This window comes from Podarcis bocagei (genome assembly GCF_964188305.1).
Source record: "Podarcis bocagei genome assembly, chromosome: 12".
NCBI lineage: Eukaryota > Metazoa > Chordata > Lepidosauria > Squamata > Lacertidae > Podarcis > Podarcis bocagei.
The window spans coordinates 15300138-15372226 of record NC_138137.1 but is presented as its reverse complement, the minus strand read 5'-3'; the positions used below and the strand labels follow the sequence as shown (position 1 = coordinate 15372226).

Below are 72089 nucleotides of genomic sequence, written 5' to 3'. Positions count from 1 at the left end.
GTGCACCTGCTCCTTCAGGGGCACAGTTACCCCATTCAGGACCAGGGAATCCTCCACACCTGCCCGCCTCCTGTCCCCCCAAAACAGTACTTCTGTCTTGTCAGGATTTTTAGGCGCCATCCATCCTCCAACCGCCTCCAGACATTCACACAGGACCTTCACCGCCTTCACTGGTTCTGATTTAAAAGAGAGGTAGAGCTGGGTATCATCCGCATACTGATGAACACCCAGCCCAAACCCCCTGATGATCTCTCCCAGCGGCTGCATGTAGATGTTGAAAAGCATGGGGGAGAGGACAGAAGTCGATCCCCGCTTGTTTAAACCTGGGACCGTCCCTGGAAAATAGGGACACTTGGAGGCTGTGCATTATCTGCTACTGCAATATGAGTGCATTGTAGATTCCAGTGCCGAAGGCTGTTTTAAAAGTTCTAAAATTAAATGAAGTAATTTAGAGGAACAATAAATACAGAATTTGTTATATAATAAATATAACTAGTTGCTTATTGAAAAATACAAAGCATTATTGTTAAATGTTATTCTACCCCCTTATCAGAATCCAAAGGAAGGGTCCTTGTTTCAAGAGTTTTGAACGTATGTTTAGCCAATTTGTTCATGTCCCTGCCGTTGACAAGCTCTTCTGGAACCGTATCATTAAGAGCTGTAGAATGCTGTCCATGTGGCTCTTTGAGCATAGCAGCTTGTGGAATATTACATTTTTGTGTAAAAAACAGCAATGCAATTATTGGGCAATAGCAGTCTGACAAGTAAAATAATAGATCAAAACTGCAAGAAGGGCTCTTAATACATTCAGCATTAAGTGTTGTGCCCTGAAAACTGACAAGGCCACACTCCCAACTTTTCCTACTCCATCTGTTGTTGTTTGATTACATTTATAGCCCATCTTTTTCTCCAAAGAGATCAAGGTGGTGTTCACAATTGTCGCACTCTCCATTTTATATTCACAATAATCCTTTGAGGTAGGTTCATCTGAGAGACAGTGACTGGACCAAAGAGGTCCATTCTTAACCTGAAACTGTTCTTAACCTGAAGCACCACTTTAGCTAATGGGGCCTCCTGCTGCTGTCGCGCCGCTGGAGCACGATTTCTGTTCTCATCCTGAAGCAAAGTACTTAACCTGAAGCACTATTTCTGTTTTAGCGGAGTCTGTAACCTGAAGCGTATGTAACCTGAAGCATATGTAACCCGAGGTACCACTGTAATGTTATTATTTATACCCCGCCCAACATATAAAAACATCATATAACATCAAATATTAAAAACTGCCTTCAGGTGTCTTCTAAAAGTTGTATAGTGACACCTGATGGGAGGGCGTTCCACAGGGTGGGCGCCACTACCAAGAAGACCCTTTGCCTGGTTCCCTGTAACTTTGCTTCTCGCAGCGAGGGAACCGCCAGAAGGCCCTCAGAGGTGGACCTCAGTGTCTGGGCTGATTGATGGACGTGGAGACGCTCTTCAGGTATACTGGGCTGAAGCCGTTCAAGGCTTTAAAGGTCGGCGCCAACACTTTGTGCTCGGAAACGTACTGGGAGTCAGTGTAGATCCTTGAGGACCGGTGTTATATGGTCCTGGCGGCCGCTCCCAGTCACCAGTCTAACTGGCGCACTCTGGATTAGTTCCCCTTCTATAAAAAGTGCAGTGACCTCAGACAGACCTTTTCGGGCAGGAAATAAAAGGAGGGGGGGGACTATGACGATTAATTCAGCACAGGGCACAGCAATTTGCCTTCCTGAGAATCTCAGCTTTGGTTGTGTAAAATGCCTAACCTTCACCATGCTGAGTAAGGTTTCAGAAATGTGTATGGAGTTCTCCGACTCCCGAGCCGTCTGAAGGCAATCCTGTACAGTGAAGGGTTTTGTTTAAAACATCTAGTGTTTTATTATGTTTCTATACATGTTGGATGCCACCCAGAGTGGCTGGGGCAACCCAGTCCGTTGTGTGGGGTATAAAGAATAAAATTATCATTATGGAATGGGGCGTCCCTCTATGTATGTGTGTGTGTGAGAGTGTTTAATGCACTTGGAGGGAAGAGCTGGCTGGAACTCTAAACAGAAGCAGCAGAACGCACTGCAACATTTGGTTGCAGGTCCCATTTGTGACATACCACAGATGAAGTCCCTACTTTGAAGCATTTACCATATAGAAATCCTCCTCCTCCTTTTGGGCTGACAAGGGTAAAAGCACGAGACAAAAGGAGTTGGAAGGAAAGAGGAAACTTTGCACAATCTGGAAGAGAGTGAAAGAAGGAAAGAGTGGTAAAGGAATTAAAGAAAACAAAAAACATGAGAATAGGTGTGGGGGGGGGGAGAAGAAGAAAAGCCAAATCAAGAGGGAAAAGAGAGAGAAATTGGGCGGCCTGGCAGTTTTATACCTGCTGCTGGGATTGACAAAGCTGCCTCTGGTTGGTTGACAAGGCATTCTTTGATTGACAAGGCATCTGACCCTCCCCTTCACCTCATAGCTCACCGATTAACCTATTAACTAACGCCTAGCCAAACCAATCAACCCACTTGAAGGATTACTGTTAATCTCTTTTCCTTAGGGTGTCCCTATTTTCAATGGAGAAATATTGGGGGGTGTGGAGTTCTCCGACTCCCGAGCCGTCTGAAGGCAATCCTGTACAGTGAAGGGTTTTGTTTAAAACGTCTAGTGTTTTATTATGTTTTTATACATGTTGGATGCCGCCCAGAATGGCTGAGGCAACCCAGTCCGTTGTGTGGGGTATAAAGAATAAAATTATCATTATGGGACTTCCGGAGGCGGCGCCATTGGCAATGGCAGTCTCCTTCTAGTTCGGAAGGAGAAGCTCCGCGGAAAACCGGGTCTTGCCGCTACGGCGAAGCGGAGACCCTATTGAAATCACAGGCGGACGAAGCCTGTGACCATGGGACCCGGCGGGCACCGAAAGCGCCCCCCCAACTTGCAAGGGAACCCCGCGAGGGGCTCCGGAGCGGAACGGGGGATGGCGCGGTGCTGTGAGTCAATCGCTACTTCCGTGGAGTGAAGCCGCGCAGCTGTTGCCGGAGAGCGCTGACCTTTTTTCTTCTGACAATTCGGCTGATAAACAACAACCCGTGAGTAGGTCAAGTTTTAAGACTGAAAACTAAAAGGACAATAAGGCATAATTTGGTACTGAAGCGGGAAGGTGTAAAGAGGAAGTCCACCTTCCGGTTTGTATAAAGATCAAAGCAAAGACTGTTTAAGCTAAATACTGAGAGAAGAGTGCTAAAAAGACTTAAATTCCAAACGTCAAACCAGAGGAATTCCCTCCCTGAGTTGAAGGAGAGGGAGGAAAGAAGAGAAAGTATTTTCTGCTTATATTAAAAATCTGAAAGGAGAAGGAAAGAGACTTAAGACCACCACTCAATTCCTGGGAACGGACTGTCAAGATTAAATTGAACTGCTGTATTGAGAATTTGCACTTTTTAAGGACAATGTAACTTGTTGCTAGATAACCCTGCAAGTGAGATACTTTGAAACAGTTGAAACTGCTATTTATTTTGCTGAAAGGGGGCTTTTGAAAAGCTGACAAGACATTTTGTTGCATTATTACTGACTGTTACTGTGTCCCCCTAGAGGCCTACTGAAATTGCTACAATTGGTTGGGGAATTTTCCATTTACAACCAGCCTGTGAAAGACTTACAGAAAAACAAGTCTGACTGTGGGAGTGACCTTGACTTAGAGATAAAGTGCCATGGATGAGAAGGCAACAAAAGTGGTTGAAAAGACAACAAGATCAGGCAAGGTTAGACTCCAACAGACTAGTGCAATACTGCAGCAACGCAGAGCATCAGCATCTGGCCCCCCTGTACCACAAGGGGAAGATTCAACACAAGCTGGGGCAAAGGGGATGATATCAGAAGAAGGATTTACTTCAGTTCTTAGTAAGATCTACAAGACTTTGGATAAATTAAGTAAACAAGTCACTGAAGCAACAAATAAAACTGACCAAAACACTACAAGTATTAATAATTTGAGCCAGAAGGTGAACTCGAACACAGAATCAATTGAAAAGTTACTGCAGGAATCAGCATCAAATCAAAAGATAGCCCAAGAAGCAAAAGAAAAAGCAGTGGCAGTAGAAGAAAAGATAATTCCGATAAACAAACAGCTTGGGGACCATCGGTGGCAGCTTGGGGCTCACCGGGCACTTTTGTCTATGATTGAATTGAAGGAGAAGCAGACCAATCTAAGGGTCAGGGCCGTACCTGAGCTTGAGAAAGAGAATTTAAGTGACTTTTTAGAATCATAGAATCATAGAATCATAGAGTTGGAAGAGACCACAAGGGCCATCGAGTCCAACCCCCTGCCAAGCAGGAAACACCATCAGAGCACTCCTGACATATGGTTGTCAAGCCTCTGCTTAAAGACCTCCAAAGAAGGAGACTCCACCACACTCCTTGGCAGCAAATTCCACTGTCGAACAGCTCTTACTGTCAGGAAGTTCTTCCTAATGTTTAGGTGGAATCTTCTTTCTTGTAGTTTGGATCCATTGCTCCGTGTCCACTTCTCTGGAGCAGCAGAAAACAACCTTTCTCCCTCCTCTATGTGACATCCTTTTATATATTTGAACATGGCTATCATATCACCCCTTAACCTCCTCTTCTCCAGGCTAACACAGGACACAGGAATTTGCAGGATTCTGGAAATTGGATGATAAGCAAGATTTTAAGATACTAAAGACTTTCAGACTTGGAAGAGAAGGGAGAAAGAACAGGGTGAGAGACTGTTTGATCACCCTTCGATCAAAAGAGGAGAGACATAAAATATTGAACCTGCATTACCAGAATACCTTGATAATTCAGGACTCAAGAGTGGAGATATTTAAGGATATCCCCAAACAACTTTTGGACCTCAGGTCTAACTATACAGATCTGGTGTCATTGCTGAAAGGAAACAGAACCATTTTTAGGTGGGAATTCCCTCAAGGCCTATCTTTTACCTTCAAAGGCAAAAAGTTTAAAATAAGATCAGTGGAGGAGAAAGAAAAATTTCTGAGAGATCACGAAGAAGACCTGCAAAAAGGAGTGGAAGGAGAGCCAGGAGCCTCGCGACTAGCAGCATTAGACAAAGTATTACCACCCTTGGGACTGGACAAACTACAGAAAGTGATACCACCGTTAGAACAAGAGGAGTTATTGGGAGCAGTTGGAGGGAAATAATTTAAATACATCATGTCTTCAACTATTAAGTTGGAATATTCATGGACTGAATTCCCCAGAGAAAAGGAAAAAAGTCTTTCATTTGTTGAAAAAGGAACATTTGGACCTAATTTGCTTACAGGAAACACATGTGATAAGGCTACACAGGAAAATACTGATTAACAAGAGACTGGGTCAAGAATTTATTTCATCAGATAAAGTTAAAAAGCGAGGAGTAGTTATTTATGCAAAAGAGAGCCTTTCACCGAAATTTGTTTTTAAAGATGACCAAGGCAGATTTATTGCAATTGAAATTCAAACACAAGGAGAAAAATTTTTAATAATTGGAGTATATGCACCGAATGAGGGGAAATCTGAATTTTATAAAAAGCTGCACGAGACTTTGTTGGACTATATGGACTATAACATTATTTTGATGGGAGACATGAATGGAGTGGTATCCACAAATATGGACAAGTCGCAGAGACAGGTAGTTACGAAAGATGGTAGACTACCAAAAACCTTTTTTGAAATGACTGACAATATGGATTTGACTGATATTTGGAGAATTAGGAATCCCTTGGCAAGAGAGGGAACCTTCTTTTCTGAAGCCCAAAAGACACGGACAAGAATTGACCAAATCTGGATCACTACAGGACTGGCACCGAAGACTAGAAAAGTTGAGATCTGCCCTAAAACGTGCTCCAACCATAATGCCGTGAAAATGGAGATGAAATTAACACCAACTGGCTCCTTCAGATGGAAGATGAATGACACCTTGTTTAGAGATCAAGAGGTGACTAAGAAGGCCCAAAAAACTTTGAGAGATTATTTTGAGATAAATTTGAAAACCAATGTGGATAAAAGAGTAATCTGGGATGCAAGTAAAGCAGTTATGAGGGGGTTTCTGATCCAACAGAATTCATTAAAGAAGAGAGCCCAAAATGAGAAAAAAGAAAAAAAATTGGAGAAAATAAAAGAGGGCGAGAAGAAATTGAGAGTGAAACCTAATTCACAAGAGATCCTGAGAGAAATAAAGTTAATCTCTTTTCCTTAGGGTGTCCCTATTTTCAATCAGAAATGTGCTGTTTGATAAAGGGAACATTGAGGGCTATTTCCAGTATCCAGGGACAAAACGGTTGTGCCTTTTGTATTCACTTCCTTCAACACCCCCCCTCCAAAAACGGAGAACGAAAGAGTAAAAGCAAGAAAGGAATGTGAGCAAAACATGTACCCTCCCTTCCCTGCTCCCATGCCCAAGGGATCAAGGTGGGTTTACAATGCAAGCTTATCTTATTTGTTTTTACAGCAATCCGGTGAGGTGGGTTGTGTTAATAATTTGCCCCAGGCCGTCTGGTGAGCTTTCTAGTTGTCAGCACTGACATAGCCAAAACTTTCAGGCAAGCTATGAGACCAAATATCACTCTTAAGACCCTAGCTGTCAACTTTTCCGTTTTTTAAAGGGAAATTCCCTTATTCCGAATAGGATTCCTCGCAAGAAAAGTTGACAGCTATGCTTAAGACACTGCTTGAGAGACAAAAAATAAGGGAAGTGAGATATTTGACTGCACTGCTTTTTGCTATTTACAGTGGTACCTCAAGTTAAGTACTTAATTCGTTCCGGAGGTCTGTTCTTAACCTGAAACTGTTTTTAACCTGAGGTACCACTTTAGCTAATGGGGCCTCCCGCTGCCGCTGGAGCATGTTTCTGTTCTCATCCTGAAGCAAAGTTCTTAACCCGAGGTAATATTTCTGGGTTAGCGGAGTTTGTAACCTGAAGCGCCTGTAACCCGAGGTACCACTGTACTTATGTATTATACAATATTACACTTCTTAGTCACTTTTTTCAAAAAATGAAACTCAAATCAGCACCCAAGCAACAGAGAAACTGAACCAGTGGATGAGCTTTATGGTTAAACAGAATTCTCTGCAAAGCAGCATCTCAGGATAGTTCATTCACAATCTGAGCATATTGACTTGTTATAGCAGAACCTTTATGGCTCTTTGCAGACCCCTGATCTGCCCCACAGGGGCAGAAGTATTGCCAGTGAGAGTCAAAGAATCATAGAATCGTCGAGTTGAAACGGACCACGAGGGTTGTATAATCCAACCCTCTCCAGTGCAGGAATCTTTTGCCATGGGAAGCTACAAAATGGGGCAAGGAGGGGCAAAACCTGCCTGATATCCGCTGGAACCAGCGCCAGCCCCAGTGCTGTTACTTGACAGGATCAGGCCTGATCACTGCCCCAGCTCAATACTGGTGCAGCACAGACTGGGGTTTGCTTGCCTTCCATCCTGGCCAGAGCTGTGTATCCGGCAGTGGCTATGCCAGTTCATTGTGCCCCACCAGGGTTAGGATTGCTCTGCAAGTCATGATCCTAAGGCTAATCACACTTGTCTGAATATTAATTCCTTTTAAATCAATGTAACAATGTAAGAGCCAGTGTGGTGTAGTGGTTAAGAGTGGTGGACCTGTAATTTGGGGAACTGGGTTCGCTTCCCCGCTCCTCCACATGCAGCTGCTGGGTGACCTTGGGCCAGTCACACTTCTCTGAAGTCTCTCAGCCCCACTCACCTCACAGAGTGTTTGTTGTGGGGGAGGAAGGGAAAGGAGAATGTTAGCCGCTTTGAGACTCCTTAAAGGGAGTGAAAGGCGGGATATCAAATCCAAACTCTTCTTCTTCAAACTCTTCTTTCCCATAACATCTTTATGCAGACACCAGTCATTTTAGGGACTATGGAGGTTCACAGAATGGGGCTTTCCTGCATCCCCTTTCCTATTAAAGTCCCTCCCTCCCAATCTCTTCCTAGAGGTTGGGGGTCCTTGGGAATAATGTGAGAGGGCTGCAGATGAATTGGGGGGGCAGCAGAAATCTAATCCCCCCCTTAAGGTATATGAAAAGGGGATCCATTTAGGATTTATATTATTTTTATTTCCAATTGTGAAAGTCTGTAATGTGTGTTTGAAGAAATTTTCATTAATACATGTATATTATTCCCTCCAACGTCGGTTGTGATGTCCTAGGAGAGAAAAGTGTTTAGAATGTGTTATGTACCAAGTTGAATGGGATCCAAATGCAGCAGTCTGATTGGTCCTAGAACAATGCAGTGGTATGATTGGTCCACAGGAGCCACCCAATCCAGCTCCAGGTGGAAGTGAATCCGCGACCTGATTGGCCTACAGGAGAATCCCGGAATTAGCCAATCACGTGGGGCCCATTGTGTAAATAATGTATATAAAGCAGACATTCTGGGGAAACTTTCATTCCCCCTCACCACTATGAGCTGAGTAAAGAGCATGAAATCCACTCTCGACTCCGAGTATATTTCAATTTCCAATTGTGAAAGTCTGTAATGTGTGTTTGAGGAGACTCAATACATGCATATTATTCTCTCCAACGTGGGTTGTGATGTCCTAGGAGAGAAAAGTGTTTAGAATGGATTAGGTATGTGGGTAACTAGTATAGTAAACAGAGGGTAAACAGAGGTGCTTGTTGGAAGAGAGAGAGAGAGAGAGAGAGAGAGAGAGAGAGAGAGAGAGAGAGAGAGAGAGAGAGAGAGATTTCTGCAGCAGATCACCTAGACCAGTCTAGTGTTCTAGCAAATACAAAAAAATGTTTTTTTCCCCTTGAGAAAGGGGAGCAATAAATTACTCCACACTGACACCTAGTGATAATAGTTTTGGCGACTTAGACATTCGGATTTGAGAAAGAATAGCTGGTAAATTACCTTCCCAGGCACCACTGGCAAGAAAGGCAATAGCTGGGTTAATTCAGTACAGTAGTGTTCTCATTTACTCATTGACATAGAGGGAAGGTGGGGAAAGCAGAGCCACTGAGTTATTGTCCCTATATCCCTTCTTTTTAAAATTGGATTTTTATTATATATAGTACTGTACTTGCATATACAAGATTTAATATTACAATATTTGTGACCGTATGCAGAATTACAAAATAAATCATAGTACATTGACTTACTGTGTAACATCTACTGAAATTTGTCCTCTGGTTCTCTAACAATTAATTAAGAGGTAACCAGTTTTCTACATTTGCCTCCTCTCTGTCCCTCCTTTCTGTCTCACATAGCTTTTCAATTTAGACATAATAGCATAATCCAATAGTTTGTTTCCCATTATTTTATGGTAGGAACCTTGTTTATGAGCCGATTCTTTGAATATGTTTTTCTGGCCACAATAACCATATATTCTACACATTTTTGTACCAGCAACTTTCGTATTTTGTGCAAATAAATAAGAGCATTAAAAGGGAAAAAAAATTTAGATTGCTGCTGAAGAACCTCTAAGTACTGTTTCCTCCTCCCCTCCAAACCTGTGGTGTGGAAGCAAAAAAAGGAAGCGAATGCTACAGCAGCATCTTTCTGTTTAACTGTATGCTGTGCTGTTCATAAATACAACTGGAATTCAGTGAGCTTGAGCTCAAGTTCAACCTTACGAGAAAGAGAAAGTCAACCTGCCATTTTAGTCCCAGTTTCATATAACATAGGTTAAGCTCACTAAGACAGAGTCACTCACAGGTAAAGTGCATAAAAATGTAGCTTGGGGAGGATAATACACTGGGCTAGATCCAGACCCTCCCAGTTCCTCTATTTTCCAGGGACAGTCCCGGATTTACAGAAGCCGTCCCGGTTTCTGATTTGATCCCAGAATGTCCCACTTTTCCTTAGGATGTCCCTTTTTTCATTAGAGAAATGGAGTTATACGACCACCAAGCCATCTGAAGGTGGTCCTTTATGTTGTCGTTTAGTCGTGTCCGACTCTTCATGACCCCATGGACCAGAGCACGCCAGGCACTCCTGTCTTCCACTGCCTCCCGCAGTTTGGTCAAACTCATGTTAGTAGCTTCGAGAACACTGTCCAACCATCTCGTCCTCTGTCGCCCCCTTCTCCTTGTGCCCTCCATCTTTCCCAACATCAGGGTCTTTTCCAGGGAGTCTTCTCTTCTCATGAGGTGGCCAAAGTATTGGAGTCTCAGCTTCATGATCTGCCTTCCAGTGAGCACTCAGGGCTGATTTCCTTAAGAATGGAGAGGTTTGATCTTCTTGCAGTCCATGGGACTCTCAAGAGTCTCCTCCAGCACCATAATTCAAAAGCATCAATTCTTCGGCGATCAGCCTTCTTTATGGTCCAGCTCTCACTTCCATACATCACTACTGGGAAAACCATGGCTTTAACTATACGGACCTTTGTTGGCAAGGTGATGTCTCTGCTTTTTAAGATGCTGTCTAGGTTCCTTCATGGATCACTGCCTTGCCGTGGCGAAGGGGCTTGAATAACTCGGAGAAGCTATGAGCTATGCCGTGCAGGGCCACCCAAGATGGACAGGTCATAGTGGAGAGTTTTGACCAAACATGATCCACCTGGAGCAGGAACCGGCAAGCCACTCCAGTATCCCTGCCAAGAAAACTCCATGGACAAAGACAAAAGGCAGAAGCACCTGCTTCCATTTTAAACTAACTCCAGTTTCTTCTTCATTTTCTGCACAGGGAACAGTGGTTTGTGTAGATGTTACAGCATGGTTTGTTCAAACAAGCTAGGATTTTAAACCGTGGCTTGTTCTTGGCTTGTTTAAACAAGGTAAAGGTAAAGGGTAAAGGGACCCCTGATCATTAGGTCCAGTCATGGCCGACTCTGGGCTTGCAGCACTCATCTCTCTTTACTGGCTGAAGGAGCCGGCGTACAGCTTCCGGGTCATGTGGCCAGCATGACTAAGCCGCTTCTGGCGAACCAGAGCAGCGCACGGAAACACTGTTTACCTTCCCGGCAGAGTGGTACCTATTTATCTACTTGCACTTTGACATGCTTTCGAACTGCTAGGTTGGCAGGAGCAGGGACCGAGCAACAGGAACTCACCCCGTCGCAGGGAATTCGAACCGCCGACCTTCTGATCGGCAAGTTCTAGGCTTTGTGGTTTAACCCACAGCGCCACCCACGTCCCTTGTTTGAACAAACCATAGTTTAAATTAGCCACCATTTGTCCTGCTGCGGACAATGCTGGGCAAAGCAATCTCCTTGGAGCTGCACCAGAAGAAAAGAGAGGAGAGGAAGCACATAAACCTAAGGCTCCTCTGGACTAGCTTTCAGACAGGCTGTGAGTCCAAGTGGAAAATTAGTCTCCTCACACAGTAGTGTGAACGGGTTCAGTTCCATTAATTCCAGTGCTGATTCTGTTATGTACTGAAGTTTTCACCCTGGGACAGCAGGGGGATTCTGTAGATAGTTTTCACTCAGGTCCACATATGCAAATAAGGGATTGAAAGTGACGTTCAGTGATTGGATAGTTACAGAAGGTGGTTACTGTTGCAATGTAGTGGAGCTCTATATAAGCAGGCTGGCTGAACCCTTCAGTTCAGTTTTGTTCTGGCCTGAGAATAACCAAGGGCTGTTTGAGGAATCGCTGTGTCGTCTGATATGTTCACCCACAACTTAACAGATTCCATCTAAGAGTACGCAATTGACTGTAGCCCCAGAGGTTAAAATGGTGGGTGTCTGTTTCTAAAAGTAGAGTATCCCCCTTGCCCTTTTTCAAACTCTGTGAAATAACGCGTTTGCAGAACAGAAGCCCTGGTGCTATGTATAGGCTTTGCTTCACAAGCTGAGATCGTCCAGGATTTTAGAATGACACTACTTGACAGGCTCCAAGAGAGCAGTTTGGAAGCCTCTGAATGAAAGCCAAGTCACATTTACTTTGTTTGCAGCCCTGCAAATGCCTCGTGCAGATGACTGAAATCCATGTGCAATTCATGCATGAAAGGAGAACTGGGATTGCGGTGGGCTCAGACCTCCATACATTGATTAGTTCTTCTACATAGGCTAAAGCCTCCATGAGTACGAATTGCAAATATATGAAAGGCTCTTTCCCTGTGATTTTCTCCTCCATGCAGATGCACAAACACATATATGGAAGCTGGAGAGAGGGCCAGCAGGCGCAATCCCTGAAATATATTTGGAGTCCTGTCGTTGAGTCCCGTCTGATTGGCTGATTCCGCTTCCCTCCTGATTGGTCTTTTCCTGCAGGCCAATCAGTTGTTGCATTCTACGATCCTGCCAGCCTAATAGGCTGATTAACTTCCTCCTGGAGCCTGATTGGTCTTTTCCTGCAAGCCAATCAGTTGTTGCATTCTAGGATATAGCTGTCAACTTTCAGATTTGAAAAGAAGGGATCAGCAGCCTCACCTGTCCCGGGAACTATCTGCAGGATATCTAACAATCCAGGATAGCAGCGGGAAGCAGCGGGAAATGGCGCTGGAATAAGGGAATTTCCCGCCAAAAAAGGAAAGGTTGACAGCTATGTTCTAGGATCCTATTTGCCTATTGTTCTAGGATCCAAGCTTAGTACATAACAATCCCCTTTCTCCATATGCACTTGTTTTACACAGATTCAAATTGTCTGTACAGTATAAGGATAGCTTGTAATTCCTCTTTGTATTATTATTTTTTTAAAGTCCTAGAAGCAGCAAGTCTGTAAACGAATGTAGCCTGGCGCTGTAACGTGATTACTGCTTTCCTGGATTTGCAAATGGAGCCAGAACTATTATGGATCAGCAGGAGTACCAGCTTGGGCGCAGGTGGCCCTGTGGGTAAAACCTCAGTGCCTAGGACTTGCTGATCGTAAGGTCGGCGGTTCGAATCCCCGCGGTGGGGTGAGCTCCCGTCTTTCGGTCCCAGCTCCTGCCCACCTAGCACTTCGAAAGCACCCTTAAGTGCAAGTAGATAAATAGGTACCGCTTTCTAGCGGGAAGGTAAACAGCATTTCCGTGTGCTGTGCTGGTGCTGGCTTGCCAGAGCAACCTTGTCACGCTGGCCACATATCCCGGAAGTGTCTTCGGACGGCGCCGGCTCCCGGCCTCTTGAGCGAGATGAGCACGCAACCCTAGAGTCAGTCACGACTGGCCCGTACGGGCAGGGGTACCTTTACCTTTACCTTTAGGAGTACCAGCTTGGCCCCACAACCATGTATGCCAGGGCTGTGGGTGCCATGCAGCGTGCATGGCCCTGGCACCAAAATTTGTGGGTGCACGGCCCATTCATGGGGAGTTTTGTGGGTGCTCAGGCACCCAGGGCGCCAGGGAGTTAGTACCTGTATGGATCAGTCAGGTCACATTTGCTAACTTGCTTGCCCGCCTGTGCAGTAAAGCAAGATTGCATATTGTAGCATTATTTAAAAGTAACTTTACAGTCTATGCTTTTGCTGTACCTCAATCATACCCTACTATAGCACAAGAATTTAAGCCTGTTTTCAAGACTTGACAGTGTGAAACTGGTTCAGCTGGGGTGGGTACATGTAGTATCTTGTCCCGTCATAGTTAAAATCGCATTCCATGCTTCAGTGGTGTTGAACCACAAAACTCTCCCCCAGGTGTAAACCGGCAAACCTAATTAGAACAGGGATTAGTTGCTCCAGGTTTTCTGCAAATCAGTAATACCATCAAAACACACTATAAATCATTAGCTGCTATCTTTTACCAAATCAACTCGAAGCTCATATTACAGGGAAATCAGAGAGCTGACAAGCCGGGAGTTATTCTTGATCTGAAACTGAAGCCGTGTATCTACTTGGGCCTAGATGAAGGACCGCTTCCCCATCCTTGAACACTTAATGTTCTCCCACTCCAGCAGGTTGTTTGAGAATGATGCGAGCTGATAGTGGGACAATCCAACTTCTTAGAATTCGCTTTCACTTTCCAACCAGAAGCAACTCTGTCCTTTCTTATTGGGTCCATTCCGCATGAGGTAGGGCCCAGTGAGACAACGAATAATTCCTGCAAAGTTTACACGCCCTGTGTTTGCTCCTAGTTTCCCTGAGCAATGAGAAGTTCCAGGACAGCAGTATAAAGTTTAGTTTCTTTGGATGAAAGAGCACTAGGGACTTAGAATGCCTGTATCATATCTGCTTCATTTACAGATACACCAACAGAAACCGCTTTTCTACACAACTGTTAAAGGAGCCCTGTCCTCTTTTCCAAATGGCCACCCTGCTGGGGAAAGCTTGCTGACCCCTGCCCTAATCCACTGACCGCACGCCACTGGAGTGGACCATGCCTAACAACAAGATGCATTACAGTACTGTTATTGCTGTTATTATTTGTTGTATTTCTTGCCCACCTTTCTACATAAGGTTGCAGGGTGGGTTGCAGCGTACAAAAACATAATACAATAAAGTCAATAGAGCACAACCAACCTGCTTATAATTGGCACCCTGAATGGTGGCGAAAGGGAAAATGGCACTGAGGGCTTTGTCTTGTTCACAGTTACAGGTTGTTGTTTTTTTTTAAAAAAAGGGTGTTACAACGTAATGGTTTAAAATGATATCTCCCTTCGTTTATGTGAGACAGATATCCCCAAGAAGGGTTTTGTCTCCTCATGAAGGTGTCGTTTGGCAGTTCTCCAGAAGATAAGTCAACCGGAAGAGCTTTTCAGAAAGTTGCATGGAGCTTCTTTCCCCACCTGACTTGTCTTTGGAGATCCGGGAGCCTTGCCAACCTCTCGAAGATCTAATTGCTAACATGGATGGGGAAAGTGATGCTATTATTAGGAACCCTATGTATTGACTAGTTGTCAACAAATAGATGTGGCCAGACATAAATGCAGCTGTGGCTGAAATTCTCAGTGGAAATGAACTGCAGAGAGTTTGAGAGATGGTGCTGTGGTGAAGGAGACCCCCAAAGGCTGATTTCCCCCCTGAGAATCAACTTCCCATCTAAAGAGCTATTTCTGCAACAGTCTTGTGAAAGCCTGAAGGAATCCTTTCCTAGTTTGTTGCCAGGAGCTGTAGAAATGAGAGACCCCATGTGGTGTTGTGGTTAGAGTATAGTGGTACCTTGGGTTAAGAACTTAATTTGATCTGGAAGTCTGTTCTTAACCTGAAACTGTTCTTAACCTGAGGTACCACTTTAGCTGATGTAGGGAAGTGAGAGCTGGACCATAAAGAAGGCTGATCGCCAAAGAATTGATGCTTTTGAATTATGGTGCTGGAGGAGACTCTTGAGAGTCCCATGGACTGCAAAGAAGATCAAACCTATCCATTCTTAAGGAAATCAGCCCTGAGTGCTCACTGGAAGGACAGATCCTGAAGGTGAGGCTCCAATACTTTGGCCACCTCATGAGAAGAGAAGACTCCCTGGAAAAGACCCTGATGTTGGGAAAGATGGAGGGCAACAAGGAGAAGGGGACGACAGAGGATGAAATGGTTGGATAGTGTTCTTGAAGTTACCAGCATGAGTCTGACCAAACTGCGGGAGGCAGTGGAAGATAGGAGTGCCTGGCGTGCTCTGGTCCATGGGGACACGACTAAACGACTAAACAACAACAACCACCACTTTAGCTAATGGGGTTTCCCGCTGCTGCCGCATCGCCGCCACACAATTTCTTTTCTCATCCTGAAGCAAAGTTCTTAACCCAAGGTACTATTTCTGGGTTAGCGGAGTCTGTAACCTGAAACATCTGTAACCTGAAGCGTCTGTAACCCAAGGTACCACTGTATTGGACCAGGACTGGGGAGACCAAGGTTCAAATCTTCACTCAGCCAGGAAGCTTACTGGGTTGGGACTAGTCATGAATGCTCAGCCTAACCTACCTCTGATAGTTGTTGTGAGAAAAAAGGGGGGGGCTCAATTCCCTGGAGTTCCTTGAAGAAAAGGCAATAGATTGAGAATTAAATTGGATGCAATCCCAGTTATTGTACCTTTCAAAGTGCATCATTCCAGCACTGCTTCCAATTTGGACAAATGGCCATTTGGAAGGTGGCTGCATTAGTAGCAAGTTTACTTGGTGGGTACGACATTACTGCAAGGTATTAACACAAGTCTCTCTCCCATCTGTCAAAAACAATCTTAAATCTCCTGCCATCATAAACTTCATCTTCACTACAGTGGTACCTCGGGTTAAGTACTTAATTCGTTCTGGAGGTCCGTTCTATCTATCTATCTATCTATCTATCTATCTATCTATCTATATTAATTTTACAATACAAAATTATAAAAACACATAACAAAATTTTTCACAAATACTGGTACATTCTTTTGGACTTCCCTCAGCTCTTCTGCGAATCTTCCGTTTTAATTCTTTTCTTACGCATTTCCTAATTTAATATTGCCTTTTAGAAAACCTTCCCCCTCCCTACTCCCTTTTTTACAATATTTCTAATGTTATCCTTCACAGAGCTTCTTGCAAACCCACAAACGTTGTTTGTTCATTGCATATACCGGTACTTTTCAAATAATCTACAAATTTGCTCCAGTCCTCGGTGAACCTATGATCCCGTAGATTTCAGATCTTTCCTGTTAATTTATCAAGTTCTGCATAGTCCATTAATTTCATTCTCCATTCTTCCATCGTCGGTCTGGAGGTCTGTCCTTAACCTGAAACTGTTCTTAACCTGAAGCACCACTTTAGCTAATGGGGCCTCCTGCTGCTGCCACGCCGCCGGAGCACGATTTCTGTTCTCATCCTGAAGCAAAGTTCTTAACCCGAGGTATTATTTCTGGGTTAGCGGAGTCTGTAACGTGAAGCTTATGTAACCCGAGGTACCACTGTGTTTAAAATTATTTTCTCCCCTTCAGAGGGTGTTACTCCACCTTCTCCCACAACAAAATCACCGATGGATAGACAGCGATGGAGAAACACGATGTCTGAAGCGTTCCTGCCAGCAAAGCTCAGCCGTGGGACTGTCATCTCCCCCGTTTTGCGGCATCTCAGGGCCGTGTGCTTTTTTGTTCAGACTCATCCTCCATCGTTAATCTGAAGAGGGAAAGAGTGATGGATGTGGGAACAGAGCGCATATTCCCCAGAGCACTTTGTGAATCCTTGAAGCCCATAAACAGATGATGCACTGTAAAGAGATGTAAGAACTGGAAGTGGCCAGAGGGCATTCACCAGACAGGTACAAACAGATAAGGAACACACATGCAAATAAATAGGCAGGCAGACATGCACGCCTACTCTGCGGTACTTAGCTACATGACAATAATTGACCCGTGCGTCATTTCCCCCTTATAATACATCGCTACACAAACAAACAGACCTGTGGATCATACCCTAATGAAAATATAGAAATGCCTGTTAGTTACAAGGAAATAACTGATTTTCTATTCATTTATTTGAAGCTGCAGCTTTGCATTCTTGTTATTAAAAAAAGCACGCCTAGGCATTCTGTTGTTGCACCCATAACCCAGGCTTAAAGGTAAAGGGACCCCTGACCATCAGGTCCAGTCATGACCGACTCTGGGGTTGCGGCACTCATCTTGCTTTATTGGCCGAGGGAGCCGGCGTACAGCTTCCGGGTCATGTGGCCAGCATGTCTAAGCCACTTCTGGTGAACCAGAGCAGCGCACAGAAACACCGTTTACCTTCCCGCCGGAGCGGTACCTATTTATCTACTTGCACTTTAACATACTTTTGAACTGCTAGGTGGGCAGGAGCAGGGACCGAGCAACGGGAGCTCACCCCGTCGCGGGGATTCGAACCGCCGACCTTCTGATCGGCAAGTCCTAGGCTCTGTGGTTTAACCCACAGCGCCACCCGTGTCCCTAACCTAGGCTTAAGGTACCATTTATCTCCTAGCTTTCATATCTCAGTTTCTAACACTGCGTTTGGAAGCATGGCTACCTTGCCTAGGGAGGTAGTCTGGCAGCCGAAAGGCAGCACAGATGGGTATTTTTCAAGTCTGGCTGCCATTTAAAAATTCACAGTGCACCTTGTATATATGATTTGGGGTTGATTATTCAGTTCTTTCCAAGCGAAGCCCTGGATAGGTTAGCTTGCTGAATAAAAGAGCTCTCTCCTGCGCCAAAAAGTTTCTATTTTGTAAATAACATTCCGTCCCCTTGCCTGTACATGCCCTTTCATGCTGAGGGAGGGAACTAGTTACTCTGTGGCGGGTTCTGGGCAGTATTTCATCTTTCTCCTCAGCTAGAAACACGGCCCCTGCTCTCCTCCCATGTGAGGAATGACGGCCACATTCTGGATTGTGAAGAAGTACAGCGCGGAGACAGCAAGTTGAGTTACTCATACGCCACCCAAGTATTCATGCTTGCAGAGCTGCCATCACGATTTATTTGCATATTTATTCCTGCCTTTATTCTGCCCGTTTAATTCTCAGGATGGTATTAAACATTAGCTGTCGCTTGGCGCTCTTTGGAACTGCAGCCATAAAGCAATCATCCTGACCGACTAAGAAGGCCAACTACTAATTCTTGCGACAGAAAAGCTCACCTGTGAACTGTCTGGCATACCAGTCGGAAAACCATCTGTTGAATTTGCACGTGCCCATTTTGAAATTAAACGTGTCCTGCATTCCAGGGTCTCCCTGACCATCTCCCTAATAAATATTGTTCGGTGGAGGGGAGCAGTGTTGCCCATGAGAGCCAGTGTGGTGTAGTGGTTAAGAGCGGTAGACTCGTAATCTGGTGAACCGGGTTCGCTTCCCCACTCCTCCACATGCAGCTGCTGGGTGACCTTGGGCTAGTCACACTTCTCTGAAGTCTCTCAGCCTCACTCACCTCACAGAGTGTTTGTTGTGGGGGAGGAAGGGAAAGGAGAATGTTAGCCACTTTGAGACTCCTTCGGGTAGTGATAAAGTGGGATGTCAAATCCAAACTCTTGCTCTTCTTCTCATTGGCTGCAGAGGCTGTGGTCCACCATCGTGTGCCTCTGCACCCAGCTCTGTTAAAACAACAGTTGTTTTAAAACAGGCATCCCCAAACCAATGCCTGCGGGCTGGATAAGGCCCAAGGGACTCATTTATCCAGCCCGCAGCAACGCCCGCCACCCGCTCTTACCGGTGTAGTGCGGCTGCCCACTTCTGGGTTGGAGGAGCACCGGAAATAGCTTGTGCGCATGCGCAAGCATTATTTCCAGTGCACATCCGGGTCGGAGGAGACCCGTGCACATGTGCACAAGCTATTCCGGTGCTCCTCCGACCCGGAAGTGCGCCGGGAATAGCGTGTGTGCATGCGTATGGGCGTGTGCTCCCCCGGCCTCCGGCCCGCCACACAAATGGCGCTGGAGACACCAGCCCAAGGCGCAGTAAGTTTGCTGATCCCTGTTTCAAAACCTAGAGCCCTCTGTTTTGAATTCAGCACTTAAAGGTGCCAGATTTATCTCTCTCTCTCTTTCTCTCTCTCTCACACACACATATAATTTTCAAGTTGCATTTTCTACAGATCGGTTTCATTTCTTGTGAGACATTAGTGTTACATACAGTGTTAGTGTTATGTACTGAGTTGAATAGGATTCAGAGTGCAGCAGTCTGATTGGTCCTAGAACAATAGGATTCAGAATGCAGCAGTCTGATTGGTCCTAGAACAATAGGATTCAGAATGCAGCAGTCTGATTGGTCCTAGAACAATAGGGTCCAGAATGCAGCAGTCTGATTGGTCCTAGAACAATGCAGCAGTCTGATTGGTCTGCAGGAGCCACCGAATCCAGCTCCAGGTGGAAGAGAATCCGCAACCTGATTGGCCTACAGGAGAATCCCAGAATTACCCAATCACGTGCGGCCCATTGTGTAAATAATGTATATAAAGCAGATATTTTAGGGGAACTTTCATACCTCACTACTATGAGCTGAATAAAGAGCATGAAATCCACACTCGACTCCGAGTATATTTCAGTTAGGTTAGGAAGAAAAGAGGGGGGAAGGGGAATGGTGAGTGGGGTAGGGTCGCAATGCTTCTATTCTTCTTCTTAGTGTATGTGTGGTTTTTTGTGTCAGCATCCCTTGTGTGGGTTCTCTTACTATTTGCTTGCTATCTTTCCTTGGTGGTGAGAGAGGTTGGGGGTAGCCTAAGGTGTGGTTGGTTGCCTTTGGTTGGCCATAGTGAGATTTGTTTTGGGGTGTGAGTGGGGTGTTTGTGTGTTTGGATGATTCTTGTCGTTGTCTTATGGGGCTGTATATGTGACAAAGGGGAACCACACCGGGGTGAAGGCATCTTCTTCTATTTGTCCCTGTGTCCGTTTCAGTTTATTGGTTGTTGTTTTTTCTAATAGGGCTGTTTCCCATACTATTTGGTGCCAGATAGCATTTGAGAGATTTCCCCAGGCAGTTGTTAAGCGGGACAGAGGCGAACCGACTTTCCCCGGGAATACATTAACGTTCATGCCTTCTTTGTGTAACATTCATAGCACATTCTTGGATCCTCCCATCGCCGTTTCTATGACAACAGGGCATAATTTCTCCGTGGAAAGGAGGCCTCTGATATCCAAGCATGCTTGCGCATATTACTTGCTCCAGGCTGGATGAGAAACTGTTAGGAATAAAGAAGATCTGTGGTATTTAGTTACCTGGCACTGTGCAAGTATTACATTTGAACAGATTGCTTATTTCCATCATGTGGCTGTTTTTTGGGGGGCTCACCCCTCCAATGTGCAAGTTAAGCATGGGGGAGCATGCAGAAAAACAACAGTTTCAGTCCCCTCCCCTTGCAAGCTGCTCCATTTCTCCTGTTAATAATTCCTGGATGCGCAGAGAAGGCACTGTGCCCAGGGAAGTAGCGAGGCTGTGGAATAGCACAACCCTCGCCAAAGATGAGTTGCTGAGTTTGGCAGACAGATAATAGCAAAGAGAGCAACACAACAGTTTTAGTCCAGCATCAGAGCACCGGACAGCACTATGTTGGAGCTGATGGCAGATAAAAGGCTACCCAGCTAGACCTAAAACACAGAAAACCTGGAATATTGTTTCAGCCACAGTCAGAGAACTATGGTGGAACAGCTGGGGAACCATAAGGAAATTCATCTATCAGTATCAGGTTGAAGTTATGGAAGTAATCTTACAGCCCTGGAACATTATAATCACAAATAAGAAGACTAGGAAACATTACTTTTACTGTATCTTCATTCATTTGAATTGTTCCCTACAAATTAGTGCAAGGACCAATTTCTTACTTTCGCAAGCTGTGTGCTCTGCAAACCTGGCTTCCTGCTTCAAGCACAAAGGTATTCCATGGATAAAGTTATTTGTCTTTCAATGGATGATCACCATGCCACGCGGAGATACGGCAATAGAATGCTACTAAGAGTGGTTTTAAGGGACGCAGGTGGCGCTGTGGGTTAAACCACAGAGCCTAAGACTTGCCGATCAGAAGGTCATGGTTCGAATCCCCGTGACAGGGTGAGCTCCCGTTGCTCGGTCCCTGCTCCTGCCAACCTAGCAGTTCGAAAGCACATCAGAGTGCAGGTAGATAAATAGGTACTGCTCCAGTGGGAAGGTAAACGGCGTTTCCGTGCACTGCTCTGGATCGCCAGAGGTGGCTTAGTCATGCTGGCCACATGACCCGGAAGCTCTACGCCGGCTCCCTTGGCCAGGAAAGTGAGATGAGCGCTGCAACCCCTGAGTCGGTCACGACTGGACCTGATGGTCAGGGGTCCCTTTACCTTTACCTAAGAGTGGTTTTCAGACCCCCTTCCATATTGTATGCTAAGGAAGCCCTGTGCATCTCCCACTTGCAAAAGCTTGGGTAGGCATAAGCAGACGCAGCCCTTCAGATGTTTTGGGACTACAACGCCCATCATCCCTGACCACTGGTCCTGTTAGCTAGGGATGATGGGAGTTGTAGTCCCAAAAACATCTGGAGGGCTGAATTTGCCTATGCCTGGCTTGGGGGCATGCTGTAGGGCACATACACCATTTCTATGGCACATTAGTTAGATCATGGTCAGTGGACTGGTTTGCACATCACGCCAAGGCAAACCATGGCTTAGCATGAATGTGTGAGCATGTGGGCTCCTGGAGAGGAGATTACAGCTATTTTCCTCTTTCCCCATCATTCTCCTATGACCAGGAAGATAAGCCATGGTTTGGTGTAGTGTGTCATCTGTTTTGCCTACCCTGGAGAAACCATGAGCTATAAACCATAGGGCAAACCTTGGTTGCAGCTCATGGTTAGTATGGAGAAAGCTAACCTATGAGCCCAGGTTATGGTGACATGCCGAGAGTCAAACCTTAGCTGAACTGACTGCAGAGCAGCAGGAAAAAATACCAAAAGGAGCAAAGCAGCTGAAATCTCCTCCCAGAATCTGCTTATTTGCACTAAGCCATGGTTTGGCTAAACATGATGTACAAACCAAATTAGTATAAAAAGCAAGTGAAATTAAGCACGGCCTGTTGAAGGGAAAGATCAGTAGTGATGATTAACTGTCATTAAGGCAGGACTTGTGCTATAAGTTTACAGTGGTACCTCGGGTTACATACACTTCAGGTTACATACGCTTCAGGTTACAGACTCCGCTAACCCAGAAATAGTACCTCAGGTTAAGAACTTTGTTTCAGGATGAGAACAGAAATTGTGCAGCGGCGGCGCAGCGCCAGCAGGAGGCCCCATTAGCTAAAGTGGTGCTTCAGGTTAAGAACAGTTTCAGGTTAAGAACGGACCTTCAGAACGAATTAAGTACTTAACCTGAGGTACCACTGTACTTTTATTTTCCCAGGCCTTTCTCTAATTTAGCTTCTAACAACCTAATCCTAGACATATCTATTCACAAGTAAAGGTAAAAAGGTAAAGGACCCCTGGATGGTTAAGTCCAGTCAAAGGCAACTTTGGGGTGTGACGCTCATCTCACTTTCAGGCCGAGGGAGCCAGTGTTTGTCTGCAAACAGCTTCCCGGTTCATGTGGCCAGCATGACTAAACTGTTTATGGTGCAACGGGACACCATGACGGAAGCCAGAGCACACAGAAACACTGTTTACTTTCCCGCCACAGTGGTACCTGTTTATCTACTTGCACTGGCATGCTTTCAAACTGCTAGGTTGGCAGGAGCTGGGACAGAGCAACTGGAACTCACCCCATCATGCGGATTCGAACTGCTGACCTTCCGATTGGCAAGCCCAAGAGGTTCAGTGGTTTACACCACAGCGCCACCAGCGTCCCTTGTCACAAGTAAACCCCAAGGAGGTCAATAGGGTTTCAGCCTACATCAGCTTTCATCTCTGCCAATTGATTTCATGCTGTTTTTGTGCATCTATAACGGTTACTGTTTTCATTCTATGTTGTATTTTTAAACTTGTTTTTATAATCTATTAACACAAGTTGCCCTTTATTGAAGAATGGACTATTAATGTGTCCATCAAACACACAAACAAAGGGAAGCTTCTCCTCCATTACTGTCCTTTTGATTAAAGAAGCCCTAATAAGCTTTCAAGAAACTTTGTTCTCATGTAAACACTTACAATGTTAGTTGGCTATAGGTGCGTTCATGCAATTTTCCATTTGTACATTGTGTGAAGGAGGAAGCATGATGTTCTTTGGCAGCATGCATAAACCTTTCCGAAAGCTTTGTCTAAAACCTGATTAGAATCAGCAGGAGTGTCGCAGGTAATTCTCATTTCCTTCCATAACAGGGACTATTACATTAATGAAAGCTTCAGCCTGCGTACCATAGACTGTTTGTTGACTTCAGTGTATTGATTGTTACTGATCAAACCATTTAAGCTTTGCTCAATAAATTATTGCCCATAGTCCATTCATCCTGTTGAAATCTCCAGTGCATTATTCTAATCCTGGCAGCAAAGCCAGCTTTCTCCAATTCTTTTGGCAATAATAAACATCTTGATTGATGATTATGAGCTGTCATCATTTAGTACTCCTGTTCCACCCTGCTGCATGGTCAGATTGTCAATGCTGAACAATTAATTCCAATGTGGTTTATTAAAAAAACCAACAAACAAGGTCAATGTATGATAGATCAGTACTTCCTAAATCCAAATCATTTGAACGCAAACTTTGTACCAAAAAACAAAACCTGTTTGGAAGAAAGCAGACATACCTATCACGATGAGCGCAATTATAAATAGAATTTGTCCTTCCCCAAGAGAAATAACCTGATTAGGAGAATGTGTTCTGCTACAGGAGCCATTCTACACATGGCATGCTAATGTAGCGAGATGGAGCAAACGATCACATTAATAGATTTCTCTGCAGTAATGTAATGAGGCAAAAGGAGAAGACAACCAATGAGATCAGGTGGGGGGAGGGATTTCCAGGCTTCATGACATCGGCCACATTGATCACAATGGCGCATAGCGTTCTGAGCGCTTTGAGTCTGCCTGCCCATTTAGCCAAGCTGTTTACTAACTGAAAGCTATGACTGGGAAGCAGTGACGAGGTCAGATCATTTACATTTTGGCCCTTTCACTTCAGCTCTTTTTTCATTTGCGGATGGATGCTAATGTTTTTAACGGGTTGTTACATTCTGTTGAGGGACGTGGGTGGAGCTGTGGGTTAAACCACAGAGCCTAGGACTTGCTGATCAGAAGGTCTGTGGTTCGAATCCCCGTGATGGGGTGAGCTCCCGTTGCTCGGTCCCTGCTCCTGCCAACCTAGCAGTTCGAAAGCACGTCAAAGTGCAAGTAGATAAATAGGTACCGCTGTGGTGGGAAGGTAAACGCGTTTCTGTGCACTGCTCTGGTTCGCCAGAAGTGACTTAGTCATGCTGGCCACATGACCCGGAAGCTCTACGCCAGCTCCCTTGGCCAGGGAAGTGAGATGAGCGCTGCAACCCCTGAGTCGGTCACGACTGGACCTAATGGTCAGGGGTCCCTTTACCTTTACCTCTACCTTGACATTCTGTTGGCTCAAACCAACAGTCCGTGTCAGGGACCAGGCTGAGGAGGACTGCACTGAGGAGGAATGGTGGGAGCCACCCCCTCCGCCTGCTCCTACTCCTGAATTTTCCCAGGATCAGGAGGGCAGTATAGATTTGGAATAGTGGTTTGCAGAGGGGCACAGTTCAGAAGGCAGAAGCTGGGAAATACCGGATGGGGAACAACTAGGAGAATAAACACTGGAAGAGAGAGAGTTAACAGATTCACAGTCATTGGACAGAATTCCTCCGCTCTCCCCAAGATCGAGAAGTGTTCAGAAAGTCTCAGAACAGAAAGCGCAGAGGGTACAAGTTCAGATTAGTAGACGTAGGAGTGACGGAGATTAATAGGGACGGAGGGGTGGGGGAGGGTCCTTAATTGGGAACATCGCCATTCTAGGAGACGAGTCTTTTGTTCTCTCACTGTGATTATTAAAGAATCTAACGAATGCAAGACGTTCGTTTCGTTTGATCCTTTGTTTACTGCCATGGAAGAGAAAGCTGATCCCCCAAAGCCTGATGATCCATCTAGTTCAGCATTTTGTTCCATGCCATGGGAGGTTTGGCCCTCATCAGGGGAGGCACACTGGCTCTGAATCTGGTGGCTGCATACGGCCAGAGAGTAACCATCGAAAGACTCCATCCCAAGGGTAGTTAATGAGCAAATCACATTGGCCATCTCCAGGGTGGACCAAAGGTGTTGGGCACAAATGTGCGAATGAAGAAGAAGAAGAAGAAGAAGAAGAGGAGGAGGAGGAGGAGGAGGAGGAAGAGGAGGAGTTTGGATTTGATATCCCGCTTTATCACTACCCTAAAGAGTCTCAAAGCGGCTAACAATCTCCTTTTCCTTCCTTCCCCACAACAAACACTCTGTGAGGTGAGTGAGGCTGAGACACTTCAGAGAAGTGTGACTGGCCCAAGATCACCCAGCAGCTGTATGTGGAGGAGTGGGGAAGCGAACCCGGTTCACCAGATTACGAGTCCACCGTTCTTAACCACTACACCACACTGGCTCTCCCAAACATGTGTAGTAACAATCACATCTTTATTCCCAACATTCTCATAGCTTCTTCCCCCCACCCTCTCCTCCCCCATTGCTATCGTTCCCTATCAGTCAAGCATTCTGGAAAATAGAATGTGCGGAATCGGACTACAGAAGCTTATAGTAGATCAATTTCCAGGTACAGAGAGGGAAGGAAATCTGCCACTATTTGGATGAACAACTTCTCGCTGGAAATGATGGGAGTTCCTTTCAATTTATTGGGATGGAATCTCCGAGACGGAATGCTGATTCCCTATTCGTATATATTTCTGGTTTATTTCACTGGCAATTTGGCCCCCACCCTCCCTGTCCATCTATGGGAAAAATCACTGTCAGCCTGAAAGCTCAGCTTTCCTCAGATTGATGACATTCACTTTCACAGGTCACTAACCACACCGACTGTATTTCCTTTGCTGTTAAATGCCAATAGATTGAGAGACAACAATATACTCTGAAAACTATACATGGTTGGCAGAGTCATTTCTACAGGGTAGTAGTAATCGGTTGTAAAATCACCAAGAAAGTGATGCATTTGGAAGCAGCCGCTGGGCTCTGTATATTAATATACACAGAAGGGTTATTCAAACTGGCAGTATTTGTAGAGTCAATACTAGCAGATAGCTTTGTTTCTTTGCTCCAGTAGCAGTTTGCTGCTATTCGTCTCTCGTTGCCGTGGAGTGACTGGTTATTTTAAATCTACCTGAGAGCCGGAATAAGTCTCGACATCAAACAACTTTTAAAAGTTTTAAATTCAGATTTTGATGTTAATGTTTGGCCTTTTAATCCAGCATTTGAAATTTTAGAATAAGGATTTGACATACAGTGGTACCTCTGGATGCGAACGGGATCCGTTCCGGAGCCCCATTCGCATCCTGAAGTGAATACAACTCGCGTCTGCACATCTGCGTGGATCGCGATTTGACGCTTCCGCACATGCGTGTGACGTCATTTTGAGCATGTGCACATGTGCAAGCGGCGAAACCTGGAAGTAACGCGTTCCGTAACCTGAAAACGCTCAACCTGAAGCTACTTCAACCCGAGGTATGAAGAAATGGAGGCAGTGAGAGATTTTACTTTCTTGGGCTCCATAATCACTGCAGATGGTGACAGCAGACACGAAGTTCAAAGATGCCTGCTTCTTGGGAGAAAAGCAATGACAAACCTAGACAGCATCTTAAAAAGCAGACACATCACCTTGCCAACAAAGGTCTATGGTTTTCCCAGTAGTGATGTATGGAAGTAAGAGCTGGACCATAAAGAAGGCTGATTGCCAAAGAATTGATGCTTTTGAATTATGGTCAGCACCCATGGACTGCAAGAAGATCAAACCTCTCCATTCTGAAGGAAATCAGCCCTGAGTGCTCACTGGAAGGACAGATTGTGAAGCTGAGGCTCCAATATTTTGGCCACCACATGAGAAGAGAAGACTCCCTGGAAAAGACCCTGATGTTGGGAAAGATGGAGGGCACAAGGAGAAGGGGACGGCAGTGGACGAGATGGTTGGACAGTGTTCTCGAAGCTACCAACATGAGTTTGACCAAACTGCAGGAGGCAGTGGGAGACAGGAGTGCCTGGCGTGCTCTGGTCCATGGGGTCACGAAGAATTGGAAACGACTAAACGACTAAACAACAGCAGCAATGACAGTACCAGTTTGAAATTAAGCTGTTGGGGTTGGTTAAATGCATAAATAAATTTAATAGGCAATGTTCTAAGTTTTATGTGAAGACCTCTAATAGATACTGTTATTTTATTACATGTTGGAGCTCAGATACTGTCATGTCTTGGCTGCTGCATGTTAAGATGTCAGTTAGTGACTCCTACTGCATATCAGGTGTCAAATATTCACAACATATCACCGTTTGCCAGAGAGTGGTGCTGATAATGCCAAGGTTGCAGGTTTGATTCCCGCAAGGGACAGCTGCATATTACTGCATTGCAGGGGGTTCAACTAGATTATCCTCAGGTTCCCTTCCAACTCCACCTATGATTCTATATGCAACATGTGAGATATCAAAAGGGTCTGCTGTGAAATATTTCAAGGTTGGCAATGACTTTTGTTAAATACACCACCATTGGCACTTTGCCCCATAATCGTTAGCAGGAGCATACTTGCTCAACAATGTATTATATGGAAAGAAGCCTTTGCAAAATTAAAGCTAAAATTGCACACACTTTTGGATAATCTGCTGACACATGAGCAAAGAATGTCTTTCAGTCAATGGGTAAATTTGCCCAAACACACAATATGCTATTGAGCTAGGATGCTGTTGTCAGATTCTTCCAGGTAGTGAATTGCTACGGCATGCCAGCTGTTAAGATATTGTCAAAAGTTCCAGATCTTTGCAAGTCAAATGTGGATGCTGAATCGCATCTTCAATGAATATTATCAGTTCATCTTTGGGTACCCAGAGAACATTTCCCATCAACATTCATCAGCGTACGTGGAGTAGTGGTTTGAGGAGAATACTTTTGGCAAATGAGTTTCAGCTCTAATCTGCACACGTATGGGTCAGTCTGTTGCCCTCACAACTTGTGACATCTACATCATCCCTCCCAGGCGAGATGTGTTCTGACAACCGACTCACATAGCAACATCAGTTACAGATCTAGCTATGTTACTGGAAGGCCTGCTAATCTTAAAGGAGAGCTCAGACCCGGCCGCTTTGTCACTAGGAGGACTATTCTGCTTTGTAAATAACTCAAAATTGAGAGACACTTTTTCATATGGAACATTGTAGAATTGTAGCATTGGAAGGGACACCAAAGGTCATCTAGTCCAACTCCCTGCAGTACTGGAACTTCAACCAGATCATACATACCAGATGGCCACCCAACCTCTGCTTAAAAACTTCCAAGGAACAGAAATCCACCACCTCCCAAGGGAGTCTGTTCCCCTGCTGATCAGCTCTTGCTGTCAGAAAATTCTTCCTTGATGTTTAGTCAGTGAAATATACTCGGAGTCAAGAGTGGATTTTATGCTCTTTATTCAGCTCATAGTGGTGAGGAGGAATGGAAGCTCCCCCAGGATGTCTGCTTTATATACATTATTTACACAATGGGCCCCACGTGATTGGCTAATTCGGGGATTCTCCTGTAGGCCAATCAGGTTGTGGATTCACTTCTACCCGGAGCTCCTGTAGACCAATCATACTGCTGCATTGTTCTAGGACCAATCAGACTGCTGCATCTTGGATCCTATTGTTCTAGGACCAATCAGACTGCTGCATTTTGGATCCTATTCAACTCAGTACGTAACAGTCAGACTCTCCTTTCTTCTAACTTGAATCCATTGCTTCAGGTCCTAGCCTCCGGAGCAGGAGAAATCAAGTCAACAGTTTTTAAGAAAATGATCATTTAAGGAAATGATCAAAAATAGCCTCCTTAACATTTTGTGGACATTTTGGTTAGTCCTTATGACATAAAGGTGTTGCTGAACTGCGTGTTTTGGAATGTGGGTTTTAAAATGGGTTTCTGCCGTTGTATTCTGCACTTTTGTCGCGTTCCCTGTCTGATTGCTTTCATCCCCCGATGTGTCTCTCTTGCTTTCAGTCAACGAAAGCGTGGATGTCAACTTGAGTCAATCTCCACTTGAGTTAAAGATGGTGCCTTGGAACCAAGAGGCATGGAGATGAATGTCAGCAAGCATAACACATCGCTGTGTTGACAAGGGTTTGTCAAGGGGGGGGATGAAGGAAATTCATTCTCTTGCAACATATGGGTTTCACTAACAGGGTGTGTGCTGTGACAGCCATTTGGGGCTGAGCTCCGCTTTATTTTCTATACCCCACATTCACAAGCTTATGCCTAAGACCCAATCTAAAAGTATTTAACATTTATAAAATAAATGTAAATAGCAGCAGCAGCAGCAACAACAACACATTTCCGCAGTTTTGAAAAGGTTTCTAATTTCATGTTGAATCCAACAACTAATTGTGGGGATCTATTCCTTTCTTAGGGACACGGGTGGCGCTGTGGGTAAAAGCCTCAGTGCCTAGGACTTGCCGATCGAAAGGTCGGTGGTTTGAATCCCCGCGGCGGGGTGCGCTCCCGTTGCTTGGTCCCAGCGCCTGCCAACCTAGCAGTTCGAAAGCATCCCTGGGTGCAAGTAGATAAATAGGGACCGCTTACTGGCGGGAAGGTAAACGGCGTTTCCGTGTGCTGCGCTGGCTCGCCAGATGCAGCTTTGTCACGCTGGCCACGTGACCCGGAAGTGTCTCCGGACAGCACTGGCCCCCGGCCTCTTAAGTGAGATGGGCGCACAACCCTAGAGTCAGACACGGCTGGCCCGTACGGCAGGGGTAAAAGGTAAAGGTAAGGGTACCCCTGCCCGAACGGACCAGTCTTGACAGACTCTGGGGTTTGTGCGCCCATCTCACTCTATAGGCCGGGGGCCAACGCTGTCCGGAGACACTTCCGGGTCACGTGGCCAGCGTGACAAAGCTGCATCTGGCGAGCCAGCGCAGCACACGGAACGCCGTTTACCTTCCCGCTGGTAAGCGGTACCTATTTATCTACTTGCACCCGGGGGTGCTTTCGAACTGCTAGGTTGGCAGGCGCTGGGACCGAGCAGCGGGAGCGCACCCAGCCGCGGGGATTCGAACTGCCGACCTTTTGATCGGCAAGCCCTAGGTGCTGAGGCTTTTACCCACAGCGCCACCCGCGTCCAGGGTAAAGGTACGGCAGGGGTAAAGGTACGGCAGGGGTACCTTTACCTTTATTCCTTTCTTGGGGACACGGGTGGTGCTGTGGGCTAAACCACAGAGCCTAGGACTTGCCGATCAGAAGGTCGGCGGTTCGAATCCCCGTCACAGGGTGAGCTCCCGTTGCTCGGTCCCTGCTCCTGCCAACCTAGCAGTTCGAAAACACGTCAAAGTGCAAGTAGATAAATAGGTACCACTCTGGTGGGAAGGTAAACAGCATTTCTGGTTCGCCAGAAGCGGCTTAGTCATGCTGGCCTCATGACCCGGAAGTTATATGCCGGCTCCCTCGGCCAATAAAGCAAGATGAGTGCCGTAACCCCAGAGTTGGTCACGACTGGACCTAATGGTCAGGGGTCCCTTTACCTTTATTCCTTTCTCAATGTTCATGTTATGAGCAAATTACAAAGTAATTCTGCATGATTTCATCCCTGCACAATGCAATGGCATGGCCGGAGCATGACACTACCAATATCCACAAATACTTACAATCCAGCCTATTTTGTTGGAGCAGTTACTAACTCCTGCTGCATATCAGCTGTCAGATATTCACAACATATTAACTGCATATACTACAAGTGATATATTAAGAGGGACTGCTGTGAAATATTCCGGGGGGGGGGAGCTTTGACTTTTGTTACATGCACCCCAATGAATGGTCTATACCAGTTTGTCCTTTAGAAATCTTTTAACTGATGAATCTTAAATATCTTCATACTGTGTATTTCCATCTCATGAGTGAAATTATGCTCCTAGCTTGAGATCTAGAATGTAGGATTAATAGGACCGACTATGAAGCTGAGGCACCAATACTTTGGCCACCTCATGAGAAGAGAAGACTCCCTGGAAAAGACCCTGATGTTGGGAAAGATGGAGGGCACAAGGAGAAGGGGACGACAGAGGACGAAATGGTTGGATAGTGTCTTTGAAGCTACCAGCATGAGTCTGACCAAACTGCGGGAGGCAGTGGAAGACAGAAGTGCCTGGCGTGCTCTGGTCCATGGGGTCACGAAGAGTCAGACACGACTAAACAACTAAACAACAACAACAACAACATTTATAGATAAGTCGCAGAATGGAAAAGTGGGGAAAATATTGTTGTGCGCACCCCAATCTCTGCGCAGCACAATATTCCTGGGATTCCAGGTGCTTACCCACGGTTCATGTTTCCTTTTGGGAACGAGGCACAGTGAAGACTGTAGTGTCCTTATGATATATGGTTTATTCATATACATATATACAACCTGAACCTATGATGGAGGGTCTCACAGCATTAACACCCCCAAAGGGTCTTAATTCTCCCACAGCCTTGAATTCAAACATTGTGCTCTGCTTCTCCAGCTTTCTAGCTTGCTGCTTTACTTCTGGGTCTCATACCTGCAAACTCTGCTCTAAAAACTCTGTCTTTCAAACTATCTAGGAGTTGAAGAAGGGGCTCCACACATTTCACATCTGGCACACAGACCCCTTTCCTTTGTTCTCTTAATGGCCCACTCCCCAGACCTCAACAGGGACCTTGCTGGCTTATATTTTAACACTTGCTGCATTCAGGGATTCAGAAAGCTAGCCTGACTTGATTAGCTTTTAACACTTGCTGGATTTGGGGGTTAAAGGGGGTCCGGCACCCCCAAACTCATAACAACATATTCCATACTCTGTTTCCTTTTATGTAAACTCAGATGTTGTACAAAATAATAGTAAGAGCAACATAAGCCCTTTCAATAAATAAATTTGTAACGCCAATAAGTAACTTCATAAAGTACCAGAAGGGAAAAAAACTATGTTGTATATGAAACCCAGCAGTAATTCCATCAAACCCTCATTATTCCAACTCCCAACTGCCAGCTTTTATCCTCCTTTAGGGACTTTTGAGAGCAATCTTGGCTTTTTGATATTTTTTTTTAATTGGCTCTTTTTTTTCAGATGTCCAAATTGCCCAAGGGTCTTCTGATTGATATTAGCTACCGAATACATGCCAACCCCTCTTCCATTCTTCTTAATTCCCAATTACGATCAGATCATATTAAAAGCGTTTTGCTCATTGAGCCAGTCGGAGGTCAAGCATCAAAGCGGAATGGCTCTGGCGTTTGAAGTGTCTTCAATTACACTCGCAGGACGACTTAGCATCAGGAAGCAGCAGAGGCTGTGCCAAAGACGTCTCGTTTCAGCAAAAGCAACGCAGCAGTACATTTGTCCAAGGTGTGTGCCGCTGTGGTTTGAATGATGGTGTGTGCCACAATCGAGGTGTGTCTGGCAGTCCTTGGAGGATACTTTGTTGTTGTTGTTGTTTAGTCGTTTAGTCGCGTCCGACTCTTCGTGACCCCATGGACCAGAGCACGCCAGGCACTCCTGTCTTCCACTGCCTCCCGCAGTTTGGTCAAACTCATGCTGGTAGCTTCAAGAACACTATCTAACCATTTCGTCCTCTGTTGTCCCCTTCTCCTTGTGCCCTCCATCATTCCCAACATCAGGGTCTTTCCCAGGGAGTCTTCTCTTCTCATCAGGTGGCCAAAGTATTGGAGTCTCAGCTTCACGATCTGTCCTTCCAGTGAGCACTCAGGGATGATTTCCTTCAGAATGGATAGGTTTGATCTTCTTGCAGTCCATGGGACTCTCAAGAGTCTCATCCAACACCATAATTCAAAAGCATCAATTCTTCGGCAATCAGCCTTCTTTATGGTCCAGCTCTCACTTCCATACATCACTACTGGGAAAACAATAGCTTTAACTATACGGACCTTTGTTGGCAAGGTGATGTCTCTGCTTTGTAAGATGCTGCCTAGGTTTGTCTAGCAGGATACTAGTTTGGGGCAAATGAGGTACTGCTCCCCGAACCTAGTGGTGCGGCAATAAAACGGCTAGCCTTTGCAAACTTCCACTCTCTGCAGCACTAATGGGTAGGGATGGGCGATGTATCGATACATCGTCCAGGACTGGTTTCAGAGCCAGATTGCGATGGTCATTTAGAGATTTTTGACCAGGTGAGATATTTTCGCACAGGGCTGAGAGAGACCCCCACTGAAACCCTGAGGAGCTGCGGCCGGTTAGTGTAGACATTTTTTTAAAAATGAAATCATTTTTATTTGATTTTACGAATATAAATTTATAACCACACCAAATATACATCCATATAAAGAGATTACTCTGAATCTCGGGACTTCCCCCTATCCCCTCCATGGGTCCTATTGTCAACATTTTCAACTGCATATTATTTAGTAATCTATATTTTATATCTATCTATATTGTCCATAGTATTTGTTACATTACAAGTGAGATTAAAATCCTGCTAATGTTTTAATCTGCTTACAATGGTCTCCTAAATAAATTATAAACTTTCCTCATTCTTTCTTTAATTTCTTATCTTCTTGTCCCTGAGTTTTCTGGTCAGTTTTGCCATTTCGGCGTAGTCCATCAGATTAGTTAGCCATTCCTCTCTGGTAGGAACTCTTTCTTCTTTTCATCTCTGGGCTAGTAGCGTCCTTGCTGCTGTTGTCACATACATGAAAAGTCTTTTCTGTTCCTTTGGGACATCGGTACCTATAATTGCTAATAAAAAGGCTTCTGGTTTTGTTTTTTGTACAAAAGTTATTTTAAACATTTTTTTTTTTCATTTCATTATATATCATTTCCCAGAAAGCCTTTATTACCTTACATGACCACCACATATGATAAAAGGTACCTTCTTTTTCTTTAGTGTAGACCTTACAGTTGTACCTTGGTTGATGAACGCCTTGCAACTCAAACGTTTTGGCTCCCGAATGCTGCAAACCCAGAAGTGTTTCGGTTTGTGAATGTTCTTTGGAACCCGAACATCCGACGTGGGTTCCGGGGCTTCTGATTGGCTGCAGGAGCTTCCGTTGGGCCCCTTCCAGTGCTACAGTTCTATGATTCTTTTTTAAAAATTAGTTTTTGTTAAAGATCTTTTGTGTTACGAAACAAACAGATAAACAGGGAAATGTATTTATCGTCTCCACTTTCAATTCATAGTCTTTTTCACAGTTTATTTACATTTAGTGAGAAACAGTTTTGTCATAGACATCTTGCAGTTGGGGGGAAAGAGAGAGGGGAGAGAGATGGAGGTATTGCTCTTTCATTCTGTTGCCTAGTGTTATTGTAGGTGGCGCTGTGAGTTAAACCACAGAGCCTAGGACTTGCCGATCAGAAGGTTGGCGGTTCGAATCCCTGCAACAGGGTGAGCTCCCGTTGCTCAGTCCCTGCTTCTGCCAACCTAGCAGTTCGAAAGCATGTCAAAGTGCAAGTAGATAAATAGGTACTGCTCCAGCAGGAAGGTAAACAGTGTTTCTATGTGCTGCTCTGGTTTGCCAGAAGCAGCTTAGTCATGCTGGCCACATGACCCGGAAGCTGTACGCCAGCTCCCTCGGCCAATAAAGCGTGATGAGCGCCGCAACCCCAGAGTCAGCCACGACTGGACCTAATGGTCAGGGGTCCCTTTCCCTTTCCCTTTCCCTTTACCCGTGGATATGTCGTGTGTGTGTGTGTGTGTGTGTGTGTAGAGATGATAGAGAGAGATAGAGATAGAGATAGAGATAGAGATAGAGATAGAGATAGAGATAGAGATAGAGATAGAGATAGAGATAGAGATAGAGATGATAGAGATAGAGATAGAGATAGAGATAGAGATAGAGATAGAGATAGAGATAGAGATAGAGATAGAGATTAGGGGGTCCCAAGCTTGGTTGGTTACAATTCTATGATTCTGTGATCTTTAAAAAAATTGTTTTCCCCCTCTCTATACAAAGAAAGTGGGGCAGCAGCAGTAGGTGCACCTGGGGGAAGGATTATATATTACTGAACAGCAGTCCTGAAGGCTATCATCTCAGGCTGCTTGGGAAACAAAGTCTGCAGCCCTCCTGAGTGGTATAATTGACAGGCGTTAAGGCGAAGTCACAGCAGGAAGAGACAGATATTGCAGGGAGAAGGCTTAGCAAGTGTCACTTCCTTCGCCCTCCTGCCACGCGTTTCTCCTCTTCCCTTGCCTCCTATCATCCATTTTGATCAGCTCTTCCAGGGACCCTGCGTTTGCCCTCCTTGTCAGAGACCCAGCCCTGGGGAACAGGAACTCAAGCACCCTGTCATTGGACTGTCAAGTCCTGTATAGTTTCTGAAACACGAAGAAGAGCCAGCGCCTTGATTTGGGCTGAGCTGGAAGCTTCAGGCACCGCTAATTGGAAATCCTTTGGGTTTATCTTCGCTTTTGCTCCCCAGAAAAATGAGATCACAGGGGTGGGAAGGAGAGGCAAGCATCCCCCCAAAATAAGCAGCTGGCCCCACTTGCTCCCCACTTTCTGAACTGTCATTAACGTATGCTGTTATTTTTCTTTCTCAACCACAGAGAAATATACTTTGCTCCTTCTGTGCCTCCTCTCCCATAATTTTTATTATTATTCTGGTGCTGCCGCTGTCTGAGACGGAATGATCAGAATATTTTCCTTGTCTAACCAGAGACCTTGATTCTAGTCCAGCACTTTAACCACTGCGCCTCACTGCTCCTACCTTTCAGCACTCGGTCTGGCAAATAAATAAATGATTGACAAGCTCTTCTGTGTCCCCTGCCCAAATTTATTGAACTTATTTTCAATGCTGTTGACATATACCGTATTTTTTCACTCTATAACAGTGTTTCCCAACCTTTTTTGGGCAAAGGCACACTTGTTTGATGAAAAAAATCTCGAGGCACACCACCATTACAGCCCCGTGACGTCAGCGCGCAGCGTCACGCCGGGAGGGACGCACGAAAGTGTAAGTTTCAATTTTTTCCCCTCCCCCTTGCCGGGGAACCTCCAAGCTTTGGGGGTGGGGGGGGGAGGAGGCAGCAAAGCGAGGGACTGAGGGACTCCTCCAACGACAAGGGTTGGGGAAGAAGAGAAAGGGCTATTCCGCTCCAGTCACGGGAGGGGAATATGTACTGGCCCAACTGGTGTGCGGTCTTCGGAAAGCGGGGTGCAGGAAGGAAACCTAGGCTTGGGGTCCACCGACCTCGGCGGAGAAAGGCAACAACCGAAGCCTCCCGACGGTTTCGGGGGAGACGTTCAGAGCTTCCCTGGGAGTTTCTCAGCCTGCCTTTCGGAGGAAGAGGCGGAGGGGGCCTGGGGATGGCGGTGGCCTCGGCCTCGGCCTCCCTCCGTCCCTCTACCTTTGTAGTGGACGCGCAGGTTGTTCTGCGAGAGGCCGATGTAGCTGAACTTGTCCTTCGGGCTCCAGGAGCGTGGCAGCGGCGTCTCCTGCTCGTCCACGGCCGGGTAGAGCCGCTTGAGGCGCCGCTTGAGCTCCTTCTCCTGCTCGTTCAGGGCCGGGTCGCCACCGTGAGGGAAGGGCGCCGGGGCGCTGCTGCTGCTGCCGCCGCCGCTCCCGGCAAGCATGGGCCCAGCTGAGGCGGCTGTTGTGGTGGTGGCGGCGATAGCGGGCGGAGGAGGGGGCGGCGGCGGGGCCGAGGTGGCCGGCGGCGGCGGGGGAGGTGGCGGTGGGTGGAGCAGGAGGGCGGCCGAGGCCGGTGAGGGAGTAGGGTTGCCCGGGGCTTGAGGAGCCATCGCCGGGAGTTGCTGCTGCTGTTGTTGCTGCTGCTGCCCGGACATGCCGGCCTCCTCCTCGTCCGCTGTCTCGCGCTCCTCCCTTTTGCGCGCGCTGCCCCGCCGCCGCCCCATTGGCCGGGTCCTGTCAGCTGATCCTGTGTTATTTCCTGTGTGTGTGTGTGAGGGGAGAATGGAGAGAGAAACCTCGGCACCACCACCGCGGAGCCGCCCCCGGCTCGACGCGGATCCTCGCCGCTGCCGCCCCGCCTCTCGCCGCCCGACTCGCCCGCCTCCCTCCCACAGCACACCAGGCAACGTCTCGCGGCACACTAGTGTGCCGCGGAACACCGGTTGGGAAACACTGCTCTATAAGACGCACCAGACCACAAGACGCACCTAGTTTTTGGAGGAGGAAAACAAGAAAAAAAATATTCTGAATCTCAGAAGCCAGAAGAGCAAGAGGGATCGCTGCGCAGCGAAAGCAGCAATCCCTCTTGCTGTTCTGGCTTCTGGGATAGCTGCGCAGCCTGCATTCGCTCCATAAGATACACACACATTTCCCCTTACTTTTTAGGAGGGGAAAAGTGAGTCTTATAGAGCAAAAATTACGACATTTCATTTGTACTGCTTCATTTTGGCTTACAATGGCTTCCTTCGGTGTGCTCTTAGGCTCCCTCACAGATCAGTTGGCAGCACATGAGACTCTTAATCTTGGGGTTGTGGGTTCGAGCCCCACATGGGGCAAAAGATTCCTGCATTGCAGGGGGTTGGAATAGATGACCTTTGGGTCCCTTCCAACTACTGCTGTGGTTTGGTTCCTCCACTGCAAACCTTCTGTCTTTCATGCTTTCTTCAATACAGCAACAATAGTGTCTGAATCCAGCGGCGAAAATGCGTCGGGCAGTTGTTACCCCTCGGCCAGGTAAAATCCAGTGCTCGATCAGTCGCCAAGTGACTGGCATTGATTCCCCTGCGGTTGAATGTGGCCCATGCCGAGGGAAAACAAGCACAGGAAGGCCTAGGAAGCTTGATGTGAATTGCAACAGACAGTGACCCCGGTTAACAAAGAATATTGTGGCATCAGATAGCTGGGGCGAAAATTCAATGCACTTCCATGGAGTAAGCCGCCGAAAACATAGCTTATACTGACCTCTAGAGGTTGACAAGAGATGTTGGCACACAACATTTCCGTAAATGCCAGTCTGGTGGAGGTCTCCGTTCAGTTGCTGCAGAAACAGCAGTGGCCTTACAAACCGGCTGCCTTATTATGAAATAAGGTTTGGAAATGCATCCAACGTCACCCTGTTGAATCTCTTGGCTCTTTGGCTTCTTGATTACAGACCTCCATGTATGATATATTCAGTGTAGAAACAGGAGAGGGTTCATTCGTATTGCATTCTAGGTTTCCCAACTTTGGGTCTCCAGCTGTTTTTGGACTACAACTCCCACATCATCCTTAGCTAGCAGGACCAGTGGTCAGGGCTGATGGGAGCTGTAGTCCAAAAACAGCTGGGGACCCAAATTTGGGAACACTAATTGGTCCTATAAGACCAGCCTTGTCTACACCATGCTTAGAGAACGGGATCTTGCCAGCGGGCCGGATCCTTATCTCCCCGCATCCCTGTTGGCCAAATTGGATAGATGAGTGGGGGCCGCCCACCTGTCAGTCACCTGACATCACAATGCCACCAGGTGACCTACTTTCCCCCTCCCAGTTTGAGAAGGAACCCTGCGGGGTGTTGCTGTTGTTGTTTTATTAAAGATTTTCTTGTTTTACAGAAGTAGATTCATAGAATCATAGAATCATAGAGTTGGAAGAGACCACAAGGGCCATCGAGTCCAACCCCCTGCCAAGCAGGAAACACCATCAGAGCACTCCTGACATATGGTTGTCAAGCCTCTGCTTAAAGACCTCCAAAGTAGGAGACTCCACCACACTCCTTGGCAGCAAATTCCACTGTCGAACAGCTCTTACTGTCAGGAAGTTCTTCCTAATGTTTAGGTGGAATCTTCTTTCTTGTAGTTTGGATCCATTGCTCCGTGTCCGCTTCTCTGGAGCAGCAGAAAACAACCTTTCTCCCTCCTCTATGTGACATCCTTTTATATATTTGAACATGGCTATCATATCACCCCTTAACCTCCTCTTCTCCAGGCTAAACATGCCCAGCTCCCTTAGCCGTTCCTCATAAGGCATCGTTTCCAGGCCTTTGACCATTTTGGTTGTATGTGTAATGTTTCTCGTATTTTTCCCATGTAACATTTTTACAAATCAGTTTCATTTGTTGAGACATTGGGGAGGGGGTGTGTGGAGGGGGGAAAGATGAGGGGTGTCAGATGGTGATGTTTCTATTTTGCTTAATGTATGTAGGGTTTGGTGTCAGCGTTGCTCGTGCAGGTTCTCTGCTGTTCAGTTGTGTTTCTTTGGTGGTGAGAGAGGTTGGGGTTGGCCTAGGGTGTGGTTGTTTGTTTGTGATTGGCTGTGGTGATCTTTGTTTTTGTGTGTGAGTGGGGTGGGTGGGTGTTTTGGATCAGGTTAGCCATATGGATTTGCATGCTGTTGGTGGATTATTGTCATTGTCTTGTTGGGCTGTGTATGTGATAAAGGCGTCTTCTTCTGTTTGTCCCCGTGTCAGTTTCAGTTTATCGGTTACCATATTTTTCGCTCTATAAGACGCACCAGACCACAAGATGCACCTAGTTTTTGGAGGAGGAAAACAAGAAAAAAAAATATTCTGAATCTCAGAAGCCAGAACAGCAAGAGGGATCGCTGCGCAGCGAAAGCAGCAATCCCTCTTGCTGTTCTGGCTTCTGGGATAGCTGCGCAGCCTGCATTCGGTCCATAAGACGCACACACATTTCCCCTTAGTTTTTAGGAGGGAAAAAGTGTGTCTTATAGAGCAAAAAATACAGTAATTTTTCTAGTAGGGCTGTTTCCCATACTATTTGGTACCATTGGTCCATGCTTACTCCTGACAGGTCTCTCCAATGTCTGGTTATGGTGTTTCTGGCTACTGAAAGTAGGTGGGTTATGAGTTCTTTGTGGTGTAAATGGGCATTGTTGTCTTGGAAGATGTTTAGTAAAGCCAATTCTGGGGTGATGTCTAATACTTGCTTAGTTATTTTACATATTTCTCGTATGACTGTTGTCCAGAATAGTTGGATTTTGGGGCACTCCCACCACATGTGGAGGTATGTGACTGTGGAGGTGCACCCTCTCCAGCATTTTGGTGAGGTTCCCTGCGGGATGTTTTGAAGCTTTGACAATGAGCTGGTCAACGAGGCTTCAATCTCTGCAAGCACCGGCAATCTGTGCACATCACTTTACGAGTGCTGCTGAAGCGCCTTTCGGGCCAGCCCCTCCCTGCTTGCTGTATGACGGGTGCAGCTTGGGGGAAATGGCCTCGTTGGCCAAATGAGGAAGCCTGGCAGATCTATTTGTGCCATGGGCTGGCGGTTCCCCACTGCTGGTCTACTCTGGTGAATCTCCACCACCCCTGTCTCTCCCACTTCCTTGTCACTTCTACGGGTGCTGCTAAGTGCCCTCTGTCTTTGAGCTCTTTGCTCTCCTACTTTCAAGGCTCACCAGGTTCTGGGAGAGGTGGGGTCTAGAAAGCTTTCTAAAGGCACTGTGTCCGTCAGCTGTCGCACCCTCCCCCCGTGCTTCCTCGCTGTCACGGTCCTTTTCATGGGCGATCGAAGTCCTGGCAGGGGATGTCAGGACCAGGGGCAAGATGGCGGGGTGGGAGCAGGAACAGGGGTCCAGAAGCCAGGAAGCCAAGAGTACGAGGGTCAGAGAGCCGGGAGTCAAGAAGCCACGGGTCCAAGGGTCAGGAAGCAAGGAGTCACGAAGCCAGGGGTCCGAGGATCAAGAAGAAAGGAGTCAAACACAGCAGGGCAGGGAACGTGTTGCTGTGGCAAAGAGCTGAAGGGAAATGCTGACCTTATATCCCTTCCTGGCTCTTGCCACCAGGTGCTATGAGTTACCAATCGGCCTCACCTGTGCGGCCGCGCCTTGCCTCTTCAGAACAAACCTAGGAAGGCCCCAGTCCTGCAAAGTCCTAATGGTCACAGGGCCTGGCTCCTGCACGCACACCTGACACTCCTCCTCTTCTTTCTCAACTTTCTCATCTGCCTCTGAGCTGTGACCTCCTTCAACCCCCTGTTGCAATTGTCTTTCTCCTCCTGGGAAGGGTCAAGCTGGGGAGACGATCTCCACCATTCCTCCTCTGCCCAGTCCATGAAAATTTACACGGCAACTCTATGGGGCTGAGGACAGCTCAGCCCCCACAAAGCATGCGGGGATAGGGCTGAGGTCCCCAATCTTTTTTTTAATTCAAAACTAAAACAAAACGTATTATCCAAAAACATATCATCCTTGCCCCCCCCATTTTCCCTCTCCCCCCACCCTCTTACATAAAACCCACCCATACCCGCCCCCCAACTTCCCTCAGTTCCCTTCTTTGGTTTCTCTCAGACTGCTGTTTTCTGCATGTTACAAAGTTGTATAGATCCTCAAACTATTTAGCTGATTATTATCAATCAAAAGTTTGCGAATGTTTATTCAAAACCTGCCAAGGAGTCCAGTTCCCTTTGTTGCATCTTCAAATACTTTGTAAAGGGTTCCCATTCATCTTTAAAGTCAGTTATCCTTGCCCCGTAGCTTATATGTCAGTTTTGCCAGTTCTGCATAGTCCATCAATTTTTCTTGCCATGATTCTTTAGAAGTCCCCAATCTTGAGGGACCAGCCCTACCAGGCCTCCCCACAGCAGCAGGCCCCACTGAGGCTCCCCACACTGGTTGAGGGGCCTGCTGGGCCTCCCCGTGGTAGTGGCTATGACAGTGGGCCCTGCTGGGTTTCCCCACTGTGGCAGAGAGCCTTGTTGGGCCTTGTGACCTCCTTCTGACATGTGTGACATCACACGTGTGATGTCACACACATTCAATGAGCCGCCTGAATGCTATGCCGAACTCAGTGCCTCTGTATAACAGTAACTATAGGTAGGACGTTTCTCAAACTGTATAAATTTGTACGTGGGGAAAAACACTGTTGATGTTGGTCTCAAGAGCTTATCCCTCCCAACTTGAACCTTGGCCATTTAGCGCCACTAAAAAAATTAAAATGAAGCATGCTTTGGCATGTCTGCCAAAAGTGTTTCCTATGCAGAGATTATCACTGCGTAGGAAAAAGTGCAATGCACGGAGATGGCTTTGAATTGTCGGAGATGGAGAGGGTTGCTGTAGCATGAAGAATGTGACAAGCACTTTGATGGCAAGTTTTTGATATTGAGCTACTTTTTTAGATTTGATGGCCAGGCAGCAGGGAGAAGGCAATAATGGGTACGAATGCATCAATCTAAAGGGCACATCTTTTATTCAAGTTATCATTCTGGGGAGGCAATCTTTCAGATTTATAGTCCCCAAAAGAAACGCGTCTTTGAAGAAGGAAACACAAGCACCAACAGACACCCTACTTTCAGCGTGGCAAATGGTTCTCCCTCCTAGCAGGAGAGGTGCTGTTGCCCTTTTCGCATACCATGGTGCTTGGATCAATGTCTGCATTAACCAAGTTAAATATGAAATCTTTTGGATTTTTTTGAAATGAGACTTTTATGGCCTAATTGCAGAGCCGAGGAGTGAAAGGCCTTTGACAGGCAGTGGTGTCTTCACATCATCGTCCCGTCACAACACACAAAGGGAATTTTGGGAAACTCCAGCCGATAATTTTATATGGCACTTCTGCCACCTTCCGTTTGGTGCTATGCACATCAAGCCATTTTTCACACACAGGCGGACGGACAAATGTCTTCCATAAGATCCACTGGCTGAGAACAGATGGCCACTTAAATGCACGCTGGCTTGCTGAAAAACACACCACACGGTGCTTCTAACGCTTTGGCCTGGCCATTTATTGATGGAGTTACTGTACGCCGTCTCTCCTTTGGCCCTTGTCCCAGTTGTTTCAAACTGGCAAGGTACTGGTCTCTGTTTCACCAGAGACTACAGGCAACCAATTGGGCTAGGACTGTCTGGTGGGGCAGCTTTTAAGCCCCACCGTCTGGGGGATACAGAAGACTGTTTCGTTCTGCTTAGCCCCTGGGCTTTGGCCGGTGAGAATGCTATCCAGGCTTAAGCTGGGCATTGGCAAAGGATGGCAAAGGCCGGCCAGCTGTTTCTGCTAGTAGCTACTGAGGGCCCATTTCCAGTTTTTCATATTGCAGATGCCAAGGACAGTGGTACCTTGGGTTAAGAACTTAATTCGTTCTGGAGGTCTGTTCTTAACCTGAAACTGTTCTTAACCTGAAGCACCACTTTAGCTAATGGGGCCTCCCACTGCCGCCGCACGATTTCTGTTCTCATCCTGAAGCAAAGTTCTTAACACGAGGTACTATTTCTGGGTTAGCGGAGCCTGTAACCTGAAGCGTCTGTAACCTGAAGTGTCTGTAACCCGAGGTACCACTGTAATTACATACCTTTTTGTACTTGCGGAGTTGTATGGGCCAGGAATGGGTTGCCCGGTGGGGTGGAGCTGCAGGAATAGCCTGCCAGGAGGGGGAAGACGAGGTGGGGCTGTGCGATTGTACCAGCAGCGCCAGACTGATTTCCTGTGCAGCCCTGGCCTTGTCCCTCCTGAAAATCAATGATGACGCTTCCAGGTGCCTAGGGTTGTGGCTCCGCCTCGCCAGGTGAGCTGCACTTGAAGCAGTGCGTAGGGGCAGGCCGAAGCAGGACATTTTGCTTCTTCCAAAGAAGGCAGGCATCTGAAGGCAGCCCTGTTTAGGGAAGTTTTTAATGTTTGATGTTTTATCGTATTTTTAATATTCTGTTGGGGCCACCCAGAGTGGCTGGGGAAACCCAGCCAGATGGGCGGGGTATATTATTATTATTATTATTATTATTATTATTATTATTATTATTAGTTACCCAGAATATATTAGGTTATTGACAAAAAGAATACACACATCTGTATAGAGTGGCACCTCAGTTTTTGAACATCTCGGAAGTCGAATGTTTCAGTTTTCAAACACTGAAAACCCAGAAGTAACTGCTTCAGTTTTCAAATGCTTTTTGGAAGTTGAACGTGCTACGCAGCTTCCGTATTGATTTTTCCTTAAGTAAATGCTTCTGGAAGTAAATTCTTCGGTTTTCAAACGTTTCGTAAGTCGAACTGTCTTCTGGAATTCATTACGTTCGGAAACCAAGGTATATCACTGTATTCATATATGGTCATGTAACAGTTATTTTCTTTTAATCTTGCTCATTCACATTTTTCTTTTTTCTCGTTCTTTTATAAATGAAATTCTTCTAATAAAATACTTTTTTTAAAAAAAAGACATTTTACTTCTTGAGGCAAAGGGCAAGAGGTGCCACCCCCTCCCCTTTTAACGGTGAGTGAACTGGCAATTAACTCTTAATTCAGTCCAGAGGGCAGCAAACTAATTTAGGAGATACTGGGCAGGCTGCATGGTTCCCAGGTACCTCATGTTGCCTAACGATAGGACCGGCCCTGAGTAGGGGTGCGTTTATGGCAGCCTCTTCCCATCCCCTAACACCATTTGAAAGAGATCAGCTCCACCTCTGTGCGTCGCCAATGGTTTAAAAACTTTTGTCACTCCTGCGTATGCCGGCAGCTTTCTGCGCGAGTCACCAGAATTAAATTTCTGGTTGCTGCTGGCAACCTGAACGCTCTTTGGGGACCCTTGCAGATGAGATTAGGCATGCTATCTTTGCTGACCATAGGATGGCTGATGGAGTCAGTGCAGCCCAACTGACTCCCATGAACAGCATCTGGAGTCTGCAGCAAAGGCCAGCCTAGCCCTATAATGGACCAGTAGGCACCTGTGACATATGTTTTGCATCAATAAAACTATCTATTTCAGGGCAGATGGTATTGATATTTTTTTTAAAAAAGGTTTCTATTAAGGATGGGCTTTGCTTTGCAAGCCATGGGTGATTAGGAACCATCTTTTCTGAGGGCGAATTCGCAAAACAAAATTATTTGCTCCTAGATGCAAGTAGTCCTGATCTGTGTTCAGAAAGCCCCTCACTCGGGGCCCTTTCTCACCTCCTCGGCCATTACTTGATGACTCCATATGGTAAAGGTAAAGGATCCCTGGACAGTTAAGTCCAGTCAAAGGCAACTAAGGGGTTGCAGCACTTATCTCGCTTTCAGGCCGAGGGAGCCAGTGTTTGTCCACAGACAGCTTTCCTGGTCATGTGGCCAGCATGACTAAACCGCTTCTGGCACAACGGGACACCGTGACGGAAACCAGAGTGCACGGAAACGCCATTTACCTTCCCATCACAGCGGTACCTATTTATCTACTTGCACTGGTGCGCTTTCCAACTGACAGAGCAACGGGAGCACACTCCATCGCGGGGACTTGAACCACCAACCTTCCGATCAGCAAGCCCAAGAGACTCAGTGGTTTAGACCACAGCGCCACCCACGTCCCTGCAGACTCCATATGACTTGCATGTGTGAACAGCGTCGGCTGAAATGAAATGGATGCTTTCCAATGGGGGCAGCTATCCAGGAGTTCAATCATCCAATGTGTAGTAATCCAAGACAAGAGAAGGCTAGGCTCTCCCTTGCTAGAGGAGATAATGGGCAGTCACCTTTGCATCAAATATGGAGTTGAAGTAGGAGTCTATACATCCCCACTTCCCAACTTTATTCTTCTATGTCAGGCATGGCCAAACCTGGACTTCCAGCTGTTTTGGGACTACAATTCCCATCACCCCTGACCACTGGTCCTGTTAGCTAGGGAGGATGGGAGTTGTAGTCACAAAACATCTGGAGGGCCAAGTTTGGCCATGCCTGTTCTATGTATATGAGCTCAGCTCTGCCATATAGCAGGAGGAAGTGACCCACTTTGGGTGACACCATGAAGGGAATTAGGTGGAAGGCATCTCCAGGCCATTTTTTAAAGGGTGTATTCTGCGGCATGCCATGATGTAATAACAGGGCATTAGTGGTTGATTTAGACTGGATTGCTCACACATAATTATGTTTTATTAGTTGTTCTGGGATACCTCCCCAACGTTACTGCGTGATTGCCATGCAGAGGGGAACTCTTGCACCACAGTACCCTGAACTGGGACCTCGAGATGCATCGTCTCTTGAGATACAAGTCCCCTGAAAAACCAACCCCCTTTTTATACCAGGTGGGGCACAAGTTGGGAGTGAATGAGAGGCCACTGGATAAGAAGTGAAGAAGCAGCTTGTCAGAAAGGGGTTGGAACCTGGAATGGGTAAAAGGATTTGGTTTAGTTGGGAGGTTTTGTTAGGTTGTAAACCACCCCAAGATCTATGGGTATAGGGTGGTATACAAATTTAATAAATAATAATAATAATAATAATAATAATAATAATAATAATAATAATGATGATGATGATGATGATGATGATGATGTCAAAGCACTTTCGTCGGATGAAAGATAACCCCGGCCCTGCAATTCCAGCCCAACTGGCGAACTGACCACACAACTCTCAGACATCTGTTCCATATTATGGAGGAGCATTCAGACATGGGGAATAGTGCATTAGTTTCCCTGATTCCAAACAGCCCCAAATTTCATCACTTTTCAGGTCAAGGGGGCTGCAAAGGATTTTTCTCTGGAATCAAGTAACGCAGAAATGTGTGTGAAACACGGACTGCATTCCGTTAAGTTTTCTGAAAGTGGCTTTTGCATTGTGTGAAAGCTCAAATATAATTTGGAAATTAACAGGGAGATGGAATAAACTGCTGTGTGAAAGCAGCCCAAGACAGCATTTGTGCATCTTAATTGCGAAGCCTTTATTGCTCACTATTTTGCAGCCTGGTCACATGTGAAAGGATAAGGTTGTGTGGCATGGTCCCCAGACCACTGCCTGGAAAACAGAGTGTCTTCAAAAACAAATAAGCTGTTCTAAGTGAAACTCATTCAGCCTGGCTCCCGTTGGTGATCAATTGCCTATGGCAATTAGATACAATGATCTGCGGTGGCCAATCATCTTACAGACTGATGGCTATACACTTCCACCAAAGTGATAAATGCAGTTATCAAGTGAAGAACTTCCAAGTGTGAACTTAACTGAGTGTAATGAACCACTGTTCTGAATGGACAGCATGCCACAATCATTTTGCACATAATGGAAAGAAACGGTAGAAATGTACAGATGCTGTTTCTATCTCCTGTGACTTCCAATTAACTTTGGCTGTTAATCGTTGCTCATTTGATTAAAAAGAGTGAAGGAGAAATTAGGTATTTATGAACATAAGGTACATTTTTAAAGAATTTAGGGGATACTAGTTATCTGACTAACCATTTCCTGTGCAGGCAAACGATTAGGGAATTCCTCTCATTGCTGATTTATTGTACTGATTAATGTGGATTTGTGCCAACATGTCCAACATGTATTTTTAATTTATATTAATTTTTTGTTAAAGCAGTATTTGGCTCAGTATCTGCTGATAACAAAATTCATAACCATAATATCTGAAAGCCTTAATATAAATCTCTATTCTGACCAACATCTGTAAATAAAGTGCTTCGGGCACTTAGGAAACCTATTATTGTTGAATTATTACTATTAGATCAATACTGATGTGTTTTGCAAGGAATTTCCACCTAATCCAATTATCTTTGTTCAAACTTTAGGGGTTCTTCTGCGTTTATCACTGCTAAAACAACACAAATTTGGAGATGTGATTGAGCTGAAGCTAAGCACTTAAGAGTCTCAAGCCCAGTGCAGATGTAACATTCCCAATCTTGTATTTATGGCTAGAAGATAAGAGTGGTGGTCATTCTCCTTCACAAATTCTCTTCTCCCTTCCTGTGGTAGTTTTAACCATGGTGCATCCATCTGCCTGGATAAGAACTAGCCATGATGAATGGCAACCAGGGTAAATTTTAACCAGGGTTGGCAAGCCAGCCTCCAACCCTGGTTTAAAGCCAAACCATGGTTAGCAGACAGCCAGATATAATACTACACCAGTGTTAAACCAAACAATGGAAAAGAGGGTGGTATCCAGGCTGAAGAGGAACAAGAGTAGGGTAAGTAGTGCTTGCTAGGTGCCTGATGATGGGCCTCAACGATATCATAGTTAAAAGTACATGTTTAAATCTTTCCCACTGAAAGCAAGGAGATTTTAAAATGCTTCATTTTGGCTCGGTTGCGCCCTTTGCTGGAACATTAACCATTCAGTACATTAACTAATAGTCTAGTTCTGTTTTTAAAATATATATATATAATAAAAAGAGAGATATCTAAGACTGAAAGTGCAGATTGCATTTATTCTCTGCATGGATGGTCCTCTGTAAGGTCACGCAAGTACTTAACACACCAACCAAATAGTTCCTACATTCAAATCACATTCACGTCAGTGAAATGTTAATTCTATACAAACAAATAAAAAAATGATAATAATTAAAACAAAACAAAACAAAAGACAAGTCAGCAGGAAGAAAAGAAAAACCCTAGTTCTAAGTTAACAATGGCAGAACGCTACTGAGACAACACCATAGAAACCTCACTGAAGCAGGAGTTAAATTCAGGCCACTTCTTAGCAAAGCTCACCACAGACTTTGAAAAATATTGTTGTTTTCTTTAAACTTTGGGTTTGGGAGTCAGATTTTCCAGTGTGATGCGTCATTCAAAAATGCTAATGCGGAAGCATAGCGATCCCACCTGGTAGGATAAAATATATTTCAATTCCTCTGAAAATTACTGCTGACTGACACCCATTTGCTGGTGATCGGCTTCCGCCTCTTCTTCTTCCACATCTGCATTGTATTCTTCAAACGCATCGTCGTCTACATCTGGAAGCCCCAATAGCTATTTATAAAGACGACAGAAATAAAATTGTGAGTGTAATACAAAAGGGCAAAACAACCAGGCAACAGCACTGATGTTCCAAGTCCAAGAACAAACTGAGGATGTGGTTATTTGCAGCACCACATATAAAAGCATTTAAATTGGGGGGAAGAGTGTAGCAGCTCAGTGACTCGTGGGCCAGAGAGGGCCAAGTCACACATTAGGCAGCAGTTGACTTGGTTTGTTCCTAAGATACTTATCAATAAAATGAGGCCAGCTCCAGCTCCATGATTGAGAACACCTGTAGGATGCTGAAGTTTGTAGACACCTCTGGTTCATTTAGTTTTCACACATCTTTGGTGTTAATAATAATTAAAAATGTGCAAAGAAACCCAGGAACACAAACCTCCTTTCTTCACAGCAATGGGGGCTGCCATACCTGTTGAGGGAAATCTTCCCTTCAAGAGCTTTAGATACCAGAGTTAGCTCTGCAAACCTGGAGATCTGTTGATAATACTGGGCCATTAGTCTGACTTTAATGCATTCATGCAGCCTTGTAAATAAGCCTGCAGACATTACTAGCCTGCTAGGTACTAGGCTGCGTTTCCAGCAGAAGTAGGAGGAGGAACTGTTATGCTAGCTTCCCAGCAGGTGAGTTCACTGTTGCTTACCAGGAGGGAGACAGGTGGAGCAGTTAGCACAGTGCAAATGCACTATATATTGCTTCCTGTAGTGCTCTTGCACTGCGCTGACCTCCCTGCCGCCTTGCCCCCCCCCTCCCAGTAAGAAACACTGACTCACCTGCTGGGAAGTTAGCCAGGAAGCCCCCTCTTCTGCATACAGCAAGGAAACGCAGCACACTTAACAATGTAGTGAAAAAGAAAGATGACATCTTTCAAGGGCTGGTGGAGAGAGGACAGAACAGAGGGTTGGATCAACAGACAACCAGGAAACCAAGTGGACTGGAGGAAGAGGAAGAGAAATCCCTTTGCCGCCGCCGCCACCAGCCTGTTTACTTGTTCCGTGTGGAATTCCTGGTTGCCTGTAGCTACCAGGTAAGTTGTTAAAGGCAAGGTTGTATTCAGAGCAGGATAAAAGGTGAATGTGATGTCCGCCCTTAAACGGCACGGCTGCCCATTCACTTTTAACAAAACTAACTTCCACATAAGTGAGTTTTGGGGTTGTGATATTTTGATCACTAGGCTGGAAGCAGCCCTATGGAGAGCATCTAATGCAAGCCCTACAATGATGTCAAGATTGCCTAGGGTTAAACCATAACTGAGAGATGCACATTCGGGGCCAAGCTGGACTCCAGCTCCCATCAGCTGCAGCCAGCATGGCCAATGGTCAGCAACATCTTCAGGGCACCCCTGTCATACAGGATGGGTGCAACTATGGCTCCCTCTAGACACATGAGACACATGAGAAGCAGGGGAGATCACATGGCAGGGGCTGACAAGAGAACTGCTTCCTGTGGCTGTGTGCGCCTAGGGAAGATGCCCCTACGGAGAGTAACCACGGTTGTCCCCCCTGACCTGAGATTCCTAGTTTAGCACTACTGGAGCAGCGCAGGCAGAGAAAGACTAGGGAACCTGAAGCTCCACCTGTGGTTGTTGGACACCAAGTCCCATCAGCCTCAGCTGCCATGGCCAAAGGTCAGGGGTGATGGGAAATGAAGTCCTACGGTCTCTGGAGGGCCACTGCTTCCTCATTCTTTGGAGGGAGGAGCAACACACCTGATTCTTCTTAGTGTAATGTTTTCTCAGGGGGAAAGAGCATGCTCAGTTCTCCACCCTTTTCAATTTCAGTATATCTAGGACCCTCGTACCTACGGGACCGCCTCTCCCGGTATGCCCCCCGGAGAGCCTCAAGGTCCATAAATAGCAACACCCTAGTGGTCCTGGGCTCTAAGGAAGTTAGATTAGCTTCAACCAGAGCCAGGGCCTTTTCAACACTGGCTCCGGCCTGGTGGAACGCTCTGCCTCATGAGACCAGGGCCTTGCGGGATCTGATTTCTTTCCACAGGGCCTGTAAGACAAGAGTTGTTCCGCCTGGCCTTTGGCTTGGAGCCAATTTGATTCCCTCCCCCTCTTTCTTTTTTCTTTTTCCTTTCTCCTCCTGTGATGAGGCTGTATTTTAATATTTTAATATTTCAATATTGTATTTTAATTTTGTTTTTAAGTTGTATTCATTCAACTTGTTTTTATTATTGCTTGTTAGCTGCCCTGAGCCCGGCCTTGGCTGGGGAGGGCAGGGTATAAATAAAAAATATTCTTATTATTCTTATTATTATATCGTGAAATTTCACAACAGAGGTGCCAGAAAATAATTCCACATCAGAGTCTGCCAGCACAGCCAACTCTAGTTCTTTAGATGCTGCATGCTGAAATAAAAGAAATGTGTGTATCATTTCTCATATGGAATGGACAGGCCCTTTTGGGTTGTTTTCCGTCCCAGCTGGGAATGTCTGTTTGGAAAACGGGAGACAGAAAAATAAAGCTCTTAAAAATAAACTTATGCTTATACACATTTATGTGTGATGATGGGAAACGATCATGGAAGCGTGTGGTGTTTGTGGTCTGGCGTGTTGAAAACAAAACCTCTTAATGCAATAAAGCCAAAGGGTAAAAAAATGGGCACTTACAGGTCTGAATGATTTGAAGACTTTTTCCAGTATTTCATGCAGTGTCTTTTTACCACAGGAGGAGATGTAGTCCTGCGCCAACTGCAGGAAAGGCAAGCAGTCCTCGCTTTCACTCCAGACGTGCTGCAAAGGCAAGCCATGACAAAACAGGGGTTAATCATGCTGGCAGGCAGTGAAGTTTAAAAAGCAATAAAACTGATATGGAGAGATTCTGGAGCTGTGGGGAGGAACAGGTTAAAACCCAGGGGCCTTAACCCAATGGCAGCCCCCATCTAACTCTCTGCTGTCCAGTGGCTATGTGGTTGCATACAAATCCTCCCTCTGCCATAGATTCAGCGTTGCCACATATATTTGAAGGATTTCTACTCTGCTCTCCAGCCACATGGTGACTTACAAAGAGCAACAGGGAGAGGGTCACTGCCCTCAGGCTCATGACACAAAAGGAAAGGGGATGGGGAGGGGAGAGGAGAGGAGGAAAAGCAAGCTCAAGCACCAAGTCAAAGTAGCAGAATTGTTATATTGGGTGGTGCCTCCAGAGGAAGGAGTCAAGGGCATACCAGAATTTTAGGTTTGTGCACCTAAAATGGATTAAAGTGCTGTGTCACCCTAGCGCAGAGGTGCAGAATCTCTTACCCACTGCCCAAAATTGGCTTGGCCCGGGTCCCAATTTGGCCCATGAGCCACTTTCCCCAGCCCATGTTGATATTCCCTGGCCCTCTTCATGCTTGCTGTATTACCCCAGAGGTGCAGAAAAAGCCACCATTGATCAGTGAAGCCACTGCCCACCAGCTGACAGGCAGTGACTTCAAGTCTGATCAGTGGCAGCTTTTTCTGCACCTCTGGGGTAACACAGCAAGCAGGAATTTGGACACACTTCCCTCGTGCAATGCAGAAGCGCCTGCGTCAGTCCTGGACCTGCCTTCCCTCCTGCACTGGCAGCCAGGTATCTTGGTGAGCAACGCAGCTACCGAGAGCTCAGGGCCAGCACCAGAGGTTGGCACTGACAGGCACCTGCAGAAGCCACAAGTCTCAGGATGTGGCCCGCTGCCCATCCATGGAACCAGCAGTCCTGCTGCACCTCCACCTTGCTCTCAGTTACTGCTCACATGACCTCTGCAAGCAAGCAAGCAATGCAGGGGCAAGGAGAATGAGCTGTAAGTTCTACTTGCCTCTTCAACCTTTGGTCCTTTGGTGTTGCTGGACTACGACTCCCATCATCCCAGACTGCTGGGGACTGTGGGAGTTGTAGTTCAATGCTATATATGAGGAGCCAAGTTGAAGAACATTGCTTGCCATACCGACTGGCCTCCCACAAAGAGGGCAGGCAAATGGGGAGTGGTGTGGTGGACGGGAACTAGCTCCTTAAGTCTTCTTGCTGAAAGATCCCCAAAATTTGAAGGCAGCATTGGGAAATGACCAGGATGTGATCAGGCAGGAATGATTCCGCCCTCACAAAGAATCATCTTGATTTCTCCAGCTTTTTGATTACACACACAACGTTTTACTCACATTATAATGTCCCCTCCAGTTATCACACTCAACCACCCTTTTATTCCCTATGCAACTCTCTACTTCAGATATAAATTCACATCCAATATGTCTGGGACAACACACAGCTACAGCATTGATCTAGCCACACCTGCAGTCTTTCAGAACAAAGAAGCAGGATGTTAATTAGTGCAGGCACTTAATTATGTTACAAACGGACTTGCTGGTAGGGTTCAAAATGCAGAGGGGCTAATCAGAGCCAGTGCAGTTCAGTGGATAAGAGTGCTGGATCAGGACTCTGGAAACCTTGAGTCAGTTTCTCAGCCTCACCTACTTTGCAGAGTTGTTGTAAATGTAAAGCAGGAGTTGAGAGACATGTGCACCACTTGGAAGAAGGCTAAAATGCAATTAATACCGTCTATGAAATATCCATCCATCCATCTATCTACACCCCCCCCTCACATATGTGTGTGTGTCTCCACCCCTTGGAAACAGAAGGCCTGTCTTATGTAGGTCACCTCGACCTCTAACAGCCTCCTGTATCCAGGAGTAGCCCCAAGCTAAGTACCTGCTCCCTTAGAGGAAGTGTAACGCTATCCAGAACAGGCAACCACCCTACCTTTCAGATACGTGAACTACCTGTCCACAGAGCCTCCATCTTCCTAGGCATTCAAACTCAGATGTTGGCAGATGTCAGCTAAGTTAGCTGAAAATATTAGCACTGCCTCTGCACCAGGGTGGCCAGCCCACCATAACCGGGTCGCATGTTGTCTCCAAAAGGAGGCAGATCTAAAGAGGATTAATTTCAAAGTCGTTTCCGAAAGGTTTGTTACATAAGCACATTTGCAATGATTCCCAATGATAAAAGCATATAGGTATAAATAGCTATTACATAAAATCTGTCCTGTATTGCCAGTATCAGCTCTATACAGTTCATACAGTCAGCAGAAGAATTGGGAAGCAGAGATTTTCCTAGACTGGACCATCTCATGTAATCTTTGGAGCTTGCATGTCTGAATTTGCCTCCATGAAAAATGCTGCATCATGGATGATGCTGAACAAGTCTCCCTGAGGTGCTATTTTCAAAATAAAAAAATTCCTTCCAGTAGCACCTTAAAGACCAACTAAGTTAGTTCTTGGTATGAGCTTTCGTGTGCATGCACACTTCTTCAGATACACTGAAACAGAAGTTGCCAGACCCTTCTATATAGTGAGAAGGTGGGGAGGGGTATTACTCAGAAGGGTGGTGGGAATGGGAGATTGGCAGATAGCTGAGATGAGCCTGTTGACGACTCTTAACGACTGCAATAGGTCTTACAGGAAAAGGCAAGGGGTGAGAAGGTGAGAAATGGCTAGTCATGTATAATGAGATAAGAATACAATGTCTCTGTTCAGACCAGGTCTATCCATGGTTTTAAGTTTGGTAATGAGATAGATAAAACCATGGATAGACCTGGTCTGAACATTGGATTCTTATCTCATTATACATGACTAGCCATTTCTCACCTTCTCACCCCTTGCCTTTTCCTGTAAGACCTATTACAGTCGTTAAGAGTCGTCAACAGGCTCATCTCAGCTATCTGCCAATCTCCCATTCCCACCACCCTTCTGAGTAATACCCCTCCCCACTATATAGAAGGGTCTGGCAACTTCTGTTTCAGTGTATCTGAAGAAGTGTGCATGCACACGAAAGCTCATACCAAGAACTAACTTAGTTGGTCTTTAAGGTGCTACTGGAAGGAATTTTTTTATTTTGACTATGGCAGACCAACACGGCTACCTATCTCTAACTGGTGCTATTTTCAGTTTCTTGAAGAATTCCTCCACCCACCCTACCAGGCACCATCCCCACTGGTACAATCTGGAAAAAGGCTTTATCACTGGCAAATGTTTACCCCTCAGTTCTGCTGATTGCATAAACTGGCTCTAGGAGGAAAGCAAGCAATTATGTGTGGAAAACGAGACAAAAATCTCAAGACTATGTTTTGAACAATGTCAGTATATTAACTTTTACATGTTAAGAACCCCAGATTTTAGGTCCAGGGCATCTGCACATAGAATATGACAAAGCGGGACAAATCAGGTTACCCCCCCTCTTCCTGTAAGCGTTACAGTCTAAATACATGGCACGCCCCAGGTACTTTTTCAGTTTCCAGTTTCTCACAAGGAAAAATAGGTGTCAAGCTATTTTTTTATTAATACTTCATTGTGAATATTAGAACATTTAAGTTTGCCAGCTGCAATACATGAGCAAAATCAATTTCATGTCTCAAGCAAAATCCAAAGAACAGAAAGAAAATTACACAAGGATCACATCAAAGACCTAACTGAAAGCACGTTACACAAGATCATACGCAAACATTATTTAGCAGAGTACACAAACCCACACAACTATGAAATACAACAAATGCCACTCAGTCTCCACCCCTAGATTACCATGGTTTGGAGGTCAAGAAATGCCCTTTACTGTAGTCTTATTTCTTTGTTCTCCCTCAGCTCTAAAGTATTTCCCTCCTATTTTTTTGGAGCTAACATTCTTATGCATTTGCAATGGCATTTTTGCAAGCCATGGTTTGGTCCAACCGCAGTTTGCAAAGTGGTTAGAAGTGGGTCTACAAATTATGCAATGCTAAACCATGGTTAGCTCTAAAAAGGGAAAGAAGGGGAATTCACACAGTTGGAGGAGGGAGGTGGAGAGGTATGAGACCCCACAGACCACCTCTGCTTTGCAAATCATGGCTAGGCAATTAGAAGACTCACACTACACTGTGCCCAAGGTGAAATACCGTATTTTTCGCCCCATAGGGCGCACCGGCCCATAGGGCGCACCTAGTTGTTTTTTGGGGAGGGGGATAAAGAAAAAAAAAATCCCCCCCCAGGCGCGGGGCTGGGGCGGGGGAAGCCCGAGCTTCCCCTGACCCCAGCCCCCAGAACAGGCTGCTATCCGCAGGGATGCAGGCAGCTCTCTGCAAGCCCAGCGCGAAGTCATGCCGGGCTCCCAGGGCTTGTGCAGAGCTGTGCAAAGCCCGAAGCCTGGGGTGCGTTGAGGTCAGCACGCCCCAGGCTTCGGGATGCAGGCAGCTCTCTGCAAGCCGCGGGAGCCCGGCGGGAACTCCCGCGGGCTCCCAAGGCTTGCGGATAGCTTCCTGAAGCCTGGAGAGCGAGAGGGGTCGGGGCGCACCGACCCCTCTCGCTCTCCAGGCTTCAGCGAAAGCCTGCATTCGCCCCATAGGACGCACACACATTTCCCCTTAATTTTTGGAGGGGAAAAAGTGCGTCCTATAAGGCGAAAAATACAGTAAATTAGGTAAATAAATTAGGTTGTCTATTGTACAAAAAGTTTATGAGACGCCTTAACAATGACCCATATTAAGTACCCTGAAATACCTAGAGATAGTTAGAATTCTTCATGCTGTCTGCTTCCTGACCACCTGTGGCACAGAAGCTCTGCTAGAAAACAAACTGGATCCCAAAGTGACAACAGAAGCGGGAACTCTGTTAACATGTTGAATCAGACAAGCTTCATGCTACGTTGAAGGCTTTGCCCACTGCATGTCCCAGTCTAAGCTCTCTGGCTCATCTATCACCTGGGGGACGTGTGCAAAGGGAGTTTAGCTTCATTCACGTCCAATTCACAAAGGAAAACTCAACCCAGCGTCAGAAAGACTTAACACTACACGGATGTAACAGGAGGCAGTTTTGCTAAGCAACCCACTGAAAACTGAACACAACTGCAACAGCAAAGTGGGAATAAAATGAGGGTTGTGAGAAAACACACACACAACTTTTGGTCCTTTATGAGATCGCTTTTCCTCTTACAAGCTGTCAGATGAAATGTACTCTGCAAGACTACACATCTTGTTAACTTCAGCTGACCTGAAATTTGAAATAATCAGTGGTGCATGCCTCTGTTCCATAGAAAATCTTCCTTCTCTTTTCTGAAAGCAAGACCAAGACAGTTCCCTGGCAGCTTAAAGGTTTCTTCTCAACTCTTTCAGGGCTCCTGAGTGCTGTTCTTTATCTGATTACTTATTTCTCTTAAGCCCACCTATCTAGCTTGCAGACAGCAGAGTTCTCTTCATGGTTCCTAGAGCATTTGTGCAGTGGTTCAGCACAAAGAACATGGGTTGGATACAGAATTTATCATGTCTGAAACACAGCCATTGAAATTAACAGGACTTAAGTTAGAGAAAATGCTGTGTGAAATCAAAATTGGTGTTTTCATGAATGCCAGTAACTCGGCTGTATAGTCTATATTGTACAAAACATTAACTGCCAGTGGAAAAGGTAATGGGGGGGGGGGGAGGTGGAACCTAAACACTTGAGGGGAGTCAAACTGAAAATTGGGTGATACATGATAACCTTTCATAACTTATGTCACCCAACAGCAGGGTCAGAATCCAGCCATGTGTGTGGCTGGATATGAACTCCAAACATTATTGGCCATTGGCTTGAAAACTATAGATGCCAAGACATAAGCAACACATGAGGCTTGTAATGTGCTTTTATTTTTTACTGCGAATCTGTAAAATGATTTCCAACACCCCTGCTTCTGTTGCAACGCTGGCGTTTGATGGTAGACACCTAGTCCGTGTTTCGTTTTGGTTATTATTATTATTATTATTCATTTCATTTGTATATAACTTTATATTTTTGGTTGGTGTTCTATGCTTGATCCTGTTAGTTTTATATTTTAGTTGTTTGCATACTTAGCTACTGAAACTTATTATTATTCACAAGACAGTGTTTCCATATCAACTCTCATGCTGCAAATGCACACTTAAAAATGCAAAGAAACAAAGCCTCACTCTTGGAAGCACTAATGTGATGCAGCTAACTACGCAGCCAAGGGCAGGAACAGCAGAGTTGGGCCAGCAACAATCACTATCCCATCTTGGCAGGGGGAAGAATGAAATTCTCAAATGGAAACACTTGGGTTGGGGAAGTCAATAGCAACACCCGTCTACATTTTACGAGCCATGGTTTATGAAGGTGCGGGCCAAAGTCCCAATGACACCAGTGAGCAAGAAGACAGATCTAGCATGGAGAGAATGAGTGATATAAACATGCAAGTGTGCATAGGACCCAAGATGCTGCAAGAATGGAATGTTTTAGAGCAGGCATGTCCAGTTCCCAAGAGACTGCGCTCTACTCCCAGCCTTAAAAAAACCTGACAGTGACCTACACGTTGTCACTGGAGGGAGGAGGATCGTGAGTGGGGTGGGTGGATTGCCCAGAGCTTTTTTTAGGAGAATTGCACAGAGTTTTTAAGCTTTCCCCCCCATAACTTTTTGTACACGTTAAGGATCCCGCAGTCTACTGGTTGGACATCCCTGTTTTAGAGGGTACTTGTGGTAAAAAGAGCATCTGATCTAGTTTGGCACATACAATGCTTCAGGGACGAAGAGGAGTAGCTCTTCATGGCTTCAACATGTACAGAATGGTTGTGTGAATTGGCAACGAGACATAAGCCTTCAAATCCATGCCTTTAAGAAACAAGGCACAAAGCAGCCCAGATGTCGTTCTAGCCACTCAGTTGATTATTTTATTGTAAGACTGTTAATCAACCAAATATTTATTTGGCCTGGCTGCTGTTGTTGGGTTTGTTTGTTTGTTTTTGTTTCCAGTTGCCAGAAAAGCAATGGGCAAGGCTGGTTTTCCACCCTTCAGGCAGTTAAAAACACACAACAAAACTATATAACTTAGAAAGGATAGAGACAGGTTTTGTGTGAACTCCTTTGGACCTTCCAAAACCACAACATCACCCTTGGATTCACAAAACTCCCATTAGGCTTTCACCCACCTCCAACAAGGCCCACACTTGGCTCTGCCCCCTAATCCCAAAGGTCCACTTAGTGGTTGAACCTTCCCAGGAACCACAACTTTTTATATCAAGATCTGGCAACCCTAGCCAAATATGGAGCCCTAGTTCTTAAGGAAATCAACTGTAGGCTGCTTTCCGTTAAGCAGATCCAATGTTTCAAAACTTTCAAATGAACTTTACAAAGCATAACCCACTAGACAGAACTGCATTATCATAGCAGTAACGTTTTCGCCTGCTCTCCACTTTTACCCTGCAAAAGCCCTGGCAAAGTGCCTAGTGTCATTGAGAACGCTGTCCTGGGGCCAGTTATTATTATCAAAAAAATAAAATTTATTATCCATTTTCATGTATGAGTAATTCCTCTCTTTGGGAATTCAGAAGAGGTCTAGAAACTAGGCTGTGATAATTGGCAAAGTCTCCAATTACACTAAAAAGCCAAGGGCAGGCGTGCGCGAGGCCTCCCATCTCAGACTGTCACAAGAACATAGGAAGTTAGTTTCTACTGAATCAGGCCATTGGTCCATCTAGCCCCATATTGTCCACACTGACTGGCAGCGGCTTTCCAGGGTTTCAGGCAAGCGGACTCTCCCAGAGCTACCTGGAGATGCCAGAGATCAAACCTGGGACTTTCTGCATGCAAGACAGATGCTCTACCATGAGCTACCACCTTTCCCCAACTGTGCTGTATTGTACAATGTTCCACAGAACTGGCCCAAGACCAACACTACACCATGCTACTTCTCTGAGTCTCAAGCTCTCTTTTAATTATTTTGGCCTTTTCCACAAAGGGGCTTTCAATGATCAGCTTGTCGCGAAAAGAAATTGCAATGAGGTGCAGCATGGCTTCTGAGTCATGGGCATACTTACAGAGTGGCAAGTCCTGTTCCCCCACGGGAATGTACTTAAGACAGCAAGGCTTTTCCAGTGAAATTGATGTGGGCCACCTTAAGCCCATGGGAGATGGTGAGCTAGAAATAAAAATCCAGTAATTCCCCTTAATAGATTAGATTGCTAAATAAAGACCTAGTGAGTTCAATGGGTCTCTTCTATGCACAACTGAGTCTGGCGCCACCAACTCAAAGGGCCTCGTTCATTCCATACATTTAAGGCACTATGACACCACTTTAAACCGTCATGGCTTCCCCCAATGAATTCTGGGAGCTGTCATTTGTTAAGGGCGCTGGGAGTTGTTAGGAGACCCCTAGTCCCCTCCCAGAGTTCCCTGTAAAGAGGGATTTATTGTAAAATGACTTGGAGAACTGTAGTTCTGTGAGGGGAATAGGGGGCCCTAAGTTCAGCACTCATAACTGGCTACAGCTCCCAGAATTCTCTGGGGGGAGCCCTGACGGTATCACAGCGCTTTAAATGTATGGTGTGATTGTGGTCCTAGTGAAGGCCCATTCATTATTTCTGCCAGGAAAAACATAAGAAGCCACCACCTGCCTGGCTTCTGCTGCAGCAAAGAGGCCACCAAAAGGGAAGAAGAAGCGGCATCCCCTCAGAAAAGAATTTTCTCTAGATCCTCCAGAGTAACAAATTTAAGATATTGCTCTCAGGAAGCCCCTCGTGGAACTAAATGATACAAGGGTGCCCCTTGGGGAGAGGGCAGTTATCCAACTGACTCCATTTTATCACAACACATTCTCCACTGGATAGGGTGATAGCAATTCACGCCTGCTATTAGCCAAACTTCTGATGGAAGTGAAACGGGGCAGACCTACACTTTGCTGCCCCATCCTTTGGTACCTGGCTTCTGAGAGAAAAACAGCAGATTCTGGGAAGAGGTTTTGAATATGCTACCTACAGGACTGGCTCTTGATTTCAAACCACCATCACTCAATTTACTCCTTTCTATTACCTCTGTGGACAAACACCGGCTCCCTCAGCCTGAAGCAAGATTGAGCGCCGCACCCCAGACTGGACTTCACCATCCAGCGATCCTTTACCTATTGCCTTTTAATTCTGGCCAACCTGCCAGTGACCACAGGAAGCAGACTCCATTTTACATATGATCTGGAAAGGACGATGCTCCCAGCAATATGAATCCTAAGGATTGCATTCTCTCTCCTTTCCCTCCTACATCATCATCCCAGGCACCCACATTTGCTATTCTTCCTGTTTAGTTGCAGTAAGTAACCCCGTCCTTGCTTATATCGCTGCAACCCCAGGCCTGCTAGGAGGTCCTTTCTTCTAGCAAGCCATGCACAGAGCGATGCTTGCAATTTCCCCCCAGCCCACCCCCCAGGGTAAATGCAAGGCAGGAACAACATGGGAACTGTACCGTTCAAGGCCTGGCATTTCCTCTGGGGTGAGAAGAATGTGCAACGTTTTCAGAAAAAGGAGTACCTTGAGCTTCACTATCAGATCTCTGGAACGTCAACGCTCTGAAAGATGCAGATGCCCTCAACGGATCATGTGAGATCCGCCAAACACAGCCCAACGGGACTCAAGACTCCTGGTTTGCCAACCAGTTCCTATAGGTAAATTCCAAAATTGTATAATATGAAAGGGGAACCGCCTGCCCTCATACCTAGCAGGAGGTTACATACTGCTCAGGGGAGAGGCACTCTGCAAAAGCTCAGAGATGCTCTTCTCTTGTTTACAACAGAAGATCAGTTTCTGAGCTCTGGGCACAGTCCTGTGCCTAAGATTTCAGGTTAAACCTGCAGAGTGGAAGGAAAGGAGGACCTTTTTCTGCCTCCCCACTTCCAGCTACTCTCTGAAGACTGGAGATGAGACCCTCTTAAGAATATTAGAGGAGTGGACAGGGAAAGGACTGGACCATGTGAAATACAAACCCAGTATTTTTGCTGCAGTTCATTCATTTTCAGTTTTGTATTCTTATTATTAAAAAAGCACACCTAGACGTTCCGTTGTTGCGCCCGTAACCTTGGTTTCAGGTGCCATTGGGCTCCTAGTTTTCATAGCTCCATTTCTAACACAGCCCTTGGGGTCCCTTCCAACGCTACAATTCCATGATACTAGGAGGGGAGAATAACAACGCAGGTTTCCTTGAGCTCCTTGGAGAAAAATACCGGCTGGAATTGAAATAAATAAACATAAGGCCTGGGGTAGGGCCTAGGGGTCAAAAGAAGCCCCAATGTTTTAATTGTTCTGCTGCCTGGGGGTTCCTTTGGGTGCAAGGATGAGATATAAAAATAAATTAAGCGAGGGGCCAGCACTTGCCAGAATAAAAGGATACACACCTTGAGGCAGATGATGCCAGCTCTGAGACTCCTTCCAGGTGGGGAAATCCATCACTCCCAGGCAAAGGAGCCAATGTTAACCTCCCAGCCCGGGCAAAGATGAATGTGAGGCGCAAATGCACTTGGTGACTTAAGCTCCCCCCACCCCCCAAAAAAAGCAGGTGAAATCCCAAGTGCTGTGAGTGTGGATGGCCAGACTGGAACCATCAGGAAGGCAGAAAAGGCTGAAAGGCCCAGAAGGGCCAAGACCCCCTTTTCTCTCTCTGTGCCCCCCTCACTATCAGGGGTGCCAACTTGAATTAAATATTGGGGGCACAGGGAAGCCCTGCCCCACATATCTGATCCCATGATACCACTCTAATAGCAATGCCCATCAACAATATTTCAGATATTGGGGGGGGGGGGGAGCGAAGACACCTCAGCCCCATGGTTCCCAACATGGGGCACATGCCCCACAGGGGGGGCAATTTGATTTTGGGTTTGTTTGTTTTGGGGGGGGGGCAATTTGAGAATGAGTTAGTAACAGTGAATGGCCTTTTAGGCTTCCTCCATGTGAACAATTCACTTCTTGAATAAAAAGAATTATATGGGGGGGGGGGGAAACGCATCAGGATTTTAGAGATGCTTAGCTGGGGCATGGCCCCAAAAAAGGTTGCCTCTGCCCCTAGGTCTTGGCTCCTGTGCCCACTCTTAAGAAAGAATCCCCACCAAAAGGTGAGAATAATAATAAATAATAATAATAATAATAATAATAATAATAATAATAATAATAATAATAATAATAAATTGTTGTTATTATTGTTATTATTAGTAGTAGTATTAGAAAAAATCTCCCCTAAAGAAAAAAAGACACACAGCAGGGAAAGAAACAGAAAGGGGCTCCCTGGTCTTTCTCTCCCTCCCCTCCCCACCATTTTTTGTGCGTCTTAGGGGCCAACTCCATGGGGCTCGCGAGGCGGGGGCCCAAAAAGAAAAAAAAAGTTGACGTCCGTGGCCATTCAAAGCGTGTCGCGTCACCTGATGGGGCGGGGCTGGCCTGGCCTGCCCCCCCCCACCTCAATATTTTATTCCAGTTGTGGGGGAGGGGAAAGGACACCCCCTGAGGGGGGTCGCTGCCGGTGGCTACTTACGAAGCTGTCCCCTCCGCAGCCGTTGTCCGGGCACAGCACGTAGAAGGAGACGCCCGGGTCGGCGTAGAAATCCATCCTGCGCTCCGTCTCCTCGGTGGCGATGAGCTCGAAGGGGGTGCGCGAGCACCATTTGTCCGCCGCGTCCGCCAGCTGCTGGAAAGCCATCGCCTCAGGCCGTGTGGGGGGCTGACGGGACCCGCTTCCTCCTCCTCCTCCTCGGGGTTTACTCGGCCGGAGCTGCTCCTCCCTCAGCCGCTGCTGCTGCTGCTGTTGCTGCTGCGGCCGCCGGGCTTCGCATTCCCGGTTTACATGCTGAGGGGACGACGGCCGCTTTCCCCCGCCACCCGCCCTCTCTTCTTCTTCCTCCTCTCTTCCTTTCCCGCCTCAGCAGCCCGGCATAGGGGCTCCTCGGTCGCTCCGCCTCGGCCGGATGCGGCCGGATCCTGCTGGATCTCGAGGAGAATGAGCCGCCGCCGCTCGCCCCTTTCGGGTTCGGAGCCTGGCGGTGCGCACGCGCAGACGCGCAGATAGGGGGAAATAACGGGAACGAACGGCCGTTCGCGGCGGCGGCGACGCGAGACTCGACGGATGTCTTTCGCCGCCTGAAACGGGAGACGCCCTCAGAATATCGCGCAGGGCGGCAGCTCAGTGGAAGGCGGAGCAGCCCCGATCCTGCAGAAACGCCGCGGGGTTTTGCGGCCGGGCTCCGAATTCTGCTAAGGCAGGGGTTGAAAACAATCCAGAGGCGAGCGGAACAACAAAAATCCCAGGCCTAGGTCACTTTTTTTTCCAGCCGTGAGAGAGAGAGAGAGTGTGTGTAACCTGAGGTACCAGTGTGTGTGTGTGTGTGTGTGTGTGTGTGTGTGTAGAGAGAGAGAGAGAGAGAGAGAGAGAGAGAGTGTATATATGGGCGTGTGTGTATTGATCTATAGGTCAATTTGGTTCAGCCATACATATATATGGCTGAAACAATATATATAGCTGAAACCAAAAGTAACCTAGGCCTGGGATTTTTGTGGGGTGTGTGGAACCTCGGGTTGCGAACGTGATCCGTGCAGGAGGCACGTTCGCAGCCTGCGGCGTTTGCAACCCGTAGCGCCATGTCTGCACACGCGCGGGTCGCAATCCGGCGCTTCTGCGCATGCGTGAGCACCGAAACCCAGAAGTAACCCATTCTGGTTCTTCCGGGTTTGGTGTGGTGCGCAACCAGAAATCGCGTAACCTGAAGCGTCTGTAACCTGAGGTACCACTGTGTGTGTGTGTGTGTGTGTGTGTGTGTGTGTATACACACATATATATATATATACACACACACACTGTACACACACACACACACATATATATGGGGTGTGGGTGTATTTTAATCCCACAGCTATATATAAATATATATATAGGTGTGGGATTAAAATACTTTCTCCAGAAAAATAGCAGTGTAGTTGTGTATTACATATTATATAATATACCTATAATATATGCACATATCAGTCCTCTTTTTTGGGGGGACGCAGGGGTACGCATACCGCTAAACATTTTGTGAATCTTAAGTTTGGCCTCATTGAGGGGCAGTATTTCAATGAGTAGGAAAATGACAGTACCCCTAAACATTTTTAAAAGAAAAAAAGCACTGTATATAATAGAATATGTAATACACACACACACTGCTATTTTTCTAGAGAAAGAGGTGCTGGAACTCACCATGAACACCTCGTTCTCTTAGAATGGCAATGGTGCCCACCTGAAAGGTGCTGGAACTGGTTTCTGGCAATATATGTGGGTTGTACCATCTTCCTCAGGAGGTTGTAGACTCTTTCCTTGGAGCTTTTTAAGCAGAGTTTGGATGGCCATCTGTCATAGATGCTTTAGTTGAGATTCTGGCATTGCAGGGGGCTGGACTGGATGACCCTTGAGGTGCCTTCCAACTCTACAATTCTATGATTCTACATATAAATATGTGGAACATATGCAGCCCACCCAGTCTTCTCAGAATCAGTTGCCTCTGTGTTGAATAATATTTATTCCCAGCTAAGGACACATTAGGGACGCGGGTGGCGCTGTGGGTTAAACCACAGAGCCTAGGACTTTCCGATCAGAAGGTCGGCGGTAAAGGCAAGTCCCTTTACCTTTAAGGACACATTGGTTTGCAACCCTGATCTCACATTCACAAGAGTGGGATTGTTCTGATCGCAAAAGCATTGAAAATAACTATTTTTTGCAGGAAGGCATTTGGCAATTTAAGGTAGGCTCCTCTGCTGGAAGCAGTATGAGCTCCGTCCTGTTGAAAGAATGCGTTAAAATGTGCAGTGCCCCGTGTTCGCTGGCCAAGATCCTCACAGTTCTAGAAGTGTGTTGGTGCGCATGTGTGCAGAACTTATAATAAAAATTCAAGTAGTAAGATGTGCTAGTTAGGACACTTAGCCAATTTACTCCAACACCAAACTGGAGCCATTTAGGCGGTAGTGCTCAGTGTTGTTTTCAGTTGCCCCCACAAAATTTCGGCCGAGAAAGGGCCAATTTACAGACATGCAGGTTGGGAAGCAAAGCACTTCAGGAATAAATTGACTAGGTTAATTTGGCATTGGCTTCCTTGGAAGTTTTCAAGAAAAATCTGGACAGCCAGCATGCTTTCAGAAGATGACATGCTTCATGAAAAGGCTATTCATAGTTTATTCAGTGAGTTGTGTCCAACCTTGCTGCACGATCAATTCTATTATATTTCTGGGATTTGCAAAAGGCACCTGTGCATAGACCTATAGCGACTTGGGCCAGCACGACCCAACAATATATTCAGCTGACACAGGAACCTAGAAGCTTCCACGGTCCAGACTATCAGTTCTCTGTGCTTCCATAGTTTCTTTGACCAGGACCTCTCTAATGATACTTGAGTTCAGATTCTTTCTTTTTAAAAGTTTTTTATTTATACATTTCATTAGTTTTACAACCCATTTAACATTTCAAAATTTGACTTCCTTCCCCCTCTTTCTGCGGCTCCTTAAATTTATTTTTAAAATATCTTCTGCATATCCAAATCCATTTAACTTGCTCATTTAATTATCAACTTTAAATATATACTCTTATAAAACTGCAGGTTGTTACAATAATCCTGCTAATGTTTTCACCTGTTTACAATTTATCCTTTTTTCCTCACTGCCTTGAGTGTTAGCCCCAGGGGGAAGCTTTCCAAAGGAAAGGCATTTGGAGCCTGCTCCCACTCATTTTCCGAGTCTTGCAATTGTCTTTTTTTAAAAATAATAATTTTATTTATGGTTTTCAGGTTTATACATTTCAATAATTTAAATCCTGTTCTTATCTGTTTACAATTTGTCCGTAAATGTTCCATAAACCATTTCCATTCTTTTATAGCAAAGTTTGTTATCTTGATTTCTTATTTTTCTGGTAAGTTTTGCCATTTCTGCACATTCCATATGTTTTTGTATCCATTCTTCCTTTATTGGGACTTTTGCTTCTTTCCATTTGGGGGCAAGGAACATTCTTGCTGCTGTAATAATAATAATAATAATAAATTTTATTTATATCCCGCCCTCCCCAGCCGAAGCTGGGCTCAGGGCGGCTAACAACAATCAAATAATCAGTCAAATAATCACACAATCTAAAAATATTTCATTATAAAAATTAATTAAATCAAATTAATGGCAACCAATTAAGCAAAATTCTGTGCAGGTTGCCAGAGGAGGGAGTCAGGCTGCGCCCTGACCAAAGGCCTGGCGGAACAACTCTGTCTTGCAGGCCCTGCGGAAAGATGTCAAGTCCTGTAGGGCCCTAGTCTCTTGTGACAGAGCGTTCCACCAGGTTGGAGCCGCAGCCGAGAAGGCCCTGGCTCTAGTTGAGGCCAGCCTAACCTCTCTGAGGCCTGGGACCTTGAGGATGTTATTATTTGCAGACCGTAGGTTTCTCTGTGGGGCATACCAGGAGAGGCGGTCCCGTAGGTACGAGGGTCCTAGGCCGTATAGGGCTTTAAAGGTTAAAACCAGCACCTTAAACCTGATCCTGTACTCCACCGGGAGCCAGTGCAGCTGGTATAATACCGGATGAATGTGCTCTCGCAGCGAAGACCCCATAAGGAGTCTCGACGCGGCATTCTGCACCCGCTGGAGTTTCTGGGTCAGTCTCAAGGGCAGCCCCACGTAGAGCGAGTTACAATAATCCAGTCTGGAGGTGACCGTCGCATGGATCACAGTGGCTAGGTCAGGACGAGAGAGATAAGGGGCCAACTGCTTAGCTTGGCGGAGATGAAAAAATGCCGCCTTTGTTATAGCTGTAATCTGCGCCTCCATAGAGAGGGAGGTATCGAAGATTACACCCAAACTCTTAACGGCTGGTGCTGGCACTAATTGCACCCCCGCAAGAGATGGGAGTTGCCCCCTCAATCCCATATCGTCCCGCCCCAGCCAGAGGACCTCGGTCTTCGAAGGATTTAACTTCAACCGGCTCCCACGTAACCATCCAGCCACAGCTTCCAGACATCTGGTCAGTGTGTCTGGGGCCGAGTCAGGATGGCCATCCATCAACAGATAGAGTTGGGTGTCATCAGCATACTGATGGCAACCCAGCCCAAAACTCCGGACAAGCTGGGCGAGGGGGCGCATAAAGATGTTAAAAAGCATCAGGGAGAGAATTGCACCCTGAGGCACTCCACACACCAAGGAGTGGCGTGATGACAATTCCCCCCCAAGCGCCACCCTCTGTCCCCGACCAGAGAGAAACGAGCGCAGCCATTGAAGGACTGTGCCCTGGATCCCCACGTCAGCAAGGCGGTGGTCCAGGAGTTCGTGATCGACCATGTCAAAGGCTGCTGACAGATCTAGAAGAATCAGCAGCCCCGACCCGCCTCGATCCAGCTGCCTGCGGAGATCATCTGTTAGGGCGACCAGAGCCGTCTCGGTCCCATGACCAGTGCGGAAGCCGGACTGGAATGGATCCAGAGCAGACATGTAGTCGCATACATGAAGAAATTTCCATACAATTTAGGTAGTTCTATCCCTGTAATACAAGGGATGCGGGTGGTGCTGTGGGTTAAACCACAGAGCCTAGGGCTTGCTGATCAGAAGGTCGGCGGTTTGAATCCCCGTGATGGGGTGAGCTCCCGTTGCTCTGCTCTTGGTATCAATAAACCATTTTTGATGGCGTGTGCCTTTTCCCACAAGGGAGCCGCAGAAAGAATGTAGTTGGTCAAGGGAGCTGTGGATTCAAAAAGTTTGAAAACCTCTTAAGTAAGTGATTAAGGTATGACAGCTCATTAGTCAGTCTTTGAGTCTTGTGAAGTGAGCCGGGAGTTTGTGCTATGTCTTTGAATTGCTGGAGCAACAGAAAAAACTTTCTACTTGCATATATCTGTATCTGCAAAGACTACAAGCTGTATGTATATAATCAGTGTCCGGAACTGTATTACTGAAGCCTGATCTTCTGCAGCGGTAAACGATTTAGGACCCTAAGCTGCCTCTGTTTGGTGACTGGAACTAGCGGCAACTTCCGCTAGGTGGGTATCTCCTCTCAGAGAGAGGGGTAGCTAGATTTCTGGGAGTGATCAGAGTCCTTAAAAGCAATGTATCACAAATATAGTGGCCTTCATTCTGTGAAAACCAAATCCAGTTATGTGTTGGTTGGCACCTTGAGATCCCTTGCCACTTGTGAGTGTGGTGTGCATGCAACAATATATTAGAAATATGTGAGTTGTCGGTTTGGGCTGGACAGGTGGGGAAGCCTCTTGTTACTCAGAAATAAGCACACAACTTGAATGGCTGAAGTTCATTTTTTATTTAAATAACACTTTAAAAAGAAAAAAACCCTACAAAATTTTACAAGGCAGATATATATATATTATTTACATATAAATGTAAACATACTATGTCTAAACTAATGATGCAGATAAATCTGAGGCACAAACTGCATCAAAAATAGTAGATCATACATCTGAGTTCAGTCTCATTCCTATTTTATTCCAGTAACATTTGAAATAGTTCTCAGTTCTCTAAATAGTCCTGCCTGCTAACTCAGTTGGCCAACATGTGGCTTATGAGAAACATTAGGAATCTATTCACAGCCTTTGTGCACAAGGTGTGGACCATAAAATCTCTGGAAGTCCCTCAGTCTTTCCAGCTTTGGGAGTACAGTCGTTTCAATTCCTTCAGATTACTAGATGCCATTACCAAATCCTACGCCTTGCAGCAGCATCCATATCTAAGCCAACTCGGCAGCGAGTCCAGCTAAGTTGAATCTTTCTTACTTCCATGTGAGTGCGCACAGGACTGCAGCCTCAATTTGTTTGCTTTTTTATTTTTCTTCTGTTAGTCACAAAGAGGGACAAAAGCTTTGCAAGACACTCTGAAGTACACCTAAGGTTTCATCTCAAGAAGTGGCTGCATATTTTCACGTCTATCTTTCTGCAGGCCACAAACTAGAAACTATCAAAGCAAGGTTCTGCCACATAGCATACTCCACTTCTAGTGCCTAAGTTTCTAATTTCTGCAGAAATTGTGGTACATGCACAGTCCTCATTCCAAAAACATATGAATGCTTTTTTCCTGCCCTCTTCTCTCAAATGCATAAGAAAGCCAAACGTGTGAACAGTGTTCATCTTCCTCCTAGTGGATTTAATTTTATAGTTGCATAACATTTTAAAGCGATGCATCCATATTCCTCCAATTCACATCACATTTGAAAGATTACAAGAAAGGCATTCAAAAGAACAACTTGCAACCCAATCCCACCCCTGGTTGTAGCCGCAACAAAGGTTATAGCGTCTTTCCACGCGAGGCAAGAAGGACAACCCTAGATGGTTCTGCTCTCTCTGTCTCTCAAAATCTCTCCTACCTATTAGCAATATGATCAGCCTACTGATTCTCACAATAGGGGCTTCCTGCCTTGCTTTGAGAGAATGTTTAGGGACTCGCCTATTCAAAGACGGAAGTGGCTGAATTGGAGATGCAACATTTCTGGAAATTTTGAGGCCCTGGGCAAAAGCAGAAATGGAAGAGGTGTAGAATGAAACATACACGATACTTTCCTATCAAACCCAAACTTACTTTACTGCTTTAACAAGATAAAATGTGTCATTTAGAAGGTAGTTAGCATCTAAAATGGTACTGCTTGACACATTTATTAAATTCGAACAGCAATCCTATGCACATTAACTCAAAAGGAAGACCCATTCTTTGAGCAGAGCTTACTCCCAGGTACGCAGCCTCAAAAGTATAAATAGCTTACAGTGCAATCCTACATGATATAGTTCTACTGAGGAGTAAGCCCCACTGAGTTCAATGAGTTGTAGTATCGCCAAGCCAGAACAAGGGTTGCCAGATATGGCAAGCAGCAATTCACAAGGAACCCAAGCCCCAAGTGCTCCTCTTGTGTAGATGGAAACAGCCTCTAGGCACAACTTCAGCACAACAGCACCCGCCCCACCTGTGATTTCTAGCAACAGGGATTCAGAAGTATGTTACCTCCAACAATGAAGACAGCCATTGACTACTGGGCACCTGGCTTCTGAGAATGCCAAAGCTAAGTCTGGATAAATCTGAAAAGCTTTATACAATTAGTTTTCTGCTTTTCACTGCAACTGTTGTACCATTTGCAGGGCAACTCTTCTGCACAATGCGTGCCACTTATTAGGAACAAATACACAAAGGATTGTGTCCACTGTTCTCTGTTAAACCACACAGACTGGCAGGTGGAACTTTGGAGAGGCTAAATCCGGTATGCTATGGGTAGTTCTTGTTCTGGGGGATTCTAGGCTTCTCATTTTGAAAAGTTATGGGTCTCAACAATCCAGGAATTTCACCAAATGAGGCAAGTTTCCAACACAAGTATCACTTCTATAAGTAGGAATTAAAGTCCCCCACATGTGTACAGATCTGTTTCGCTATACAGTATGTTCACATAACATAAAGCACTGGATAGGAATGGGATTTCCTTAAAATCTCAATATCAAGTTTATGTGCACAGATTTTTCCCCCCTTCTAATTTTCATCTTGCTCTTTAATCTTAATGGGGTTAGGTTCCCCCACCCCTGTGCCGGTCCTGCTAAAAATGCCAACAATTCTTGCCCATTATATGCATTATTATATGTATATTCACTCCAGATTTCCTAAGGCAAGCAGCACATAAACAAGTACATACAATGATGCATACAACCATATGAAATACATATGCATTAATTTACTTAGATAATTATGATGAAGTGTACTGAAGCATAGAGATTGATGCTTTTATGTACATCATACTTTGATATACCTTTTTTTGGAATATTATTAGTTGGGCTTGGCTTGGGCATAAGTGGGTGCTTAAGGCAAGAGGCAGTCCAAGACGAGCAAAACTGAATGGGGTTGAAACTGCCCAAATCAGTGTATAAAACCATTCAAATACATTCCTCCATCCTTAGTGCTGAGTGGTGTGGGTTTCTACAGTGCATATTGGCCAGCAGACCTATGTGTGATGGGGCACAGGTATGTGGAATTTCTTACATGGAAGTAATAAAAGGCATTGTTAGGTTTCCTATTTGTACAGTCGCAAAAACTTAATTGGCATACAATCTCTCAGCAGTAGTAAGAAAGCCTTACAAGTGAGTCCACAAGTTATTAGCCTATGCATAGTTCTACTAAACTCTCTGCCTACACATACCTCTATCAATCACTTGTGTCATACCGAGAACCTCAAAAGGAAAAAAAACAAAGAAAAAACATCCCAGTTCTTTAAATTCCCTTGCCTGGGTTAAATTTGTATTCATCACAGGTGACAAGACTACTGACAATTAACGCCTGCCTTAATGCTATTTGACATCTTTGCATACAAATGCTTGAAATTTGTACTCCACTTCCTATTTTGTTTTTAAAATGGTAAACCTGAGTTACATCTACCCCAGAGACAGCTTTTGCTTTATCTTATTGGGGTACACAGCCTTTCCTAACAGCAAGAATCATACTGGAGTACACCAAAATTACAGAGCGTCAGCACGTTAAGA

General features: G+C 45.8%; 2 protein-coding genes across 2 annotated transcripts in view; both read right to left on the bottom strand.

Moving 5' to 3' along the window:
* Positions 1-48283: 48283 nt before the first annotated feature.
* Positions 48284-63673, bottom strand: MTURN (maturin, neural progenitor differentiation regulator homolog). Its single transcript, XM_081163397.1, has 3 exons — positions 63116-63673; positions 51468-51590; positions 48284-48844 (listed from the first exon to the last, which is right to left on the bottom strand). Exons 1-3 carry the CDS (start codon positions 63278-63280, stop codon positions 48734-48736), a joined length of 399 nt encoding a protein of 132 aa, XP_081019523.1. The 5' UTR covers positions 63281-63673; the 3' UTR covers positions 48284-48733.
* A 5194-nt stretch (positions 63674-68867) lies between these two features.
* EAF1 (ELL associated factor 1) overlaps positions 68868-72089 on the bottom strand; it is a 20963-nt gene continuing 17741 nt past the window's right edge. Inside the window, exon 6 of the mRNA XM_081164938.1 lies at positions 68868-72089. This exon is cut by the window's right edge and continues 305 nt beyond it. The gene's annotated coding sequence lies outside the window, so the exon portion shown is untranslated.

Excerpts from the sequence above, each read along its gene's own strand:
- MTURN (XM_081163397.1), bottom strand. The coding sequence starts at position 63,280 with ATGGCTTTCCAGCAGCTGGCGGACGCGGCGGACAAATGGTGCTCGCGC. Across the intron at positions 51,591-63,115 it reads GCTGCGGAGGGGACAGCTTC|CACGTCTGGAGTGAAAGCGA; the intron begins GTAAGTAGCCAC and ends TTGCCTTTGCAG. Across the intron at positions 48,845-51,467 it reads TCTTCAAATCATTCAGACCT|CTATTGGGGCTTCCAGATGT; the intron begins GTAAGTGCCCAT and ends CTTTATAAATAG.